Consider the following 72,089-nt stretch of genomic DNA (forward strand, 5'->3'; position numbering starts at 1 on the left):
ATGATTCATCTTGCTATGGTTATGAGTTGTTCACATGGTTCTTGGATCAGATTTATGGTTGATTCTCTAATGATGCTTGCATGGGAAGCACTTAGCTTGAATTCACATCTTCTTGATGTTGAGTCACTCATATGTTGCTGTCATCATATGCATAAAGATCATATATTACAGTTATGATTCCTTTCATTCTTGGCACAAATGGATGAGGATTGTTGGTTGGATACAGGGATGATTATTTAAAGTTGCATTGTTGGAGACATGATGATAATGAGCTCTTATCTATATGATGATAGGATTGTTTCATACATATGTCGATTAATGCAGATATTCCCAATTGATGATACTTGATTCATGTAGATCTGGATGGCTATGATGTTTCTCACATAGAATGTGAAATTCTGTTGATGCGGACATACCTTGATGATTCATGCACTAATACAAGTTGCTAGTCTAGTTGCTGTTGACAGATACTATGGAGCAGATCATAAAGTGTTCTTGCTGATGTTCATCTTATTTAGGTGATGTCATATCAAGACTCATGATGTAATAGTGTCATCTATTCAGGTCATGTAACGACCTATGTTGGTTTCCCCACTATGCCTAGGATGAAGATGTAATGTATTTTGTTTTCATTTTTCTGATATATCACCACTTGGTTGGGTGATGGATGTATGTATTGAATCTTTTAAGAAGGTCATTTGTGATGTAGAACATCCTTTTGCAGACCTTGCTTACAGTCAGGGGGAGCCTGAGCATGAACAGCACTATATAGCAGAGCAAACATTTCAGCTTGTTCCCAGAAAGAGCATGATCAGATTGGTGCACCATGACATATACAAAGGGGGAGCTCATTCAGAGATTTCAACAGGTACTCAGGGGGAGCTTATAATGCATTGTTGGCATTATGGAGGACGTACAGAAGGAGAACTTGGATGCTGGTCTGATTATTGCTGCAATCGATCTCTTTCATGGTCATTTATGGTGTTTGGTGGATTATGTTTCTTCTTTACAGATCTGGTTCATATTCAGGGGGAGCATGCTCTTAGGGGGAGCATAACCCTTTGCCCTTGATGTCAAAGGGGGAGAATGAGTTGAAGATTTTGAGGTTGCCATCAAGTCCAAAGGGGGAGATTGTTGGCATTATGATTCTGGAATGGCTTTATGATACATATGTTGTACTTGATGGCAACCCACTCATCTCAGATGATAAATTATAGTGCAGAAAAGTTCACGCACTTATATGCAGAGAAAAGCTTATTCTATGTAGAGAAAAGTTCACGCACTTATATGCGGAGAAACGTTTATTTCATGTAGAGAAAAGTTCACGCACTTTTATGCAGAGAAAAGTTTATTTCATGTAGAGAAAAGTTTATTTCATGTAGAGAAAAAGTTCACACACTTTCATGTTGGAGAACTTATCTTTGGTCCATGGTAGTTAGTCCTTGGTATTTGAACCTATGGTTTTGGACCATGGTACCTCTTCAAGAGTGTGTATATGTTGGAGAACTTACCTTTGGTCCATGGTGGTTAGTCCTTGGTATTATTGAGCCCCATGTTTTTGGGCCCCTTGTATTGGTTATCTATGGTATTGATCCATGATTTTAGGAAGAAGCTTGCCTATATAAAGCAAAGGAGATCACTTGGCTAATTCATTCTTGCAAATTGAATATCTTAAGATCTGAAATATTGGGTTATTGTTTTAAAAGTTTGATCTATGAAAGCGAAGTTGAAAGCGAATTTGTGAAGGGTGATCTCTCGAGCGCTGCAGCTGCGCAGTGCGGAGGTGCCACAGAAGGCACAGTGCAGAGATGCCACAGAGGTGCCACAGAAGGCGCAGTGCGGAGGCGCCATAGAAGGCGCAGTGCAGAGACGCCACAGAGGCGCCACAGAAGGCGCAGTGCGGAGACGCCACAGAGGCGCCACAGAAGGCACAGTGCGGAGATGCCACAGAGGTGCCACAGAAGGCGCAGTGCGGAGGCACCACAGAAGGCGTAGTGCGGAGACGCCACAGAGGCGCCACAGAAGGCGCAGTGCGGAGGTGCCACAGAAGGCACAGTGCAGAGGCGCCACAGAAGACGCAGTGCGGAGACGCCACAGAGGCGCCACAGAAGGCGCAGTGCGGAGACGCCACAGAGGTGCCACAGAAGGCACAGTGCGGAGGTGCCACAGAAGGCACAGTGCGGAGACGCCACAGAGGCGCCACAGAAGGCGCAGTGCGGAGGCGCCACAGAAGGCGCAGTGCGGAGGCGCCACAGAAGGCGCAGTGCGGAGACGCCACAAAGGCGCCACAGAAGGCGCAATGCGGAGGAGCCACAGAAGGCGCAGTGCAGAGGCGCCACAGAAGGCACAGTGCTGAGGCGCAGTGCGGAGGCGCCACAGAAGGCGTAGGTGCGGTGGTCGCGGCGCCACAGAAGGCACAGGTGCGGAGGTAGTACAGATATCCGTAGATCTATACCAGTGAAGTTGCGATCCCTGCTTAAAATATGTTTTAACTGCCTTTGACTATTCTGCAGGGTTTTGGGTGCATAACTGATGTTTGGTTACTGGTATTGAGTTCAGATAACAACATGATTAATGACTTATCTTTATGTACTAGATCTGGTTGATAACCCTCATAATATCATTGTATATGTATGGATCTGGTGATTGGGTGATTCAGAAGGTTGTTTGATTATGAGCTTCAATGTTGTTGTTGGGTCCAGTATGAAAATCGGATGAAAAGTGGCCTTTCAGATTATGTGTTGTGCTTCAGTGTATCCAGTCTGAAAATTGATGAAACGTGGTACCTGGAGGAGAGAAGATTGTAGGCCAGCGCCTATGTACTAGTATCTAAGCTAGTACAAAAGCTAAGGGAGATCTTTGGAGCATTGTAGCAGGTAGCAGCCTACATACTAGTAAATGGATCGGCTAGTACAAGAGCAAAGTGGGTTGTAGCTCCCGTACTGGTATAAGACTGCACTAGTACAAATATTGTAAAAGGATTTTCTTATTAAGAAGAAGATTGAGATGACTTGCAGCAGGTGGTTTTTCTCCCGCATTGGGTTTCCACCTTATATCATGGTGTTCATGTGTGTGCCTTATGTGTGATGATCTATTCTCTATTACTGCATCTGTTATCTGATAATATGGTTGATAATGTTCTAATGCACTCATTGAAGATCAATTAACTTAATCATAAGAAGTTGTGGAAGTAGCATATATGAATCTGATTATGGAAATGAAAAAGTTTTATTAATGTGATAATACTGATTCACCCCCCCCCCTCTCAGTATTATTTCCAACATCCTTCCCATAGTTAGGCTTTTGGACCCACAAAACTTGGTTATATATTGAGAGCTAAATACTCTTCTCCTTCCCAAGTTCTATCAATTGATTCTATTTAGAAAAATCTCCATGACAACCACTTGAGTTCACTGACATGCCTTGTCTAGCAAATGGCTTGGCACTTCAACCAATGTTCTCCTTGTGTTGTTGACCCAATCCAACACCTGTTGGTTGCTTGCTAATTAAACACCCTGATGTACCAAAGTGATCCCTTAGTTCTTGGAAAGCTAACTTATGGCCTTCCCACTGAGAATCATGTTCCTCCTTTGCAAGACATGCATTCGATGCAACTTCTCCTTGGAAACCACTTTTCCAAGTTAAGCCCATCTTAGTGAACTATAACAATGAGTTCCAATATCAGTAATAACAAGAAAAGAAATTACCATTCTTTTAACTCCATGGTTTCAAATTCCACATCTGGAAGAATGCATTCATCATCTATTTCACTTCTTAGCATCAATCACATTATAGACCATTTGATATTTTATAAGGGGTGCAATTTTTTTTGGCATTTTTGTCCACTTTTTCTTCTTGATTCCATCATCCTTCAGTATTAACATGCTTCTCATGTCCTGGTTTTAGAATGAAGGCTAATCATGAACCTCTTTCTCAAGTGCGGACCTTCCAAAATTCTATGACATCTTGTCACAAGAAACACCATTAACCTTGAAAAACACTCAAGCAAGAATATAACTTGATAACCTCTTCATTTTTCTTCTTAAAAGAAATAAATGTCACATCATGTGAACATCGCCATGTACTCTTACATCTTGTTGTATAAACCATCGACTAAACACATGTCGAAAAAACATGCTTCTTCAAACAATTGACTTTCAAATCAAGCGAAAGCATGTACAACAACTTGACAATTTACAACAAGAATTCCACATTCTCATGAAACAATTCGTCACATCTCCCTTTCATCTTTGGAGACAAAATCAACTCTTCCAAGTCGATATAACATACATGTAAAAATCAATTGAGCACACAAGCTGACACTCATGCATCTGAAAATGATCAACATTCTCAAGTTGACAACATACATGTTAACAAAGCAATCAACCAACACAAATCAATCACTCATGCATGTTCAAGCATAATGAAACTATTAAAAATTCCACTATTCAAGAACACAAACTCTCATTCATGTATAACAATTCTCAACTCTCTCACAAGTACAATCACAAGTACAAGAATTCCATTGGTATGTACAAGTACTTAAAGAGCTGAAATGACCAAATTTTCTCCAATAAAGTGAGTCAACATACTTCACTTTCGAACACCTTCCTGGCATAAACATGCAATTTCAAGAATGAAGCATGCATGCAAATTTGTAGTTACAAACTTCCATCTTTTTTGCATCTAAGTGAGTCAACATAACCCTACGTTTGCAACATCTTGCTTCATACAATATGCAACATACTCTCAAGAGAAAAGAAATGCATCCAAATAACAAGGAAATGCATCAATAAGGCAAGATTTGCATCAATTATGAAAAGAAATTCAAGGCCTTCATTGGTTAAGAAATCTAACCATCTCTTTCCAAACCATTTCAATGGCACTTCTTTCAACTATACTTCATCATGTGTATCGTCCTGACCCACATAAATTATGGAATCCTCTTTTCCATTCTTGCCAAAATATCTCTCCACCTTCTTCAAATGTCGTGGATCACTTGTTGGATGCAAATTCCAACACTTGTCTGCGAGATGACCCTTCTTATGGCAATGAGTGCAAAATAATTGCATCTTATTTTCAACACTATTTCCGTTATCCAATGGACCTTTTGCTTTCTGTCTCTTTTGTTTCGAAATATGGCTATCCTCTTCGAACACCTTGAAATAGTATTCAAACCACAAAAGTAACATGTAAATTTTCTCCAAATCTTATGTGAAAATTTACCATGTTTATCATAATCAAAAGGAACTTGATTAACGGTAGATTTATACCTTGCACATTCAACTTTGTCACCTTATTGAAGAGGTGAATTCGATAAGGTAGTTGCCCTCTTCAGAATACCAACAATGGTTTCAATTAACTTAGAGCTTTCAACATCCTCTTGTTTCCCATTTCCACTAGTTGCATGGTTATTAGCATCTTCTTGCAAAGTGGGTATAAAAATTCTGTATTCCTCATGAAAACAAACTTCACAAGCTTGAGGTAATGAACATGTATTGAAAGTACTTCTTGGTATGCCTTAATGTGCCTCCTTGGCTTTGGAGAATTCTCCATCATGTTGTCCATAACCAAGACCCAAATACCTAGGCCTTTCCTCAACAACAATTGGCTCAACTATGCCTTGTGCATGTTTTCCTAACCCTTTACCATCATAGCCCATCTTCATCAATAATTTGGACCCTATTCCTCTAGTGCGTCTTTCAAAAGCACCAAAACATTCATTTTGAGAAGAAATTGAAGAGAAACTTGAATTGCATACCTCATTTTCATGAACATATTTGGCTAGGGTTTCCTTGGCATCATAGAGTTGAATTTCCATCTCATGCATCTTTTCTAGAATATCTTTCTTCTCCTCCTTCATGGCCATAAACTCCTCTTGAAGTATAGTGTTCTCCTTCCTATCTTCATTAATCTCCTACACCATATCTCTCATGATGATAAGTTCTTGCAACATCTCTGAATCAAAGAGTCTTGCTAAGGAAGATGGATTAGAAATGTCACTTTTTGAAGCTGCCATCACACTTTTAATGCATCAAAAAGCTTCACAAAGACAAAAAATTTCTCAACAGGAAGCATCTCCCTTCAGCTGACACACATAAACTTGCACACAGTTAAATTATCCTTGCACAAATACAAAACCAATAGATAATTTTTTAGCTAACCTTGGTAAACCATCTCAGGGTTAAAAAATGCTAATAAGTGCCTCTTATACCAAATTGATATGAATGTTGCGAAAAATTGTTAATTCTATACAAGCTCCCTCATCTGTATTAAAAAAATGTGTTTAGGATCGTCTCATATTAACGAAAATGTGAGGAATTATGTATCAAGTTTGAGTGTCGTTTATGAGAAATTTATGAGGTTAATTAGATGTTTAAAACACATATTCAACAAGTAAATTGCAGAGAATTAAAACTCAACAAACTCATAAAACAAAGCTGACAAAGGAGTTCACCCCTCCTGGGCTACATCTCCCTCGACCTGCTTCAATGACTAGGCATTCTTTGGATTAACGGTCAATTCTCCGATTACACGACCCTGAAATGTTCCAATGGCTTTTCAACCTACTCCATTAGATTCAGAATACCCAAAAACCCCAAAAATGACTCTCCAAGCTCTACAATTGGACTTTAGCTTATCTAGGCTTGACCTCCTCTCCTGGTGGCCCTAGGCTTCCTTAAACTTCAACGTAGCAAAATCACATACAAAAGTGTCTTTCTGCCTCTGCAACCTATTTTATTGTGTTCAAAGAATCCAAATCATCTAGGAAATGACTCTTTCTAAGCCAAAATTGGTTAAAAATTGAAGACGTTATGGTCTCTTCAGTTTTCCCTAGGAAAATTCCATTAAATGTGGAGAAACTCCAGTTAACCCCGCCAAATTTGGTGCAATTCCGGATTTGTCAGACCTGCCAAAATTCTGCCTACGTAATCCGCACTTTAATTATGGATAAGCATCGGTTAATTAAAATAAACTCCACTTAACACGTTTAATGGCGTGGTTAGTGCTAAACACTGGCCGCAAGTTTCCAATGTTGGTTACATGCAAAGGTTAAGTTAGGGGTTACCTTCCAATCCATCGACGCTTAAACTTCAAATAGAAAATGTTACCATAGATTGTTAAGACATAACGTGTGGCATAGCAGTGGAGCATGGGGCTTATGCGGGCGAGGTCACAAGTTCGATTCCTCGGCTTGCCAACTATAATTTTACCCGACCTTTGAGAGGGTCCATGGCGGCCTCTGAGCTTGTCACATGTCAGCCTCTCATTGGAGAGTCATTTTGGGGGTTTTTGGGTCTTATGAATCCAATGGAGTAGGTTGAAAAGCCATTGGAGCACTACAGGTGCATGTAATATGATAATTGACCATTAATCTAAAAAGGGCCTAGCGAGTGGAGGAGGTCCGAGGAGATGTAATCCAGGAGAGGTGAACTCATTTATCACCTTTGCGTTATGCCTTTGTTGTGTTTTAATTATTTGTATTTTACTTGATGTATATGTGTTTTAAACGACTAACTAACCTCATAAATTTCTCATAAAAAACACTCAAACTTGACACATAATTCCTCACATTTTGGTTAATATAAGACGATCCTAAACACATTTTTTAAATATTGATGAGGGAGCTTGCATAGAATTAACAAGTTTTTCCAAAATTCAGATCAATTCTTGTGAGACTAAATCTGTTTCCATAATTACAAACCACCTTGTAGCCACCTCCACCATAATTTTTTCCCCATGACCTCATTCAGGATTGCTCGATCTCAAAACACCAGGTCTCCTAATAGTTTGGGTAAGCAAATATTATGCCATGAGACTAGAGACCATTTCTTCCCATTTTCAACTCTTTTCCAAAAAACCTTCAGTAATTTTGAGGCTATATATTTAAGAATGCACTAGAGGTATGGGATTGTTGACAATTGATACACTAGAAGATCTTGTAAGATGGAATTTAATAGAGTAACTCATCCTGCCAAGTTTAAGGCCATGAATGTCTAGTTAGCAAGCCTCTAATCTATATTATCTAGCAATTCCCTCCAATAGGCCACTTGGAGGGATTTAATGGTGAGAGGCGCTCCAATATATTTACTCAGGAGGGAGCCAATTTAGAATCCTAGAGTGCAAATGAGGTGAGCTTGGAAACGATGGTTCGTGTTGAAGTAAATGTCTCAATTGTCGTCGTTGATCTCATTCTTGGAATCATCCTCGAAGTATGTCAAGATAATGAAAAAAATTTGAGCCTCCATATGGGTGCGTTTCCCAAACAACATTTTGTCATCAACAAATTACTAATGAGTCAGTTGTGGGTAGTGAGTTCCCAATATGAGACCCTTGAGTTCCCCTGTGCTTGTCACAATTTTTATATTTTGACTTAACCCCTTCAGCGACAATGATGGAAGGAAGGGAGAGATTAGGTCACCTTCTCTGAGGCCCTTAGAACCTCAAAAGGTGTGAGTGGGGGTGATATCCAATACATTGAGCAAATAATTTTGGTTAAGGCCATCATAAGATTTGGATAGGTCTAGTTTGATGATCATACTTGGCTTGTAGGAATTTTGTAGTGAATGAGAGATTTCATGGGACATGATGATGCTAGTCGTGATTTTCCTACCTTCCAAAAACCTTGATTAATCTGAGGAAGTTGGCATTGAGACCTACCCATATAGATTGCTTCTATCAGGACTCCTCCACTAGCGTGTGAATCTCATGGCCCAAGAAGTGCCATCTAACTTTAAAAACCACACGGTGAATCGATCTAGTCCTAGGGCTTTGTTTGTGGAGAGGGATTTGAAAACCTCATCTACCTATGAATAAGATAATTCCCTCATTAGAGCCTCATTCTCATCTGTAGTTGCCAACCACGTAATCAAATGTTTAATTCGTGAAATAAACCCCTCTCATAAGACATCTGGTTCAAACAAAAAATTATGGTAATAAGAGATGAGCTCATTGATGATTTCATCATGTTGAAGAAGCATTCTTCCCACTGAGTTGGTCAAAGAGAGAATATTGTTACTTTTCCTGTGGTGTAGCATCGATCATTAGAAGAATTTAGTGTTACGTTCCCCCTCTTGTAACCACTAAATTCTTGATTTTTTCTTCCACAGTATTTCCTCCTTCTTATGGTGTAGTTCAAGCTCATGAAGGACGCTTCCCTCTTCCTTACCTAGTAGTTGGGATCTCCCTTCCTATATGATATGTTGGTGGGTTTGTTGCATGATTCCTCGGAGGATATTCTTCTCTTTATGAATTTTACCAAAGTCTCTTTATTTCCATTCCTTGATCCATTTCTTCAACTCCTTTAACTTCCATTGGAATTCCTCCATTCAGTATCTTCTAGGGACATGGATCTTAGCCCACCATTTTTCCAGTTTCTGAATGAAGTTAGGTCTCTGGAACTAGAAGGCTTCAAAATGAAAAGGGTGATTCCTTGGAGCCATTTTCATATCTATTTCAAATCTAATAGGACAATGGTTGGAACCTAGGCAGGCGAGGATGGCTGCTTCACAGAAGATCTTGATGGAGTAGTTGCTCTAATAAGAAGAATTTGTCCAACTTTGAAGCTATTTGATTCTTATCCCCCTTCCAATTTTTCCATCTTAAGAGCCCATTGACAATGTCCACATCCTCGATATGCAACTCTTGGATAACTTCTTGGAAAACATGGGAAGAAGGATCCAAGTGACGAAGGCATCTTTTCTTCTCATCCAAATGTCGTATCATATTGAAGTCTCCAGCTACAATCCATTTCTCCTCTAGTTGAATGGACTGGACTTGAATGGGATCCTGAAGGAATCTCTTCTTATCTTGTGGAGTCGTAGGGCCATGAAAAATCATAAGACATATGTTCTACATTGAGTTGATGGATTAAAAATACTAGATAGGATTTGGGAGAACACCACCTAATTTGAGAATATGATGGTTCAGGGATCCCAAAGAATTTCCCAACCCCCAACGCTTCCGCATGCATCCAAGGGCATGCACTCCACTTAGGGCCAAAAATGCCCTAATAGATCACGCATTTTCTCATGGGAGACTTTGGTTCCTTGTAGTACCATGGTATCTAGTTTTTGTTGTTTTATTATTTTCTTAAGGTACCTCACCTTCCCCTTGGAGCTTAATATTCCATGAGACCATATTCATTGAGGGTCAGGAGTGGATCTTGCAAAGTATAAGTGAGGACATTAGTTTTCCCTAAATTGAACAAAATGGCCCCTTCTTCTTGAATCACCTCACACATTTTTTTTTCTCCCTTTCCTGTTTCATTCCCCTCCCTAAGAGACATCAACGCATCCCAAGTGAAGGGGGTTTCCTCTAATGATGAGCGAAGAGTTGTTGTTATATTCAGAGGCATGTTCACGCTTGTTCCACTCTGTGTAGTTTCTCTGGAATTAGTGAAGTTACCTAGGAAGGATATCATCCGCACCTGCCTTGGCCCAACTATTTAGGAAAGCAAGAATTATGGTCTCCTTAGAATTTAACTAAGTAGCCTTATCTGCTTGTTCCAGAGTAGGCTGGAATTTCATTTGGAGTTTTTGAATATCCTTGAACTCATTTGTTGCCTCTGAGGTTTTTCGGTTCATCATTTTCTTCTCCTTGACATTTTCACGTTGTCCTTCTAGCTCCATTGGTTGTTGTGCTTGAATAGGTAGGTTCGGCTCTGAAGATTCACCCTAGTCAAAAAGATCTAAAGGGTTTGAGAATGGATTTAAACTGGGATTTGGTTGAGAGGTGTTCCCTGGTTTTTATTTGGTTTTGTTTCTTATCCCCTTAACTCCATGATTCTTTTTACTTGATACTTCCTAGAACCTATTGTTCATGACAACCAAAGGGGGAGTAGGGCCTTCTTTGGGTCGCTAAGTAAAATCTCTGAATAAGTGGCCATATTCATAGCAAAGCCTACTACATAATGGGATATTACTATAGTTCATTTGTTGGTTCCACACTTCATATTGATACTCGATGTCCCCCAACTCCAACAAGAGCTTTGAGATGTTCATGTAGACACATATGCATGCATAGGAGGCTTGTTTTCATTTCTTTGTAATTTTTGAGATCTGTACGAAGTCCCCAATGGAGTTGCCAATAGATTCTAGTAATATCGAGCTCCCAAAAGTCCTTAGATAGAGATTAATGTTGGCGCCATATGGGGGCTTCCAATAAGTACTCCTTATTGGGCTTATAACATGGCTCCCAATATCACATGAATAGTCCAACATTTTTCAGAAATTATGGGCCACCTTCGAACACTCTTTTTTTATCCTTCAAATCATGGAATATGACAATGAAAAACCATTTAGCTAGGAATTGGAGCTTGATGGGCTCCTTCAGTTGCCATTTTCGCTGGATCCACCTAAGGATCTCCCATTGTTCGAGCCAACTGCCCATGAATTTTCAAATGATCACATGGTATTGCATAAAATAGCGCAAATTTTCCAAGATATTTTTAGGTATGTGATCTGAAAATCACTCGTGAGTGATCTCAGTTAATTAATTAATGAATGAAGGTATTACAGACTCCTGTGCTGGTGTGTGTCTATGTTATTTTAGGCAACGGATCAATTAGATTGCAAAATACACAGACACTGGAAAATGGAAATCAGTAAGGAAAACACAGTAAGCAAATGCAATCACACCATAATTAATAAGGAGTTCACCCTATTCTCCAGGGTTGCATCTCCGGTCCAGCTTTTAGTGGTGGCCTTCTTTTATTGTGTCTTTAAAGTAGAGATTTATGATGAGGAGCTCAATTTGAGTCTCCTGAAACAGATAATGTTTTGTAGGGTGGTTCTTGGATCCCCCAAGCCACTAGAGTGCACAAACTCTTTTCCTTACCAAATCTTGACCTCTCTGGCCTTTAATGGGAGGAGCCCAATGTGGTACTCAATTCTTGACAGATCCTCTCAGGGATTACTTGAACCTCTCAAGCTTTCTATTTTCTCGGCGCTACCTAAGGTCAGCTCGGCTCTCTCTTTTCTGCTTGTTGCTTCACTGTCTTTTCTTTGCTCTCACCCGCTCTATCCTCATTCTCTTCTTTGTTCTGTTCTCTGTCAGTTCATGGCTTAAAGCCAATTTGTCTTTGACTGTTTGCTTCGTCTTCCACCCCTTCGGTTCGCCCGCTGTTGTTCACTTGGAGTTCCCTGCCTTTGCGTGATCGCCATCGTCCACAGGCAAGTGGCCACTTGTCCTCTCACGAACTATGCCAACTCTTCCTCGATGGTTCGATATTTTTGGTTACATAGTGCAACGACTCATCCACCAACTCAGCGATGAAATCGGACCTCAAAATTTTATGTGGCGTGGCTCAATTCACCTGTCAAATTTGGTTCCTCCATCGAGCGCAATCTCCATCATTAGATCTAGAGCCCCCAAATCCTACGGTGTTCACTCATTTTGCGCGGTTGACTTGCTCGACCTTTAGCGCGCGATGAGAGGCGGTTTTCTCTCTCATCCACTAGAAATGCGTCGTGCACTAAATGGAATCGCTCGTTTTCTTCCAAATCTGCTTACCATCCAAGGATGCCTTTGATATACAGTCTGTTTTGGAGAGTGGGACCCGCCTTTTGCCTTAGCGCTTTCCCCACGGTTTCCTGGCTTCCCATGCAACCGAGTGCTTCTTGGCTTTTCCTTCTTGAGGAGTTTTGCCCAGCCATGTGTGATTAGCATAAGTGCCAATCGCGCATTAGAAATGGCCTCCGTTTCCTGATCTGGGCTTTCCAGTTGCCAATTTTGCCTCCTACGCGGTCTCCATCGGCCTCGGTCAACGCGCTTTGACCAAGGTCCTCGTTGTTCCTTGCTGGCTGCAAACTGCCACTTTCTAGAGGTCTTCCTGATCGCTCTGTGTTCATAAATTCGAAGTCTATCTTATTTTGATACAATCATGGCACTTTGATAATCTTCATGGATCCAATTCGGATCACAGCCTTCTCACTGAAAAAGCTTTTGGACCAGCAAAAGTTGTTCTTCAAGCATCAACTAAGTGAGGGTATAATTGTCTCACATGTCTAGTCTCTATCCACTTTGCCCTGCTCGACTTTTAACCCTTGAGCCCAACTCTGAGGTACTAAAAATTTCCTCTGCACGTCGTCCTCACCTTCCTATCCAGAACTATGTCTTCCTACAGTTCATTAAGATATTCAGGTAGCAGGTCATCGATAGAAGGAAATTGACTCTACTCTTCGGGGTTCTCAATTAGTGAAGGTTCAAACAATCTCAGGCAATCTGCATTTACAACTGAGTAGATGTGCATGTAAGTTGGTAGATCAAGGCGAAAAGCATTCTCACCCATCTTCTCAATTATCCAGAAAGGTCCATACTTGATAGGCTTTAGCTTTTTACCTTCACCTTGCATCCTGTCCTTGCTGATATACAGCAAGACTTGGTCACCAACTTGGAAGCTATGCTCCATCTGATGCTTGTCATGCTTTGCCTTGTATTTGGCTTGGCTCTTTTCTAGTTGTTCCTGCATTGCCTAGTGGATCTCTTGGATCTGTTCAATGAACCTAGTTTCCCTGTCCACATCACTATGTCTCTCAACTATGGTGTCTTTACCAAAGACAAAATCCAAAGGAGACCTTGCTGTAAAACCAAAACAGGTCTCAAAAGGAGATCTTTGTGTAGAAGAATGTTTGGCTCTGTTATAAACATGCTACACATAACACAAATGTTCATACCAAAGCTTAGGATGCTTGCTACAATATCCTATGTGTAACTGGATTACTGTCCCGTTTACCGCTTTTGTCTGGCCATTGGTTTGTGGATGAAAAGTTGTGCTCTTCTTCAGTTTGGTGTCCATCAGTTCCAACAGACTTGACCAAAACTTCCCCACAAATTGGGTGTCTTGATCAGATACAATGGAAGTGGGTAATCCAAAATGAACCCATACATGTTGAAAGAATAGTTTTGCAGTTTGTTCAACTGTAATCTGTTTACTACAAGGTATCAAAATACACATTTTGCTAAACCTATGCACAACAACATACATATAATCATGACCTTTCCTAGATTTAGGCAGTTCTCCAACAAAATCCATAGAAGCACTTTCCCAAGGATGAGAAGGAACTGGTGAAGGAACTGGTAATGGAGTGTACAAGCCTAGTTTTCTATTGATGGGCTTTCTTTTAGCACACATAGTACACCCTCTTACATATCTAAAAACTATCTCATTCATTTTTGGCCAATAACAAAATCTTTGCAGCTATGCAACTGTTTCACTTACCCCAAAGTGACCTGATATTAGAGAAGTGTATGCTTCTCGAATTATCTTTACTCTTTCAGTTTTTGAAATGCATAACTTCCCACAATGATATAAGAGTCAGTCCTTTACATGATAATCCAATTCTTCTACTCGTTTGTGTTGACTTAAAGTTGCATATACATTTTTAAAGTCTATATCTTAAGCATATTGTTCAATGTAGCTTTCATGTAACACAAAATTATGCTTAAGTATAGTAGATGCATTTATAATGGGTCTAGATAACATATCTGCAACTTTATTATGTGTGCCCTTTTTATATCTGATGACTAAATGAAACTACTGTAGGAAACCCATCCATCTATAGTGTCTTGATTGCTGCAACTTAGTTTGGGAGTGTAGATATTGAAGTGGTTGATGATCAATATGTATTACTATCTGTTTGACCATTAAATAATGTTTCCACTTTTTCACGCTCTGTACTAATGCATATAGTTCTTTATCATATGTAGGAAAGTTAACTACTATAGAATTAAATGTCTTAGAATGATAACATATGGGTTTATTGTTTTGTGTCAACACTGCTCCCATGGCATAGTCACTGGCATCCATTTGGATCTCAAACAGTCTTTGAAGATCAGGTAGTGCTAGTACTTGTGTTGTACTAATCTTTTCCTTCAAGGTGTCAAAGGCTTTCTGCTGTGTGCCTCCCCACTGAAACACCTTGTTCAATCCTATTAAAGCATGTAAGGGAGTTGCAATTAAGGAAAAGTTAGAAATTAACTTCCTCCAATATTGTGCTGCTCCTAAGAAGCTTCTAACTTCTGTAACAGATTTGGGCTTAGGCTAGTTCACAATGACTACCACTTTAGAGGGATCTATCTTAATTTCACCACCCCCTACTATATGACCCAAATAATTTAGAGATGTTTTTCCAAATTAACATTTTGAGAGTTTAACATAAAGTTTTTCTCTTTTCAAAACATCTAGTGTCTGCTTAAGATGCTTTAAGTGTTCTTCCCACTTTTTTCTAAATATCAGAATGTCATCCAGATACACAATAACAAAATCATCAAGAAAAGGTTTGAGTACATCATTCATTAATCTCATGAAAGTAGAAGGAGAATTAGTTAAGCCAAAAGGCATAACCAGCTACTCATACAATCCCTGCTTTGTTTTGAAAGCAGTCTTCCATGCATCTTGTTCTGTCACTTTGACCTGATGGTATCTAATGTGCAAATCTAACTTGGAGAAATAAAGAGATTCCTCCAATTTATCTAAAATATCATCTATGCGAGGAAGAGGATAACGGTTTTTTATTGTTATCTTATTTAGTGCTCAGTAATAAATGCACATTCTGTACGAGCCATATTTATTTCTCACCAAAACGATTGGAGATCCACATGGTGATGTGCTAGGTCTGATGAACCCCTTCTCGAGCAACTCTTGCACCTGCTTCTTGATTTCATCATTCTCTAAAGTGGAAAACCTATACATTCCAATGTTAGGCAATGGAGAATCTTGCTGCAAAATAATATCGTGTACTATTTCCTTTTTGGGTGGCATACCTTTAGGTTCTTGAAACAATATATAATACTCCGAAACACCTTTTCTAAATTAGCTTGCTATTTAGCATTACAACCTTCAAATACATTGGTTTTATTAGGTTTCAATTACTTTACAACCATCAATAAGAATTGTTTGCATGAATTTATCATTCATTTCATCTGCCCTGAGTTTATGAGAGTATAATTATTCTTGAGCTTATGAGCTCTTACAAAGTATTCTATTTCATATTTAACAAGTAGATACTTGTTTTCAGCTCTATAGAAAATAGCTTTTCTGTCGTACAAATAAGGAATTCCTAAAACAATTCCACATATATCCAAAGGAATTATGTCTAACTCGACCTCATCTACAAATGTTGATCCAAAAGAAAACTTGAGCTTTCACTGTCTGGTCACTTGTACTTGTGCTTTATCATTTAACCATCCTAATGGGTATGGTTTCTTGTGAGGTGTAGTTACTAATCCCAACTTCTTTACAATTGCTTCAGAAATTAAATTTACATGTGAGCCACTATCAAACAAAGTATCAATCTTTTGATGTTTAGAAATAGCTCAAATATGGAAAAGCTCATGTCTTTTTCTCTCATTTTCTTCATCAATAAAAGATTTTCCAGAATTACTAGAAGATGCTTCAGAATTTTTACCTTTTATACCTGTGGCTGAAACAGTTGTTTCAACTCAGAGTCTGACCCCAAATCTTTCTAAATAGCTGCAACAGTCTTCTTCTTCTTTCCCTCGAACTTCTTAGGTCTCAGCTCTTGATGTAGAATCCAACAGTGCTCATCATCATGCCCATCCTTTTTACAGTGAGTGCATGAAGCTTTGCTATTCTGTGCAGTGTTAGCCTTCCTTAATTTCCATTTCTTCTTTCTTTTCTCCTTATTCTTGCTTGAAGTGGGTTGGGATGGTCCCCCAACTTCTGGATTTCCATTCTTTCCTCTAGCTTGTAAATGAGTAGCTTGTACAGATACCTCATCTATACTAGTGGAATTAAACATGAGGATAGTGTGCCTCATGTAGCTATGTAGACCACCAATGTACTTCAACAAAGTCTCAGGTGAGTCTATTGAGATTCCTAGAATCAATGCTCTCTTTCTAAATTCTTGAGTGTACCCTTGCACACTTTTCCCTTTCAGAGTTTGCCAACTCATCATGGCTTGCTGCATGTAGGCCAATGTATAGAACTGCTTTTTGATTGCAGAAACAAATTCACTCCAGACAGAGATGTCTCTTCATGTCAGCTTGGGTCCTGCCTTCAGACCAAACTAAGGCAGTGCCTCCAAGGCATAGGCTTGCCAGCTGAATCTTGCTCTTGTCTAAGTCGATACTCTGCATTTTGTAATAAACATCAATTTGTCTAATCCAATTCTCCAACTTTTCTACATTCAACTCTCCATCATATATAGGTATGGGCGTTTTAGGTCAAATAATTAAAAATATAAGCAATGAGGTAAGTCGGTACGCCTTCGGGGTATATAATATAATCTGAAGTGATAAAGGTGATATTGCAAATTAATATAAGTTTATTGAGATTCACGAGGTATGGGCATTTTTGGTCAAATAATTAAAAATATAAGCAATGAAGTAAGTCGGTACGTCTTCGGGGTATATAATATAATCTGAAGTGATAAAGGTGATATTGCAAATTAATATAAGTTTATTGAGATTCACGAGGTATGGGCGTTTTAGGTCAAATACTTAAAAATATAAGCAATGAGGTAAGTCGGTACGTCTTCGGGGTATATAATATAATCCTAAGTAATAAAGGTGATATTGCAAATTAATATTTTCTTTGTTGGATGATGCGCTTCAATGACGTTGCCTACATTTGTGTTCACTATATGTAAGAGTAAGTTGCAAGGCAAAAACACTTGGTGTGCACACTTAGCAAAGCCGGCAGATTCAATATTTTTATATAAGTGGGTGTACGATGGTGCCATATAACATTTGTAGCCTTCGAAGGTGCAACAATTGCAAGTCTTTGAAATCTGTACTGCGAAAGAACACTTTGAGCAGTTTGATCATTTCATTTAAGCTAATGACTGGTTGCTTCAAACCCTTTGGCTCACATGTATTTCCCACCTCTTCTTCTTCTTCGCCAGTGGAATTGAGTCAAGGGAATGAGAAGAAGAAAGAGGAGGGCGCAATAAAAGGATGACGCTATCTGTGTATAGCAACCGATGAGATGTAATTGTTTCATGTTGTGTGGCATGTTATGACTTCCTCATCCATTAACCTTTCTATTCACTCGAGAGATATTAGAGTGCAATTTCTGAGAGGTGCGGAGAGAGTCAACTTCTGTGATGGATAGATTGTATGATTTGGTGTTATGATTTAAATTAAATAAATTGTATGATATGGTGTTATGATTTAAATTAAATAAAAGAACTTCTCTGCTGAAAAGATGCAAGCGAATTTAGATATTTCGTGATTTATCTTATTATTATGATTTTTTAAAGTTACATAATATTAATTTTTTTATATATAATCTAATTTATAGATGAAATAATATTTTTTATCAGAATTCACCAAAAAAGATTTTTCTTTATTTAAAATATTTTTTTAATGCATAAATAAATTTAGCATCTTAAAAAACTCCTAGGAGACTAAAATTATACAGATTAAATAATTTAAAGCTTAAATGTTGATTAAAATTAACCAAAAATAATATTACAAAAAAAACCATTATATATATATATATATATATATATATATATATATATATAAATATAATATTTTGTATTCCATTATTTTTATATTTTATTATAGTTTAACCATTTTATTAATAAAATTATAGAGAAATTAAATGTTAATATATCAAAAAAAAATTAATCATATAATATTTATTTTAAATAAAATATTTTAATAATAATAATAATAATAATAATAATAATAATTTTATATTTTCATATTTAGTAAATTTAAAAAAATAATAATCCAAATGAAACTAATTAAAAATCATATGTTTCCTCCTATGTTAAGTAACTTATTCGTACCTACATAGACATACTTGCGGTGAAAATATTCCCTATGACCTAATACAATTTGCCGCTAATTCTGTATTCTAGTGATAGGAATGCATTGTGAGGCTTCAGAGTAATTAATTTCGCTCCAGTAATCAAGCCAATTGATTTGACACTGTCTTCAATATGAAGAAAGAGGATATAATAAGAAAGAAATATAGGCAGTGATTCAAAATAATAAAATCAAACAGAGCACACATTGAGATATATTTTGCATTTGATTCAAACGAAAAATTAATTTACAAAAAGAACCAGAGCTACTTCTCGTTTTTTACTACCTCAAAATTCTTATTTTAGTTGTGTTTACACACAAAAAAAAATACCCTATTTCAGAGATCTATTTACAAACACAGTAAGAGATTTTTTCACACAATAAAAGCCTTGTTTTTAGACACAGTTTGTTTTCTACCACAATAAAAATAGTGATTCCATCCTATCTATTCTCATTCCAATTGATCTACCATTTCTAGAAGCAGGAACACTCAATCGAGAGTAAGTAAACATAATTATATGCCTAAAGAATATATCTCATCTATGCAGATATAATCATGTGGAAATTCTTACTCTACTTTGTTACACAATAAGATATCAGCTCTTTTCCATACTCTCATAAATAATAATATTGATAATAATAAGCATCATCATTGTAGGGCTGAATACATGTCCGTTCGTACTTAAAAGTTGCATCAATTATGTTCAACTTAATATGCATACTTTCATACTACAAAAAGTGATATGTCACAAATTATTTTGGTATGTTAGAAATGGGAGAGTAAGAGTAAACGTGGTAGTTGGGATTATTATTGACACTTCTTCTTAATCACAATCGTTGATAAGCATGATGCTTGAGTTGTTTCTTAGATGAATAGAAATTCTCTTTCCCAATGGTTTGGTGAAGACGTATGCATATTATTTTCCACCAGCAATGTTCCAAAACAATATCTACGCCATTGATCATATATATTATATAACTTGTGTCAATATGTTTACTTCTTTTGTGAAAGACCGATTTTTTGGATAGTGAATTGAAGAGTTGTTGCCACAATATATTTTTCAACATTTTTCATTTCTTAAGCCTTTCAATATTTTTGTCATCTAAATTTCTTGACAAGATACCCCTATTGCTGCTACATATTGAACTTCACCTGTGGAAAGAGAAACAATTACTTGTTTCCTGGAATTCCATGAAATGGTTCCCAAACCTAAATGAAAAGCATTGCTTGATGTCGTCTTTCTATCACCTACACTTCCCTCCCATTCATTTCTATATATCCAAGCAACCTAAATTCATTTGTTGTAGTATACAGAATGCCATATCCCTTGGTTCCATTAACATACCTTAGAAATATTTTGTCTCCTAGCCAATGTGTATCCTTTGGCATTTCCATGGATCTAGAGAATATACTCGCTAGATACATTAGATCAAGCCTAGTGGGACGTAAATACATCAGATTTCCAACCATGCTTTTGTATAGTGTTGGATCTACATTTTTGCTACAACCTTATTTACTTAATTTCAAACCTATGTTTCATGATGTTGGAGAAGGCTTGTTGTTTTGCATTTTATACCATGTTGCATACTTTTTTAAAGAAATAAAAATGCCATCTTCTATTTGCTTCACTTCTATTCCTACAAAATACCTTAACGATTTTAAAATTTTCATTTTAGACTCCTTTTTCATGGCCTCTTTGAAATCATCAATGAGAATATCACCACTCCTTGTGAAAATTAAATCATCTACATATAAAACCACAATTAAAAGTTTACCATCACTTTCTTTGATATATAGGGTAGGCTCACCATCACTTTTTCTAAAAGCATTGTTCAACAAATATGAATATGTTTTGCTATACCATGCCTTTGGCACTTGCTTCAACCCATAATGGGCTTTATTTAGTCTATACACCTAGTATTCTTTCCCTTAAACCTCATAACTAGATGCTTGTTCCACATACACTTCCTCTTTCAGTACTTCATTCAAGAAGGTTGATTTCATGTCCATTTGATATAACTTTCATTTATGTTGGGCTATTATTTCTAAAACTATTATCATAGATTCCATTCGTGAAATTATAGTAAATGTTTGAGCATAATCTCTTCGAGACTATTTTTTGTATCCCTTAATATCCAACCTTACTTTAAGCCTTTCAATCCTTCCTACTGCATTGTTTTTGGTCTTATAGACCCACTTTACACCTATGACTTATTTTCCTTATGGAAGACATACTAATTCCCAGGTATCATCCTTTTTTATAACATCTATTTCATCATCCACTACTGCTACCCATTTTTCTTCTTTAATTGCATCTTCAAAATTAAGTGGATCATTTACATGTGAATATAAAGAAAAGAGAGAATTTAGACCTGCACTACTTTTGCCTTCATTTTTCTCATAAATATCTCTCAAAATTCTAAATTGTTGTCTTGGAAAGATTTCCAAAATTGGATTTGATGTGTCCCTTGAAGTTGAACTTATAGAATGTGGAGTTTTTGTCCTTGCATAGAAAATTCTTGCTATTGATGATCCTCTTGCCCACTTGGAGGAGTATTTGCTTGAAAATGTGAGGTTGCCCATTGCTTTTTGAAGGTGTCGTGTGACAATTACTTTGTCGAGCTTGAATAGGTGTGTGAGGAGTTATAATTGAAAAAGTAACTACTATTATTAATTCCTCTTTGTCTTCTTGTGATAATTTTTCTACTTTATTTATTATTTTCCCTATACTTCCATCCTATGCTTCCTTTTCTATGAATTGTACATCTTTGTTGATTATGACCTTTTTGGTTATTTATTTTATATCTTATATGTCGTGGATTCATAACTATTACCCAAAAAATTGCATTTATTTCCTTTGTTGTCTAATTTCATTCTTAACACATTTGGGATATGTGCATATGCTACACATCCAAACACTCTCATGTGCGAAACACTATGTTTCCTTCTACTTCATGACAATTCTTTAAACTTTTGGTTGGACATATATTTATGATTGAAGTTCTACCCACTACAACATCAACCCAATATTCATTTGGTAAATGCTTTTATTTTAACATATTCCTTTCCAATTTACATATTTTTTCTATTTTTCCTTTCAGCAACACCATTTTGTTGAGTGTGTACCTTGTTGTAAATTTTTTGTGAGTTCCATGATCCTTTCAAACAACATATTTGATCATTTGAAATATATTCACCACCTCTATATATTCTCAATTTTGATATGGCTCTCACTTTTATTTTCAAGTTTCAACAGCAACCATGAATTGAAAAAAACGCTCAAATGCTTCATTTTTATGTCTCATAGAATAGAACCATGTTTTTCTTGTGTAGTCATTTATGAATGTGAAGAAATAATAATTTCCACCAATTGAGGGTGTATGCATTAGTCCACACAAATTTGAAAGGGCGATCTCCAAAGGTGCCTTTTCCCTTATTGACTTTCTTACTAGAAATGATTCCCTTGTTGTTTTTCCAAGATGCATGTTGGGTCCCCATAATACTAGTGATTACCCCATTATTATTATAGTTATACCCCTTATTTATATTGTTGTGCCCCTATTACTCCCTTATTGTTATTTCTATGCCCCATAGAATCCCTCTATTGTTATTTTTGTGGCTTTATATTATTATTGTTAGGTCGGTTGGATTATATTGTGACTCCTTAGACTCCTATATATAGAAAGGAGGTTTTGTCATTTCAATCATCCAAGAATTGTTCATTTATGTAATGTAAAGGAGGTTGCCCCCTCGAAGAGGTTAAATTCTAAGGCGTTGATCTATATTTTCTATCTTTTCTTGAGCTGGTTTCATAACATTTGGTATCAGAGCTTTGGATTCTAGGGTTTCGCTGCTCCAAACAGGTCATCATGGAATTTTCGCTATAACGTTTTTCTGTGACATTTCAGAAGTCGCAAAAAAAACCCATTTGAGAAGAAATCACGTTAAACCTTGGGTCCAAATTTCAGAGCTTTTCACACGATATGTTCGGAGATATGATCTGAGGAAGTTGGTCTTTTTGCCGACTCCTGAATTACATTCAAAACAGGTGACCTGGCGAAAATTGTCATAACATTCTCTTTGGGAATCAGATTGAAATTTCGTAAGAAGGTACAGAAAGAGGATGGATTGTAGCTTCTTGTATATCTTTTTCAGAACCAAATATCGAAAATTGTACACGTGGCACTTCATACAACTTTGCTCTTTTGGAAAGGTCTATAATCAGGTCATCTAGAGAGTGTGCATAACTCTTTCTTGGAGAATCCAATTTGGATCAGACTGGTGGCATTGGAAAGAGGACACAGAGAGCTACTACAAGTCACAAATTCTGAACTAGATGAATTAAAAGTACAGAGATACATCAGAGGCAATATCGAGCTCCTACAAAGTGAAAAAAGGTGTGTAGATTTTTTTAAATTTTTGCTTAAGCTTGGTTTGAAAATTTATTTTGAAGGAATTCAAAGGGCATAATAGAGCATTATTATCGGTAACTGATGCCCCGAGGAAAGAAAATGCAAACACCTAGTAAGGAACCTGAAAGCTCTAGCATGACTCATGAAGAAGAGGAAGAAATGCTACATGATATATCAAAATTACAAGAACAAGTGCAACAAATGTCACGCTCACAAAAGTTAACAGATGCTAAGATAAATGGCGTGGAAGCTAAGATAAATGGCGTGGAAGCTAAGATGAATGGCATGGAAGCTAAGATGGACAATTTGAAGATAGATTTGAAACAAATTTGAAGACAGGCATGGCAGATTTGAAGACAGATTTGACTAATTTTCTACAAGAAATACTTACTAATGGTGAAAAGGTAGTAAAGAAAAATCATGATGAGAACAAAAGAAATGTTAATCATGATTCCATAGACACTAATGTTGGATCAAAGAATCACCATATTTCAAAAATCGATATGAGGAAGTTTGATGGCAAGGATCCCGCCACATGGATATTACAGATGGAGCAATTCTTCGATCTCAATAATGTGCAAAACGCACAAAAGGTACGTATGGCAACTGTATATTTGGAACCAAATCAGTTTGTATGGTATCAATGGCTTTGTCCTCGTAAACAATTTATCACTTGGGCAATTTTTACGGAAGAATTGATAGCACATTATGAGGATACAAAAAGCAACACTTTTTTTAGCCAATTGATAAGTCTCAAACAAAAGGGTTCAATAATGGAGCACATTGAGGAGTTCCAAAAATTGAACATAAGGGTAAAAGATATTCCAGAGGAGCATAGGATTGATGTGTTCATAGGGTCTTTAAAGGATAATATCCAACATGATGTTCGCCTTTGGGAACCTGATTCATTAGAGAAGGCATTCAGGTTAGCAAGAAAAATGGAAAGCAAAATTATGGCAACTAGGAAGCATACCACTCACAACTATAAAGACGGAAGTGTTGTTGCCCCTAGTCTTCCACAACCTACAAGGTTGACACCACAACAATTGGAAGAAAAAAGAGCAAAAGGGCTTTGTTACAATTGTGATAGCAAATACACAAAAGGTCATAAGTGTGCTGAGAAGAAATTATTCTACATAGATTGTGAAGAGGAAGAAGAAAAGGAGCAAGAAAGGTCAAAAGAAGAGGATATATTCCAGGAACAAAGCCTAGATGAAGAAAAAATAAATCCGACCATATCTTGTAATGCATTGGCGGGAATTACCACTCCTCAAACCATCAAGATAGAAGGACAAATCAAGAAGAAAAAGGTAATAGTGTTGATTGATTCAGGAAGCACCCACAATTTTATTCATTGTAGGGTAGCAAAAGAATTGAATTGCTTCCTATATCCAGCACCAGAGTGTCAAGTGATGATTGCAAATGGAGGAACAATAAATTGCTCTGGAAAGTGCCATAATATCAAGCTATCCATGGGAGAATATGTATTGACTAGCCCAATGCTTTCCATTCCAATGGGAGGTGCTGATGTTGTACTAGGAGTCCAATGGCTACAATCCTTGGGTACAATAGCTTTTAATTTTCAAGAACTTTTCATCAAATTTTCTACGGAAGGAAAGGAAGTTGAATTAAGGGGTATTGCAGGGAAACCAGGAAAGATAATCAGCTCTAATGGCATGACAAAGCTTCTAAAAAAGGAGCAAAGAGGTGTAATTGCACAATTATGTTCGCTAGATGTTTCCACATTGGAATCATCTATTTCTCCAGATCTCCAAAAAGTCCTGGACAATCATTCCAAGGTATTTGAGACTCCCAAAGGTCTCCCACCTATGCGTGATCATGATCATGCTATTCATCTGATTCCAGGAAGTGTTCCTCCAAACATCAGGCCGTACAGATATCCCTATGTCCAAAAAAGTGAAATTGAACGTATGGTTGCAGAAATGCTAGAGGCTGGTATAATTCAACCGAGTCAAAGTTCTTTCTCAGCTCCAGTAGTATTGGTGCACAAGAAGGATGGATCATGGCGCATGTGTCCAGATTATAGGGAGCTCAACAAGCTCACTATTAAAGATAAGTTCCCCATTCCTGTCATTGATGAATTACTGGATGAATTGCATGGATCAATTTACTTCACCAAGTTGGATCTTCGTTCGAGATATCATCAAATCAGAATGAAGATTGAAGACATTCCGAAAACGGCATTTAGAACTCATGAGGGTCATTATGAATTTTTGGTCATGCCTTTTGGCCTTACCAATGCACCTTCAACATTTCAAGGTTTGATGAATTCAATTTTCAAACCATTCCTTAGAAAATTTGTGTTAGTATTTTTTGATGATATACTAATCTACAGCAAGTCTTGGAAGGATCATGTTGAACATGTTGACAGGGTGCTACAACTATTGGAGGAGAAACAATTATATGCAAAAAGATCCAAATGTTTCTTTGGAGTCCAGGAGGTGGAATATTTGGGTCATATTGTATCTCATGAAGGAGTTAAGGTAGACCCTAGCAAAATTAAAGCCATTAAGGAATGGAAAATCCCCACATCCATAAAGCATCTGCGAGGATTTCTTGGGTTGACAGGGTATTATCGCAAGTTTGTTAAGAATTATGGGAGAATAGCAGCACCTCTAACAACATTATTGAAGAAAGATTCATTTTCATGGACTCCGGAAGCAACAAAGGCCTTTGAACATCTTAAAGAGGCAATGTGCCAAGCACCGGTCTTAGCTACACCGGACTTCACAAAAACCTTTATTGTGGAATGTGATGCTTCAGGAAATGGAATTGGTGTTGTTCTAATGCAAGATGAAAGACCCATTGCTTTTGAAAGTCGTCCAATCAAGGGAAAGTTTTTAAGCAAAGCTATTTATGAGAAGGAAATGTTGGCAATACTCCATGCACTTAAGAAATGGCGACCCTACCTAATGGGAAGACACTTCAAGGTAAAACGGATCATGATAGCCTTAAATACTTTTTAGAACAAAGATTATCCTCTGAAGAGCAACAAAAGTGGGTCACAAAGATGTTGGGTTATGACTTTGAAATCATCTACAAAAAAGGGAAGCAAAATGTGGTGGCAGATGCACTCTCAAGAAAGGATGAGGATGTGGAAGCATTGTTGTGTGCCATTTCTATTATCCAACCAGATTGGATAAACGAAGCAAGGGAGGAATGGAAGAATGACGAAGAAGTGTGGGCACTTATTCGAAAGCTACAACAAGATTCCAGTACTTCTGATACATTTAGCTGGCAAAATGATTCGTTATGGTACAAAGATCGCTTATACCTCTGTAAGAATTCCCAGCTAAAACAAAAGATTCTTATGGAATTGCACACTTCTCCCTTAGGAGGGCACTCAGAATTTTAAAAACTTACCACAGGGTTAAGAAGGAATTTTTTTGGGATGGCCTTAAATCAGATATTCAAAAGTTTGTGGCGGAATGTTTGGTTTGCCAACAAAATAAAGTTGAAACAATTAAGACACCGGGTCTATTACAACCTTTATCCATTCCAAGCCAACGTTGGGAGGAGGTTTCAATGGATTTTATCACAGGTTTACCCAAGTCTGAGGGAAAGAGTGTCATCATGGTGGTAGTTGACAGACTTACCAAGTATGCACACTTTTGTGCATTATCACATCCATTTAAAGCCAGTACAGTTTCTACTGCATTTATGGAAACAATTCAAAAGCTACATGGAAACCCAAAGATTATTGTAAGTGACAGAGATCCCATTTTCACTGGAAATTTTTGGACAGAATTATTTTCTTGTCTTGGTACTCAGTTAGCTCATAGCTCATCTTATCATCCTCAATCTGATGGGAAAACTGAGATAGTAAACAAATGTTTGGAAGGATATCTTCGTTGCTTTGTATCTGATAAACAGACACAATGGGTCAAATGGTTGCCTCTGGCTGAATGGTGGTATAACACTTCCTTCCATACAACAACAAAAATGACCCCATTTATGGCACTTTATGGGTATCAACCACCATCCATCACATCATATTTAAGAGAAAATTCTAAGGTTCAGATAGTGGAACATCACATCGAACATCAACAACAAGTCCTCCAACTCTTAAAGGATAACCTCGTGTTGGCACAAAATAGAATGAAACAACAGGCAGATCAACATCGCAGTGAAAGAAGTTTTGATGTAGGTGATTGGGTATTCCTACGGCTACAACCATATAAGAAAATGTCCCTAAAGCAAGCTAAGAAGGATAATAAATTATCACCAAAGTATTATGGTCCGTACAAGGTGTTGCAAAAGATTGGTACTATGGCATACAAATTGGAGCTTCCTGCAGCTTCTCGATTGCACCCAGTTTTCCATGTTTCATGTTTAAAGAAGGTTATAGGTGACAAGCTCCCAATTCAAACAATATTGCTAGAACTTGACGAGGAAGGAAAAATTATATTGGAACCGGAAGCAGTCACAGAAACAAGAACTCGACTGCTATGAAATCGATCAATTTCAGAGTATCTTATCAAGTGGAAGAACTTATCCGCTGAAGATTCCACATGGGAGGATGAGAATTTTATGCAGAAGTATCCAGAATTACTCAAGCGTTGAGGACAACACTTTTTTGAAGGAGAGGGGCATGTTGGGTCCCGATAATACTAGTGATTACCCCATTATTATTATAGTTATACCCCTTATTTATATTGTTGTGCCCCTATTACCTCCTTATTGTTATTTTTGTGCCCCATAGAATCCCTCTATTGTTATTTTTGTGGCTTTATATTATTATTGTTAGGTCGGCTGGATTATATTTTGACTCCTTAGACTCCTATATATAGAAAGTAGGTTTTTTCATTTGAACCATCCAAGAATTGTTCATTTATGTAATGTAAAGGAGGTTGCCCCATCGAAGAGGCTGAATTCTAAGGCATTGATCTATCTTTTCCATCTTTTCTTGAGCTGGTTTCATAACAATGCATCCTTCACATAATCTTTCTAGTTTTTTATAAGTGGAAAACCATTTACCATGTATTTCCTATGTAGTTGGCTTAGACATCCAAAGTTGAGATATCCAAATCTTAGATGTCATAACCAAGTTTCATATTTTATTTCCACGTGAAAGGTTGTTTCTATGATTGCTGTATTTTTTCCATCATCCTCTTGTGGGTTCATTGAGGATTGTGCTTGAGGCAGCTTTACCTTCAAATCATGTTTTATCCTTAGGGGAAGCATTATATTGGTTGTCATTTGGAAATTTTCAATCAGTTGTTTACTTGGAAATTTATCTATAATTGTGCATTCTCCATTTTTGAAAAATACATTATACCCCTTTAGCCTAAGTTGTCTAATTCTTATTAGATTGTGTTTTAAGCTTGGAACAAAATATACATCTGAAATGTACTTTTTCTCCCCCTTCTTGTTTAGAATATTTATGTTTACTTTACTCGTGATTGACATTTTGTTTTCAATCCCTAATGTGACTTTTGATTTTACACTCTCATCGAAATTGTAAAACATTTCTATGTTCCCTGTAATGTGATTACTCTATCCTAAGTCTAAAAACCATACACCTTTTTCATTATCTTGTGCTACATTGCAAGATAAGAACATATTGTCTTCATTTTTATTTTCCTTTCTAAAACTTTCATTTTGTTTACTAAGATCATATTGTTTCTTTTTACATTCATTCGAATAATTCCCATAGTTTTTGCAATAATGACATTGAATTTGATACTTGTCATACCTTTGAATTTGTGCTTGATTTTTGCTTGGATTTTGATTTTGATTTTTAGTGTTTCCTCTTCCACTTGAGCTTGAGGAGTTTCTCTTTCCACCTCTCTATGAACTTCTTCCTCTACCTCTAGGATTTTATCTTCCTATGCCTCTACCATAACCAATTGACACTTGTGTCTTAAAAGGATGTTCCAATGAAGATTTTTCTAACCTACTTAACCTATGATCATGATAAATGAGTGATGAATGGAGCTCATCCACTAAGAAATATGGGATATCCTTTCTCTCCATTATGGCAACAATAATAGATTCAAACTTTGTTGGTAAGTTTCTTAGGATGTTTTCAACCACTCTCTTTTCTTCAAGTGTTTCACCATGAGATCTAATTTGACATACTAGTCTAATGATTTGTGTAAAAAATGAGCCTACTATCTCAAACTCCTTCATATACATTGTTCCAAAATCCCTTTATTAGCATTTGCAGCTTTGTTGTTTTCACTTTTCCGTGCATTGATATATGTTTCCTGGGAGAATGTTCCATGCTTTCTTTGATTTCATTATTGTTGCAATCCTTGGAAAATTGTTCTCATGCACTGCTTGGAATGTGTAGAAGAGGGATTTGGAGTCCTTCTTCCTAATATCTCCTAATACATCTCTCTATGTTTGTGTCAATGCATTGTATGTTGGTGAATTTGTTGGTTCTTGCAACTCATTCTCTATAAGATTGCATATATCTTGAGAAAAAAATAATGTCTTCATTATAATTGCCCAATAAGCATATTTTCTCCATTAATCCAAGAAATATGTGGATTTGTCAAGCTTGTACTTCAAGCTGCCATAGCTCACTGATATAAACCTTCTTCTTATGCATCTGAAATAAACCTTTGGCTTAGATAATACTCGATAATTCTCGGCTCTTTCTCTAACTCTAGTAAACCTTGGATCTAACACCAAGTGATGAAAGAGGCAAATGGTATAATAAAAAATAAAGATAGGAAGTAATAAAAAGAAATTAGGACACACATTGAGATATATTTTTCATTTTATTCAGAAAAAAATCATTTACAAAAATAACCATAATCGTTGCTCTTTTTCTACTACCTCAAAATCTCTATTCCAGTTTCGTCCTTACAAAAAAAATACTCTATTTCAACTTTATGTTTACGCACATAGTAAGATTTTTTCACACACAATAAGGTTTCTATTTTCACAATAAGGTTTGTTCTGCTCCGTTACCCACAATAACCACAACTATTGAGCGCTTTGCTTCCCATTTTTACCAGAGTAAGAGCTATGTTCTTTTGCCATACACGCAACAACTATAACATACAAAAAAGATAGACATGGTTCCGTACATGTTGATCCATACTTGAAAATTACATGAATCATGTTCAACTTAATGTGTCGTTTCAACCTACAAAAAGAGTTTTGTTAAAAAAAAATATTAGTATGGGAAAATATCGCTCGGGAGAGGAAGTAAGAAACATATTTATAGCAAGGGGGTCCATATAAGAATGCATATTCTAGAGTCTATAGTCTACTTGTCATTGAGCATGATCTTGTATCTCAGATATGAGTAGAATCAAACCACCAACGTGCATATTTGATTCAGCCACCAACTTGGCTTCATTAATTTTATTGGATGTCAGGCCAGACAGTAACTCTCCAAAGGCAGAAAAACTGATTGGTGTATTATTCCATAGGTAACCCATTGTTATATACAATAGGGAGTGATTGTTCAGTTCATCTCCCGATGACTGTTCACCTTCCCAATTTATTTATTTACATAAAATTTCCAATCATGAAGATTAGGTGTCAACATTCCCCCCCTTAATCTGAAGGGATGTTGGTGAGTCCAAGCATCATTCTGAATCGTTCAAGCTTTTCCCTTCCAAGTGCTTTGGTGAAGATGTCTGCAATTTGCTCATTTGTGGAACAATGACGGAGATGGATTGTTTTGGCCTCAACATGATGTCGAATCAAATGATATTTAGTATTGATATGCTTTGTTCAATCATGAAACTTTGGGTTCTTGGCCAACTTTATTGTAGAGGTGTTATCAATCATGAGTGGAGTTGATTGTACTTGTTTTACCTACAAATCTTCAAGAATTTTCCTGAGCCACACAATTTCTTTCGTTGCTTCAGCTGCTGCCACGTATTCTGCTTCTGTTGTGGAATTTGATAGAACTAATTGTTTGTGTGATCTCCAGGAGACAGCTCCTAATCCAAGACTCATAGCATATCCTGAAGTGGATACCCCAGTTTCTTTGTCTCCATCGAAGTCTGAATCAGAGTATCCAATCAAGCTGAAGTCGTCCACCTGTGTATACTTGATTCCAAGGTCTTGAGTTCCCTTCAAGTACCTTAGAACTCATTTTGCAGCAGACCAATATCCCTCACAAGGCTTTTGCATGAACCTGGAGAGGATTCCAACAGTAAATGAAATGTCTGGTCTGGTAGTAGTGAGGTAGATGAGACTTCCTACAAGCTGTCTATACTTTGTTGCATCCTCAAATTCCTTTCCTTCAACAGATGTGAGCTTTAAGTTTTGTTCCATTGGAGTAGAAAGAGGATTGCACTCTGTCATGCCAAATCTGTTTAAAAAATCTCCAATGTATTTCTTTTGAGAAAGAAATATGGATTTTGGATGTTGGGTTACTTCAATGCCAAGATAGTAATGAACATAGCCCAAATCAGTCATTTCAAAACTTTTCCCCAATTCCTTCTTTATGGATGCAATGTAGCTTTCATTGTTCCCTGTCATTAAAAGATCATCTACATATACCACAAGACACACAACTGTTTTGCCAACTTTCTTGACAAATAAAGTTGCATCATCAAGATCAAAATGATTGAAGTTGAGTTTCAGAAGATGCTCAGTTAGTTTTTCATACCAGGCTCGTGGTGCTTGTTTGAGGACATACAAGGACTTCACAAGTTTGCATACTTTATGTTCATGTCCTTTCACAGCAAATCCTTCAGGCTGGGACATAAAAACATTCTCTTTTAGATCTCCATTCAAGAAGGCAGTTTTTACATCCATTTGATGGACTTTCCAACCGTTCTGAGCTGCTAGTGCAAAGAGTGTCCAGATGGTGGCCCATTTTGCTGTGGGGGCAAAAGTTTCCTCATAATCGACCCCTTCCTTCTGTGCAAAACCTTTTGCCACAAGCCTAGCTTTGTGCTTGTCAAGTGAGCCATCAGCCTTGTACTTGTTCTTGTAGACCCACTTACAGCCAATTAGTTTGGTTCCAAATGGAGGATCAACCAACTTCCAAGTGCCATTCTTTATGAGGGCACCATACTCCTTTTGCATCGCTTCTTTCCATTCATCATGAGAAGCAGCTCCTTTGAAGGAAGTTGGTTCAAAATCTGTAGACAAGTTCAATTCACAATCATAAGAAACATCCATATCAATAGGTGAATTAGAGTCATCTACATCACCTCCATTTTGCCGGTTTGAATTTCTGGTTCCTGTTTTTCCAATTTCATCAGGATGAACACTTTCAAGTGTCTTTGTCAGCCACTTTGGGGGACCTTTCTCAGATGGTCTAGGCTGCTCTTTTGATTGATTTGGGACTGAATCAAGATTGAGTCTCCCAATTCTATCAATTACATCACTTAAAGGATCATCCGTTGTTAGAGTTTCATGTAGGGGAGATTGTTCTTCAGAAGAAGATTCCACATGTTGATCTAGTATAGGAATCCCCCCTTCAAGATGTGGACTCTGATTGTCAAATTCTTGAAATGATTTCGTTTTTGCGAATCTATCCAAGCGATCAAGTTGCCGCTCAACAACATTGTCAGATTTGGATGATTCAAGAAAAATTACATCTCTAGATACAACAAACTTTTTATTTACTTCATCATAGAGACGGTATGCTTTGGAGGTGTTTGAATACCCCAGGAAGATACACTTATGACTTCTAGCACCAAGTTTGTTTCTATGTACCTTTGGTATCAAAGCATAACAGGTGGAACCAAAGATCCTGAGATGTTTTACCGAAGGAACATGTCCATACCACAATTCATAAGGAGTCTTGTTTCTTATAGCATTAGATGGAAATCTATTCTTTATATATGCAGCACATAGAACAACATCAGCCCAAAACATTATCTTTACATTTTTCAAGAAAAGCATGGATCGTACCATATTCAAGATTGTTCTATTCATTCTTTCAGCTACACCATTCTGTTGGGGATTATAAGGCACAGTTGTTTGATGTTTGATCCCATGTTGGCGAAGATAGTTTTCAAATTCATTTGATGTATATTCTTTTCCATTATCAGTGCGAATAGACCCAATATGAGATTGTGCATCATTTTCAATCCATTTATGAAAATTCTTGAACGTTTGAAAGGCATCATATTTGTTCTTCAATAAATAAACCCAACACATTCTGGTGTAATCATCAATAAATGTCATGATATATTTATTTCCATTTGCAGAAGGAACAGGCATTGGACCACATAAATCTGAATGAATGAGTTCAAGCTTCCTATGTGCTCTTTAATGTGAATCATGAAAAGACTGTTTGCTATGCTTTCCTAGAATGCAAGCATCACATTGCTTATGTTTCCTAGGAATTATAGACAAACCAGCAACACCATTTTTCTTCAATAAGCGGAGACTGTCATAGTTTAAATGTCCAAAGCTAGCATGCCATAATAAACTTGATGGAAGTGTACCTTCTTCATGATGAGAAATATATGAGAAATGTTGTGCATGAGCAGAGGTTCCTTGCAGTTTGAGAAGCCTTTCTTCTTCTATTCCCCTCATGACAAGTGAGTGGTCAGAAGCTTTTCTTACCTCAAGCTTGCCATCAAACATATAAATGGAGTGACCTTGCTGGCGGATTTGGACCAAGGACAACAAGTTTCTCTTGAGCTATGGGAGATATAGAACATGATCCAGAAGAAATTCTGGAAGACCAGGCAGTTTAAGCCTGATTGTGCCAAGCCCTGATGGCTTGATTTTTGACTGATCTGCAAAGTATACTGCTCCATCAACATTGTCAGTGAAATCTTCAAAAAAATATTTTCTATGAGTCATATGACAGGTTGCTCTTGAATCAAGCAACCAATAATTTTTCGAAGAAGCAAATGAAGCATTAAACAAATCTTCATTTACTCCAATGTTACATTGTGCCTCAATATAGTGAGCGGATTCAGGTGCTTTACCTTTGTCTGTATCATCAGTTTTACCTATCTGCTGGTTTCTTTTCTGCTCAATTTTGTCCCATGGTAGCTTGCATGTAGAAGCATCATGTGATCCATTTCGTTTGCAGCGAATGCAATGCAGATTTGCCTTTTCTCCTTGAGAATGTCTGCCCCCCCTGCCTCTGAAATATCTTCCTCTTCCTCTTCGTCCACCTCTTCCTCTTGTAGAGTCTTGAGCAGGATGCTTTTCTTTATGAGCAAGGCACACAGTCTCTTCAGAAGATGCAGGGACTGTCTTCTTTCCAAAGGCTTTCTCTCTTTCAGCAAAATTTTTCACAAGAGAGTCAAAGGTTTATCTTTAAGATTTCCATTTGCTTGTAAAGACTCAAGATAATTGGAGTAAGTAGGATAGAGTGCCTTGAGAAAAGCAATAAGAGGGATATCCAGCTCAACCTTACTGGATTTGATATCATGCATTATGGATTTTACTTCAGATGCAAGAGAAAGAGGATCATTATTTTTTTGTTCAAGAGTGAAGAGTTTAATCATGAGCTGAACAACTTCAAGTGCAGGATGTAAGTCATAGAGTTCTTTCAGCTTTTGTAAAGCTTCAAAGGCATTTGAATACGATGAAATATGGCGACTTACTTCTTCATTTACAGATGCTGCAATTAATGCATAGGCTTTGCTGTTCTTGTTTTCCAAAATGACGAGCTCTTTGTCTGATGTAGGATACATTGAGTCTTTGTCTTCTTCTCTAACACACACTCATTTCCACAACTCATTGAAGATGAGGGTGTGTTTTATCATCCGGGACCATTCAGGATAGTTCTCCTTTCCAGTGAGAACTATTCCTACCATAGAGATGATTGAATGCATTCCGTAAAAAAAAACTTCTGCTGATAGAAAAAAATACTTCTGCTGATATACAGTGAAATTGTACTCAAAAGGGCAAAAAAAATTTCAAATACTTTTATGTATTGTTTCTTCAAATCCCTCCAAGGATCCTCATATAATATATCCACCATATTCCATATGTACAGGCTATTTTAATGCCGTCATGATCCATTCATGAGACAACCTCCCTTTCTGCTTACAATATAATATGATGTGTTTAAATCCTTAATAGTACCACATTTGTAATATACAAAACCCAATCATAAACAAAAGCTAAAAAAAGGGCACCACGGGATCATATCAAAGCCTCAATGCTACTTACATCAGATAAATTCATGATCCACCAAGAAGGTCAATGTTATCAGCTATATTATAAACAGCCAGACGTTTCCAACTAGAACCAAAGAGTTGTTCACCGCCTATGGAAAATGTCAATGCCCATGATAGAATCACCGTTGTATACACTATAAATCCAATGGCTGAACCGACAAATGTCAGGCTTATTCAAACAGCGTCCAAGGCATATACAACATTCAAGCCACAGTTACAGCGCGTTCAAAACATAAACAAGGCATATACAACATTCAAGCCACAGTTACAGCGCGTTCAAAACATAAACATAAATGCGACTTCAGCTTTAATTCAACAGCGCGTTAATATGACTTCAGCTTTTCAAAGGAGCCTTTTATCTTTCAAGGAGTTCAGAGAATTGAATAAAATAGCAGATACCAGCTTTAATGCACTGCACATTCAGAACGATGATACCACTGCGCATTCACCATTCCAAATCTCCGTTCTGGAACTCATTCTCGGTGGAACCTCCATGTCTGAGAGAATTCGCAACTCGGTCACATGTTCAAAACAAGTTGCTCGGTATTGGGTCCAGAATCCGTGGGCTAAGTCTTTAAAATGGCTTCGGCTTCGGCTTCGCAGAACACTCAAGATTCCAGAGCATGACGAAATACCTTCCTTCTGTCTTCATATAGGAAACAACTTCTAAGGATTTCCATGATATCTGCTTGATCCTCAAACAAAGCACATCATTCATGGTTTTCACTTCAAGGCATACATACGTCCATCACAATGCGTACTAGTCAAACACCTTCACGTAGAATGCAACACCTGATGCACCATACTGTGACCATCAGAAATGATTTTGCACCAACACATAGGAGTTACGCACAGTTCTTTCAACGCTTCAAAAACCAGCACTCACGGTGGACGCTCAACGTAGCTCTCAATTGATAGCTGGAGGCAGAGCAGCGCTCAGGACAGAGTAATCAGGTGAATGCAATGCAATGGAGGCAGAGCATTTCAGGACAGAGGCAGTGGCAGAGATGAAGGGAGTTACAACTATTTTTAGAACTGGCTCTGATACCATGTCAGGCCAGGCAGTAACTCTCCAAAGGCAGAAAAACTGATTGGTGTATTATTCCATAGGTAACCCATTGTTATATACAATAGGGAGTGATTGTTCAGTTCATCTCCCGATGACTGTTCACCTTCCCAATTTATTTATTTACATAAAATTCCCAATCATGAAGATTAGGTGTCAACATTGGATAATTTTCGTCAGCATTTCAAGAAGATAGTTATGAGTTTTGGGGTCGTCCTCGAGAATCCTCCCTTCGTTTAGTTAAGAAAGAAAGTCATGGTTTTATGAAAGATTGATGAATGGGGTTTTTAAGCATCGAAGAGTACTTTATCGACTCTTCTAAATCGACTCCGACTCGCTCTACTACATTATATACAACGTAATAAACAACATAAACAAGTATGTAAATGACTAATGAATTGAATACCCACCTTCGCTACTAGTTCTTGGCCACCAAGTCTGATGCTCTATTTCCAGTTTGGAGAGATTCAAAGACTATTTTTTATCTGTCTCTTCCATGTCGATTTCAAATACATAATAAAGGTCATCTCTTTTATCCATAGTTAACAATTTTAAATTGGAATTCAATATGATATGGAAATAATTTGATTCAATGTTTTTCACTTTGAAAAAAAGGTAATCAATATGCTTCAAAAAAATTATCCATGTGTTTCAAAATTTACCAAATCCACTTATTCCTGAGCAAGGTTGCTGGGTGCTTTGGGTTGCCTACCTGACCGGGTCCCTATCTCTACACTCAGGATGGTAAGTGGCAACACATTTTCGTAATGCTTTTTTAATCGTATAGGCAAGAAAATCTCTCTTTGAGCTCCAAGGGAAGTGGCGATGCATATAGTTTAGATTTCTAAATATTTTTTTGATGGTTTGGACAACCAGAAACTCTTATTGAGTTAGCTTTAATGTCCCTAGCTAGTATTAAATTTTCCTTGATGTCTTCAACTACTGTGATGTCTCTTTCAAAACAAATATCATTTTACGGAGAATTTGGTCAAATGCAATGAATTAAGCTAATTTTCCATTTTTTTCAACTTTTCTACCAAATCTGGTAACTACACTTTTATCTCAAGTTTTTAATACAATGTAAAATTCAAGTGCATGTAAATGGGGTTGTATATATTATTTATTTAAACTTAGACTAACATGAAAATTACGTTCAAAGGAAATTTGCAGTCACCTATCGATTTTCTATATCCTCGCATACTAACATTCATCAAAGATTATTATTATTGCATTGTTTTTGTTTGTGTTTTTTTAGTTGGACATATCAAAGTTTTTTTCGAGGATGCATTTTCTTGTTTCCATTATGAGCATAATGTTAATTAGAAAGAAAACCACCGATAATGTTCCATAAATATTAAACACATATTCACTTTCACTTATCTATTTGAAGGTATTTATGAAGAAAAGGAAGACAATGGAAGACAATGGATCTAAGAGGTCGACATCAAACAAGGAGCTAGCCATATGGAAGAACAATAAAAATAAAGCTTATAACTTGATCCTTAGAGAGGTGAGCCATCATATTGTTTCCATTACGTATTTTTATGCTTCTCTAAAGAAGTTGAAATATTTGTATGACTCACACAAAGAATTGGCGGTAAAAATCCTCAACCTAAAGTTAAAGGATAACGACCCCATGGCCTAAGCTTCTCAAGTCAAATTCATCATGCATGATGAAGATTCCGCTGGAGTAAAGATATATCGTCATCTCTCAACCTTCATAAATGTCCTCTATCCTACATACTCTCACTACTTTGAATCCTTACAAGCTAGTGACCAACTAAAATCAATTACATTTGATTCTTTAGTGGTGAAAGTTGCAGAATGTGAGAAATATTTTTGGATGATGAAGAGAGTATCTCAACCCCTTAAGGAAAATATATTCCATTCTTAGAAAGGGAATAATCAATTAAATGATTCTCCTAGAGGAGAAAGCAGTAAAAATGGGTGTGGAAGAAAGAACTTCAAATGCATGGGCTAAACACAACCATGGTGAGATACCTGATATCCAATATGTTCATTGTGGTAGAAATGAACATAATGCAATGACATGTAGGATCCCTTGCGAGATGATCAAGGATAATTAAGAGCATACAAAATATAGAGGTAAAACATCAAATCCAACAAAAGGTAAAGTGCATGAATCTATTAATTACATTGTTTCCCATTGCAATATTGGAGTAACTAAAGATTTGTTTCATACTTCATTTTCTTCTTGCAAATATTTTTAGATGCTTAAAATAGGTGGAACATGTCACCTGACCTTCTAGAGATACTTCAGTGAGCATTTTAGTGGTAATATAGATACCATAGTGTATTTTGCAAATAAATCAAGTCTCAAACCCCCAATACTTGGCACCATTATACTTACCTATTTGGATTCCTTGAGTTATGTCTGCTTGATGTACTATATCTTCCAAACTTGTGAATAAATTTGTTGTACTATATGCATATTCATCAATGAAGCCACTCCATCCATATATTTTATGGTAAAGTAGAAATGAGGATGGCTTCTAACAAAATGCTTGTCATAAATGGAGTGGAGGATGAAATATTATTGAAGTTGAAAGGGACTTCTCGTCATGCAAAAAATTCTACATACATTTCTCATCACAATGAAAGTACATTATCATATCGTATTATATGGCATGCTAGAATTGAGCACCTTAATTATAAAAGCATTCACTTATTAAAAAGGAATGTTGTTTTTGGTTTGTCTACTATTCCTAAGAAACTGAAGTAATGTGATGCTTGTATCCTCGAAAATAACAACAAGAAACCCTCTCATGATCCACTTTTAGAGCATATGTATAAATTGGATTGGTCCATCCTGATTTGTGTGGCCTTGTTTCTATTCCATCTAGTAACAGAAATAAACATATCATGAATTTTATTATTGAATACACATTCACATGTTGGGTATAATTGTTGAAAAATAAATATCAAGCTTTTGAAACTTCTAGAAATTTTCATATATGTATTCAAAATGAATCAATATCACTTATTGAATCTTTTTTTGCTAATAATGGAAGAGAATATAAATTGAATGAATTTGAAAACTATATTCACAAACATGGGATTCAACATCAAACCATCGTTCCATACAATTCTCAACAAAATGGTGTGGCGAAAATAATGAATAGGACCATCTTGAATATGGCTCGCTCAATGATGTTTTTCAAAAATGTAAAGTTGATGTTTTGGGCTAATCCAATTCTATATGTAGTATATGTGAAAAATAGGTGTCATTCTCCTGCTCTTAAGAATAATAATCCTTATCAAATTTGGTATTGCAACAATGCTTCAGTAAAGCATCCTAGGATATTTCGTTCCACCTCCTATTCCTTGATTCCTAAGGATTAAGGAATCAAGATTCATGCACGAAGTTGGAAATGAAACTTCTTGGAGTATTCAAATACCGCCAAGGCATACCTTATTTATGATGAGGTAAATAATAAGTTTATTATTTCTAGAGATGAATTTTTTCCTTCAATCATCCTAGCTTGACAATGTTGTTGAGCAACAAGTTGGTCATCTTGATAGATTCACTCATTTGAAAATAGATCATGACTTTGGTAATGTGATTCCAAATCTTCAAGGGGTTATCTCTATCGTATGTCAATATTCAAAATCCCCTTTTGAAGCATCATATCCAACTCGTGAAGCTATGGACACTTCAGCATATCTAGAAGATCCTTTGAATGATGTGATTGAGAGGATTGAAAGGTTGAATCTTGATTCAACTTCATCTCAATCAATGGATAAAATTAGACAATATTATAAATTTCCACCAATGTGGCTCACTAAAATTCTTCTCAAGTACTCATCCTATTGAGGCCAAAGAAATAGGAACCTAAGGTTCCATCAAACAAGATGGAGGTGATGGAGATAATTCAAATTAGGTGATGTAAATGGTATGGATGTTTGAAATGATTTTTAATTGAATTCATCTACTAATTTTGAATCAAATTCCTTTCAATAAGTTGTTACTCATGATAAGTGGAGTATGATTCTATCATAAAAAATGGGACATGGAAGTTGGTAGATCCTTTATTCAAAAACAAACTAACTACCTACAAGTGGGCCTAAAAGAACAAGTACAGACCATATGGGTTAATTTACAAGCACAAATCAAGGCTTGTGGAAAAAGGATATGCATGGAAGGAAGGTGTTAATTATAAATAAACTTTTTCCCCCATAACAAAATGGTTTGTCATCTAAAGTTTCTTTGTCATAATAACATAGAATGGATGGAAAGTCTATCAAATCAATTTGAAAAGTAATTTCTTGAATGGAAACTTAAAAGAGAATTTATTCATGTCTCAATTATCAAGTTTTGTTGTGATGGGACAAGAAATAAAATATCAAATCTCTGCATGGCCTAAAACAAGCAATGTGAGCCTAGTATGAAAAGTTATCTGAGCATCTTATGAAATTGAATTTCATACACTCTAACCTTAATGATGTAGCTAAGCATTCCAAGAAATTTGGAAGAAATTTTTTATACCTTGTAGTGTATGTAGGTGATCCATTAATGACATGGAATAATGAGAACAATATTGCATCCATAAAGAAAGAGATGAAAAAGGGATTTGAGATGGAAAATTTGGGACATCTTCACTACTACTTGGGAATTAAAGTGACTCAACATCCAAAGTACATATTGTGGAATTTTACATCTACGAATAAACACAACTTCCCTAAGTGGGTAGCTACACTTAGAACAATAGAATTAAAGAGTTTAACCTTTTCCTATAGAAGATAAATAAGACAAGGGACCTACTTGTTATATTTTGCTTCCCTTTGTCTCCTTTGAATAGCTCCCTTCGCTCCTTCGTGAATTGAATCCACTCGATCGGTAACTGTAATCATAAACAGAGGAAAAAAACCAATCAAAGAAAGAGATCTCTATCTACTATAAGAAAATGGAATTGAAAGCGTTTACACATATAATCATCATGCATAAAGACAAGAATATGGGAAAAGGTGTAAACAACTTTATTAAGTAGAAGGAAGAGTTACAACCAAACAAGTCTGATCCCATGTCAATCATCCAACTTGAGTTTAATCCTTCATCACATAAAAAGCACAATACTCTGGTAGCATGACAATGCTTTCTTATGATGTCAAACCTCAAACCAACAATATCTCCTTACAATTCTTCAAAGTCTAGCCCCCTAATCACTATGATGAGTGCTCAATTTATAGGGAAATGGAGGTGGTTTTGTCATGAATTGGGCATTGAATGGCTTTCCAATTTGGGAGTTAGTTTCCATGGAGGAAGGGCTGAGATGATAGGAGGTTATTTGATTCATTCCCTATCCAATTTTGAGCTCATAGGAGAGGATAAGAGGTGGGAATCTTCTAGAATGGTCTAGAATGTAGGAATATTCCCAGAACCCTATGAAGATTTCACTCAATCTCGCCCAACGTAGGTCAAAGTGGGCCTAGTACTTTTCAAAGAAAGATTGAATGGGCCTAGGTGCTCCGCAAAGCAAGATTGAATTGGCCTAGGTGCTTTCCAGTGTATTTACCCCCAACCAAGACTGCGCTAATCCTTCAAGGAGTCATTTCAGGATGTTTTTAGGCCAGGAAACTCTGAGAAATGATGGAATTCAATTTGATGACTTGTCTAGGGCATGTAGCAACTAAATTAGGGTTTGATGAGCCCTAATATTATTGATCCGAATGTTGGGAGTGATGTGGACAATTAGACTTGCAACAACTTCCCCCTAAATCATGATGTCGAAAATGATAATGTCGAGTGATATGCTTTACGATGTGATGAGAAGGCTCTGCATCAATTATAATACATAATATCATGATATTTCAAATTTTTCATGAATCACTGAGTGAAGGCATACCCATGCTCAACATATAAACTTTCATTATGTGTACATAGATAGTCGTCTAACGATATAGACCCATGATGGGATGACCGTCAGTGTAAAGCCATCGTATAGATGATTTAGTACTATCCTGAAATCACAGCCTGGATGGATGCAACTAGATCCATGGTCTTCTATCTCATCCAATCGTTCGATCAAGTATGAGTCTAACCATGTGAATATGTGATTAGAAGTCGAAGATGGGAAGGCACCATCTGATTACCAACCAATGATGTAAGCCATTAACAAACACAAGAGAGATCATCGATAATGATAATGATCCTCAAGGTACTGCAATACATTTTGCATGGTGTGAATAGAAGTTTTGATGCCGAACCCCATACAAAGCCTTTCGGTCAAAGGCTAGTGATTTCAACCTATCGTCAAAAGTGAGAAACTTTCCATTGATGTATGAAAGCCCCAAGATTTTGAAAGGGTGTTTCTAAGTAAACTTCTTGGATAATGTGTTGATGTCGACAAGAAGCGACTTGTCGTAGTAGGGCCTTGATGTATCCCACATCAATGAAATGAAACGAGTGTAATGATTTTGGAGACGGAATGTGACTGACGACACAAGGTTAAGGAATGGCAGTCATGAAAATGAAGCTTTATGAGTATTGAAAAGGATGAAGTTTTATTGAATGACTTCTCTTGAACATGTCGGTGACACTAAATGAATTGGCAGCATTGACCGAAAACCAAAGTAAAGGATGGTATGATAGACCATAGGTATGATAACCATCAAGCAGATAACCCAACCCAAGTAGTCACAGCGATGAAGTGAAAGTGTCATGTTCAAGAGCGACCCGCTACCATAAAGTGGTTTACCCGTTTTCCCATTTTTCCTAGTCATTTCTGACTAATACCTCTTCATTTTTTATCAAGCTTAAGGAGGATAACATATTCTTGTAGTATAATTCCACCCTTCGATTGAATCCATCGCTATGGGATGTTTTAACGAGTCTAGCGAAGGTGAAACTCGATCTTTTCATGATGGACAAGTTTGTCACTATTTGATGCTATAGCAAGTTTAACGACAATGAGAACTCGGTCCTTTTCATGTTTATAGAGTCTGAAAAGGGACAAAAAGAAAACTCCACAAGTTCTTTTTCGTAAATTTGTCTCTTAAATCTGAAAAAGCGTAAAATAATACAAGAGAGAACCTATTGACCATGTTCGATCAACATATTCCTTTTTCGTAATTAATCTATCTCTGTCCGAAAGAGAGAATTTCGTTTTATGTTTCTTAAACCTATATATGTTTAACTTATATATTAATTATTTTTATAACTATTATTAATAATAATAATTAAAAATAAAGTTATAAATTATTTAGTTTTTATGATTTTTAAAAATTTATGAGATATATTATGAAGTAAGTGTTTTGATACTTATTATAAATTGATGCTACCAACCATTTAATTTATATGGTTGTGTTAGTTTAATTTAGATTTTCTTCCTATGTCACAAGTGAAATAAAAAAAAATAATAGTATTGATATTATAATTAAGGAAAAATTAGATTATATATATATATATATATATATAAAGTGAAGAATATTTATTTCTTTTAATTGTAATATATATATATATATATATATATATATATATATATATATATATATATATATATATATATATATATATATATATATATATATATATTACAATTAAAAGAAATAAATATATTATAGGGAGTTGTGTATTTTATTCAATTTTTAATATGAAATTGACATGTAAAATTAATATTAATAACAAAAATAATTCATGAGTATATATAGAAAAACATACTTTTTACTTCCGAATATGAAGAGACATATTATTAAACATATATTAATAGAAAAAAATAATGTTAATCATGTAAATGAAAAATAAAATATTTTAATAACTATGTTGAATAAAATATTTCAATATTAATTATATATTTTATATAAAACAAATTAAACATAAATTGTTATTATAATTAAAACTTGGATCTGTATTTTCTTCCCTACTTACATACAATTTACACATGATATGTACACATATACTACATATCAATTTTTTTTTTCAACATAAAAAAAAAGCTGTATATTTTTATTATTTTCTAGTATAGACAATACATACAGGGATAATAATTCCATGAGATGACGCCACATCTAGAATGCAAAAAGAAACATTTGATAGCAGTCATATATATACCACACATAGTTTCGAGAAGATTTAGATACTATGATCTATCGATATAGGGAAGCAAAAAGGATTACCCCTGGGGCAACAAGGTTTTATATGCATACCTTTTCTTATGAGGTAGCCATAGTTATGAGCATGAGTAGGAAAACATATCAGAAATTTTTCATAGTTAAAAGATTATATACCCGGAAAACAAAAGTCCTGTATTTGGAAGTAGGTGTTGTCCATTTTGATCCGCATCCACCAAACGCCTTGGGGAGAATTAAAGCCCCTTCTGGATAATGCATCTACTTTTTTGTTTTTGTTCCTATCAATGTGTGAGATTCTGTAGGCCCTCTTGTTTTTCCATATAGATGCAATCTTGTCCAGCCATCCATCAAGATGTATATTTTTTATGTTGTGTTTTGATAAAACATGATCAATTATTATCCTTGAGTCCCCATAGATTTGCAAAAACGGAATGTCAAGAAAGTTGCAGAAAGATAGGAGCACTGCAAATGCCACAACCTCGGCTCTATTATTAGACCCCAGACCAACATTCCAATAAATTTCAATGGCCTGGTCCCCTACTATTTTAGTATATACTCCACATGAACATATTCAACGTTGGGCAGCTCCATCGAAGAATGCGCATGGAGAACCTGTGGTCATCGATGTTGTGGGTCTCATTCTAGTACCTTCCCTATTTGCTGTAGCCGTCTGTCCTCTTTCTTTCTTCCTGCGCGTTCCAGCTAAATCAAGGGCGCTGTATAATTATATAATGGATGTTGCAATAGAAATATTAGATTCCTTTTTTGAGTTGAAGATCCTGCCATTTCTCCACTTCCAAATGGCCCAAATGGACAATAATAGGATAACCCGCCATTCTTTTTTCATGGAGCACCAGCTCTTGAATGCTTCTGTAATGGATGGGAAGGACCGTAGCGTGAAGCCAAAGTGGCAAGCAAGATTCTGCCAGATAAGTTGTACCTGTGAGCAAGTGAAAAAAAGATGCATGTTGTTTTCAGAGTCATTCCTACAGAGGGGACATATAGCAGGCCCGTGCCAAATCCGCTTTTGTAAATTTTCCCAAGTAAGATTCCTATTACAATACACCAGCCATGTGAAAATAGTGGTCTTAGTAGGGCATCCCGATTTCCAGAAAGGATAGGGAAAAGGTTCTCCAGCATTTCCATCCTCAGAGATTAGGAACTGCAGATATATATGTTTTACCAGAATTGTTGAGGAGCCCCCCAGATCTTTCTATATGAGATAATCTTTTTCTGCTAAGCGATAAATACCATGGTCGTTCAATACTACATAAATACTACATATCAATTTCACATAAACATTTAAAAAAAAATTACACACATCTCTACCTACATTCATAAAACTAATATACATCTATGTTAATCTCGCATTTATCAAATGTTAAAAGCCATCAAATATCTTTAATTCAAATTTTATATTTTAAAAATAAGCTTTTACATCAACATCAATATACGTTGGTATAACTAATTTTCTCGTGAGATTCCAAAGTTTATTGAGATTCACGAGGTATCGACGTTTTAGGTCAAATAATTAAAAATATAAGCAATAAGGTAAGTCGGTACATCTTCGGGCTATATAATATAATCCGACGAGATAAGGTGATATTGCAAATTAATATTTTCTTTGTTTGATCATGGGCTTCAGTGACGTTGCCTACATTTGTGTTTACTAGATGTAAGAGTAAGTACCAAAGCCAAAAACACTTGGTGTGCACACTGGATTCAATATTTTTATATAAGTGGGTGTACGATGGTGCTCTGCTCAACAATTGCGAGTCTTTGAAATTTGTACTATGAAAGAACACTTTGAGTAGTTTGATCATCATGGAGATTTCATTTAAACTGATCAATGGTTGCTTCAAACCCTTTGGCTCACATGTATTTCCCACTTCTTTTTCTTCGTCAGTGGAATTGAGTAAAGGGAATGATAAGTGGAAAGAGAAGGGCATAAAGAGCAAGAACCTTTTCCTTTTTTCGGTAGGTTTTTATCCTCAACCTTCCAGAAGGAAAAGAGGTAGACCCTAAACTAAACTATATCAGGAGGATGAATAAGATCAGAGGAAACGGAACTAGCACCTGAGATTCTCAAATCGGGTAATAGGAATAGTAGGCCAACAAACAAGCTACGGTATAAAATTAAGCTTAGAAACAATCCATAGTTAGCTCAACAAGTCATTCACATAGATGATTTGCCTCTACATGACTAAATCATCAATGAGAAACTTGCAAAGGCTAAAAAAAGGTCTATAAAGTGATAGAAAAAGCCTGCAATTCCTAATAAGAAAGGAAATAAAGAGGTTGCCAAAGCAAAGCCCATGGAGAATGAAAATAACAAGAAGAATATATTAGACAAGTTGGATGTGGTATTCGAAGCTGTCGGTACCCTGAGCTAATATCTCAGGGTATCATAACCATTTTTGTCTACTTGTTTAAATCAAAAACTCAAATTTTTCATTTCGTTGACAGTCAGCCTGTTAGTTTGGTATATATTATGAAAGCCGAGAGAGATGAGAATGCCATTTTTAGTATTTTTGAAAAGCTTGACAGTGTGTCTGTCAGCTATTTTGAACAGATTATGCATACTAATTAGTAAATGAAACCTATAGGAAAATTTCGATAACATGCCCGTCGACGATTTTTTCTAAAACAAAATAGAGACGCTAACATCTCTATTGTCAACCATATTCAAAAGGATTGACCTCTCAGTTGTCAGCTATATCTAAGATCAAAAAATCAGTAATGTTGATGACTTTCTTGTTAGCAATTTTTCCTGAAAATCATAGAATAGCAGAATACATCCAGGGGCAGCGTTGACGAAGTAGACAGAGGAACCTGTTTTTTTGAAACAATGATGACAATCTACAGAGGTACTTCTTCTGTTTTCCAGCTAGAGAGTTGACAAAATCACTTTATTTTTTCCTAGAGTTTAGCATATTTTCCTACAGCTTTTCTAGGATTCATTAGATATTTTCATAGTTTATCTTTTTCAGGCATCAACTTAAAGGATATTTTAAAATATCTCAGTATTGTAATTGTGAAGATTCTATTATTTTGCAAATATTTATGTGAAACTCTATAAAGACAATTTATGAATAATGAAACATGGTTGGAAACCATTTGAAAAATTACTTGTAGTCTGCATATGTTTGAGCAATCTTAAATGTATTTGAAGTGTTTGATGATTAGCTAGTATAAAACTCTTGTGTTTTATTTCCTTGTCAGTATTTCTCTGTTATTAATTGTCTCTTTCATGTCTGAATTGTTAGCTTAATGAGATTGGATTTCATTTGATGCTCCTCTCTTAAATTATCAGCCATCAAATAGTTATTGTTCTTAGCTCTTATAAGCTTTGTTTTCTCCCAGTTCATCTTTCTTTGAAATCTCCAAAAGAGTCAAAGGACATGTTACTCCCATGCTTTGTGAAATTTTCTCATTAGATCTGTGATTTCATTTGGTTGATAGCTTGACTCAATGCCCAATGGTAGGATTTGAGGATCATCCAACCATATTATACCTAAACCTAAATTTCACCACCTGAACTCAATTGTGAAAACATTCTACTACAGTGACAATAAAGTAGCTAAGTTATGGAGAGATCCCCCTATAGGTTGAAGGGCAAGATTTCAACCTAAAAGTGGTTTGAGGTTACCTTAGGGTTTCTCCCTGTAGCCAGGGTTTTCTCCAAGTGATAAAAATATTGACATCCCCTCCTTAATATTTACGTTACTTAAAATGCTTGCCTCCAAACCCTCGACATTCTATTCATCCAGATTCTAAGTGTTGGTCAAGAGAGTTTCGTTTCGATTATGTTAGATAATTTCAAAAATCTAGCTTCTTGAAGGCTACTATCATCAAATATTTCTCGATTACACTCTTTTGATACGTTCCACAAGACAAATCCTAGGCAAGGATGAAAGCTCTATTGACAATCAAGTTTTTAAACCACTTAAAGTGGAATAACTCTAGAGATTCCTTGAGAGAGTTGGGGGAAATATTTATGCTTGAACAAAATAAGCTCCTTATTTCATAGATCCTCTGTGAAATCACATTTTTTAACAATATTCTCTAATGATTCCTCATCTTCCTGACAGAGGGGGCAGCACGAAAGTCCTGAGAAGTCTTTCGTCCTAACACAATCCCATGTCATCAGCCTTCTCGGACCTATTAACCACAAAAAATTGGATACTTTAGGCCAAAGTTTATTTCCCCAAATGTGTTTGCATAGGGGATTAGGGTCATTCTCCTGTGATGTTGATAGGAGAGTATAGGCCTCTTTGACAAAAGATGATCCACATGTGTTATAACCTCGTCGAAGCTTGTATGGTTTAGTACTTTTGCAAATGGTTCTCTCCTGGAGCTAAGAAAGCAATGAATCCCATGAGAGTGACTATTGGTGCACCAACTAGTGCTCGAATTGTTTCCATAAATGCCATTTTAATGTGGGAGTTTATTTCGACTAGAAGTTTTCTATTGTAGAGGCTTCACTATCTATGATGAATTCCTGGATTTCCTTGAGCTCGTCTTTATCCTATAATCATGGAAGCTTCATTCAGGATTCCTCCTAGAAGAGATTTGTTTGGTCTTTCCTAACTTCCCAGAATCAGTGGTCCTAGATGAGGGAGTGGTTTCTTTGTGCCATATTACATATAAACAACACATTTGGAAGGTGTTTCCCTCTAAGAATCATTACTTCATTCAGATTTTGGGCATACCTGATCTGAATGTTTGACAAACTTGTTAATAATATGCAAAATCCCTTATCAGTATTAAAAGATGTGTTTATGACTGTCTCATGTTAACCAAAATGTGAGGAACTGTGTGTCAAGTTTGAGTGTCTTTTTACGAGAAATTTATGAGGTTAATTAGCTGTTTAAAACACATATACAACAAGTAAAATGCAAAGAAGTAAAACACAACAAACTTATAACTCAAATCTGATAAAGGAGTTCACCCATCCTGGGCTACATCTCCTTGGACCCGCTTCAATGGCTAGGCCCTCTTTGGATTAATGGTAAATTCTCTAATTACATGCACCTTCAATTATCCAATGGCTTTGAAACTTGCTCCATTGGATTCAGAAAACCCAAAAAACCCAAAAATGACTCTCCAAGTTTTGCAATTGGACTTCAGTTGATCTAGGCTTGACCTCCTCTCCTGGTGGCTCTAGGCTTCCTTAAACTTCAACGTAGAAAAATCACCTACAATAGTACCTTTATACCTCTACAACCTATTCCATTGTGTTCAGATCATCCACATCATCTAGGACTGACTCTTTTTGAGCCAAAATGGGTCTAAAATTGAAGAAGTTATGTTCTCTTCAGTTCTCCCTAGGAAAATTCCACCAAATCTGGAGAAACTCCAATTAACCCCGCCAAATTTAGCAAATTATGGATTTATTGGACCTGCCAAACTTCCACCAACTTAATCTGCACTTTAATTATGAATAATCATGGGTTACTTAGCATAAATGCTACTTAACGTGTTTAATGGCATGGTTAGTACTAAGCACTCGCTGCCAGTTTGCAGTGTTGGTCACATGCAGAGGTTAAGTTAGCAGTTACCTCCCAATCCAACGATGCTTAAAATTCAAATAGAAAATGTGCCCATAGATTGTTAAGACATAACATGTGGCATAGCAGTGAATCATGGGGCTTGTGCAGGTGAGGTCACGAGTTCCATTCTCTGACTTGCTACTATAATTTTACCCGACATTTGAGAGGGCATGTGGTGGCCTCTGGGCTTGCCATGTGTTAGCCTCTCATTGGTCCACCTAAATTCCTTTGACCAATCAAACGCTGACACTTGTCACAACCCAATTAAGTAACCTGTGGGAATATTCCAAGAATATTCCCTAGAGAATTATTTTTGCTGACTAGGTTGTACGGATGCCTAGTCAACATCCTAGTCAGCCTGTACCCAAAATTTTCATGTTTGACAAAACGGATAGTAGATTATATCATTCTCATACGAACTCTATTTTGAGTGAAATGAGTTGAGTTGGAATTGTATTGCTAAGACGGACGCAGTTGTTCAGTTTTTGAGTGATTCCGAGAACTTAGATTTTTGTGCAAATTTTTTCCCCTAATCTAGATTTCGATCACTCCTTCCCATGGATAGGCTTTTGGACCCACAAAACTTGGTTATCTATTGAGAGCTGAATACTCTTCTCCTTCCCAAGTTCTATCAATTGATTCTATTTAGAAAAATCTCCATGACAACCACTTGAGTTCACTGACATGCCTTGTCTTGCAAATGGCGTGGCACTTCAACCAATGTTCTCCTTTTGTTGTTGACCCAATCCAACACTTGTTGGTTGCTTTCTTATTAAACACCCTGCTGTACCAAAGTGATCCATCAGTGCTCGGAAAGCTAACTTATGGCCTTCCCACTGAGAATCATGTTCCTCCTTTGCAAGACATGCATTCGATGCAACTTCTCCTTGGAAACCACTTTTCCAAGTTAAGCCCATCTTAGTGAACTACAACAATGAGTTCCAATATCAGTAATAACAAGAAAAGGAATGGCCATTCTTTTACCTCCATGGTTTCAAATTCCACATCTGGAAGAATGCATTCGTCATCTATTTCTCTTCTTAGCGTCAACAAATCAAATCGCATTGTAGACCATTTGATATTTTATAAGGGGTGCAATATCTTTTAGCATTTTTTCCACTTTCGCTTCTTGATTCCATCATCCTTCAGTATTAACATGCTTCTCATGTCCTGGTTTTAGAATGAAGGCTAATCATGAGCCTCTTTCTCAAGCACGGACCTTCCAAAATCCTACGGCATCCTGTCACAAGAAACACCATTAACCTTGAAAAACACTCAAGCAAGAATATAACTTGACAACCTCTTCATTTTTCTTCTTCAAAGCAATAAATGTCACATCATGTGAACATCGCCATGTACTCTTACATCTTGTTGTATAAACCATCAACTAAACACATGTCAACAAAACATGCTTCTTCAAACAACTGACTTTCAAATCAAGCAAAAGCATGTACAACAACTTGACAATTTACAACAAGAATTGCACATTCTCATGAAACAATTCGTCACATCTCCCTTTCATCTTTGGAGAAAAAATCAACTCTTCCAAGTCGATATAACATACATGTAAAAATCAATTGACCACACAAGCCGACACTCATGCATGTGAAAGGGATCAACATTCTCAAGTTGACAACATACATGTTAACAAAGAAATCAACCAACACAAGTCAATCACTCATGCATGTTCAAGCATAATGAAACTATTAAAAATTTCACTATTCACAAACACAAACTCTCATTCATGTATAACAATTCTCAACTCTCTCACAAGTACAATCACAAGTACAAGAATCCCATTGGTATGTACGAGTACTTAAAGAGCTGAAATGACCAAATTTGCTGCAATAAAGTGAGTCAACATACGTAACTTTCGAACACCTTCCTGGCATAAACATGCAATTTCAAGAATGAAACATGCATGCAAATTTGTAGTTTCAAACTTCCATCTTTTTTGCATCTAAGTGAGTCAACATAACCCTACTTTTCCAACATCTTGCTTCATGCAATATGCAACATACTCTCAAGACAAAAGAAATGCATCCAAATAACAAGGAAACGCATCAATAAGGCAAGATTTGCATCAATTATCAAAAGAAATTCAAGGCCTTCATTGGTTAAGAAATCTAACCATCTCTTTCCAAACCATTTCAATGGTGCTTCTTTCAACTGTACTTTATCATGTGTATTGTCCCAACCCACATCAATTATGGAATCCTCTTTTCCGTTCTTGCTAAAATATCTCTCCACCTTCTTCAAATGTTGTGGATCACTTGTTGGATCCAAATTCCAACACTTGTCTGTGAGATGACCCTTCTTATGGCAATGAGTGCAAAATAATTGCATCTTCTTTTCAACACAGTTTCCATTATCCAATGGACCTTTTGCTTTCTGTCTCTTTTGTTTCTAAATATGGCTATCCTCTTCCAACACCTCGAAATAGTATTCAAACCACAAAAGGAACATGTAAATTTTCTCCAAATCTTATGTGAAAATTTAACATGTTTATCATAATCAAAAGAAACTTTATTAAAGGCAGATTTATACCTTGCACATTCAACTTGGTCGCCTTCTTGAAGAGGTGAATTCGATGAGGTAGTTTCTCTCTTCAGAATACCAACAATGGTTTCAATGAACTTAGAGCTTTCAACATCCTTTTGTTTGTCATTTCCACTAGTTGCATGGTTATTAGCATCTTCTTGCAAAGTGGGTATAAAACTTTTGAATTCCTCAAGAAAACAAACTTCACAAGCTTGAGGTAATGAACATGTATTGAAATTCCTTCTTGGAATACCTTAATGTGCCACCTTGGCTTTGGAGAATTCTCCATCATGTTGTCCGTAACCAAGACCCAAATACGTAGGTCTTTCCTCAACAACAATTGGCTCAACTATGCCTTGTGCATGTTTTCCTAACCCTTTACCATCATAGCCCATCTTCATCAATAATTTCGACCCTATTCCTCTAGTGTGTCTTTCAAAAGCACCAAAACATTCATTTTGAGAAGAAATTGAAGAGAAACTTGAATTGCATACCTCATTTTCATGCACATATTTGGCTAGTGTTTCCTTGGCATCATAGAGTTAAATTTCCATCTCATGAATCTTTTCTAGAAGATCTTTCTTCTCCTCCTTCATGGCCATAAACTCCTCTTGAAGTATAGTGTTCTCCTTCCTATCTTCATTAATCTCCTACACCATATCTCTCATGATGATAAGCTCTTGCAACATCTCTGAATCAAAGAGTCTTGCTAAGGAAGATGGATTAGAAACGTCACTTGCTGAAGCTACCATCACCCTTGTAATTCATCAAAAAGCTTCACAAAGAAAAAAAAATTCTCAAAAAAGAAGCATCTCCCTTCAGTTGATACACATAAACTTGCACACAATTAAATTCTCCTTGCAGAAATACAAAACCAATAGATAATTTTTTAGCTAACCTTGGTAAACCATCTCAAGCTTAAAATAATCTAATAAGTGCCTCTAATACCAAATTGATATGAATGTTGCGAAAAATTGTTAATTATATACAAGCTCCCTCATCTGTATTAAAAAAATGTGTTTAGGATCATCTCATATTAACCAAAATGCGAGGAATTATGTATCAAGTTTGAGTGTCTTTTATGAGAAATTTATGAGGTTAATTAGATTTTTAAAAAACATATTCAACAAGTAAATTGTAGAGAATAAAACAAATCCGATAAAGGAGTTCACCCCTCCTGGGCTACATCTCCTTCGACCTGCTTCAATGACTAGGCCCTCTTTGGATTAATGGTCAATTATCTGATTACATTACCCTGCAGTGCTCCAATGGCTTTTCAACCTACCCCATTAGATTTAGAAGACCCAAAAGCCCCAAAAATGACTCTCCAAGCTCTGCAATTGGACTTTAGCTTATCTAGGCTTGACCTCCTCTCCTGGTGGCCCTAGGCTTCCTTAAACTTCAACGTAGAAAAATCACATACAAAAGTGCCTTTCTACCTCTGAAACCTATTCTATTGTGTTCAAAGCATCCAAATCATCTAGGAATGACTCTTTCTGAGCCAAAATTGGTTAAAAATTGAAGACATTATGGTCTCTTCAGTTTTCCCTAGGAAAATTCCATCAAATGTGGAGAAACTCCAGTTAACCCCACCCAATTTGTTGCAATTCCTGATTTGTCAGACCTGCCAAAATTCCACCAATGTAATCCGCACTTTAATTATGGATAAGCATGGTTTAATTAAGATAAACTCCAATTAACATGTTTAATGGCTTGGTCAGTGCTAAACACTGGCTTGAAGTTTGCAATGTTGGTTACATGCAGAGGTTAAGTTAGGGGTTACCTCCCAATCCACTGATGCTTAAACTTCAAATAGAAAATGTGCCCATAGATTGTTAAGACATAACGTGTGTCATAGCGGTGGAGCATGGGGCTTGTGAGGGAGAGGTCATGAGTTTGATTCCCTGGCTTTCCAACTATAATTTTACCTGACCTTTGAGAGGGTCCATGGCGGCCTCTGAGCTTGTCACATGTCAGCCTCTCATTGGAGAGTCACTTTTGGGGTTTTTGGGTCTTATGAATCCAATGGATTAGGTTGAAAAGCCATTGGAGCACTACAGGTGCATGTAATATTATAATTGACCATTAATCTAAAGAGGGCCTAGCCATTGAAGGAGGTCCAAGGAGATGTAATCCACGAGAGGTGAACTCCTTTATCACCTTTGTGTTATGCGTTTGTTGTGTTTTAATTCTTTGTATTTCACTCGATGTATATGTGTTTTAAACGACTAACTAACCTCATAAATTTCTCATAAAAAACACCCAAACTTGACACATAATTCCTCACATTTTGGTTAATATAAGACGTTCCTAAACACATTTTTTAAATATTGATGAGGGATCTTGCATAGAATTAACATGTTTGTCCAAAATTCAGATCAATTCTCGTGAGACTAAATTTGTTTCCATAATTACAAACCACCTTGTAACCACCTCCACCATAATTTTTTCCCCATGACCTCATTCAAGATTGCTCGATCTCAAAACACCAGGTCTCCTAATAGTTTGGGTAAGAAAACCTTATCTCATAAGACTAGAGACCATTTCTTCCCATTTTGAACTGTTTCCAGAAAACCTTCAGTAATTTTGAGGCTATATCTTTAAGAATGCACTAGAGGGATGGGATTGTTGATAGTTGATACACTAGAAGAGCTTGTAAGATAGAATTTAATAGAGTAACTCATCCTGCCAAGTTTAAGGTCAGGAATGTCTAGTTAGCAAGCCTCTAATCTATCTTATCTAGCAATTCCCTCCAATAGGCCACTTGGAGGGATTTAATGGTGAGAGGCACTCCAATATATTTACTCGGGAGGGAGCCAATTTAGAATCCTAGAGTGCAAATGAGATGAGCTTGGAAACGATGGTTGGTGTTGAAGTAAATGTCTCAATTGTCCTCGTTGATCTCATTCTCGGACGCATCCTCGAAGTATGTCAAGATAATGAAAAAAATTTGAGCCTCCATATGGGTGCGTTGCCCAAACAACATATTGTCATCAAAAAATTACTAATGAGTCAGTCAGGGGTAGTGGTTTCCCAATATGAAACCCCTGAGTTCCCCTGTGCTTGTCACAAATTTTATATTTTGACTTAACCCCTCAACAATAATGATGGAAATAAGGGAGAGATTAGGTCACCTTGTCTGAGGCACCTGGAACCTCAAAAGGTGTGAGTGGGGGTGATATCCAATACATTCAGCAAATAATTTTGGTTAAGGCCATCATAAGATTTTGATAGGTCTAGTTTGATGATCATACTTGGCTTGTAGGAATTTTGTAGTGAATGAGAGATTTCATGGGACATGATGATGCCATTCATGATTTTCCTACCTTCCACAAACCCTAGTTTCTCAAGTTAAATGGTGTTCTTTAGTAGAGGATTTAATCAATGGAACATAGCTCTTGAGATGATTTTGTGGATCACATTGCTGAGAGAAGAAGAATTGAAACTGCATCGGTCTATCACTTCTCCTTTTTTTGGGGATTAATTTGAGGAAGTTGGCGTTGAGACCTACCCATATAGATTGCTTCTATCAGGACTCCTCCACTAGCGCATGAATCTCATGGCCCAAGAAGGGCCATCCAACTTTAAAAACCACACGGTGAATCGATCTGGTCCTAGGGCTTTGTTTGTGGAGAGGGATTTGAAAACTTCGTCTACCTATGAATAAGAGAATTCCCTCATTAGGGCCTCATTCTCATCTGCAGTTGCCAACCACGTAATCAAATGTTTAATCCGTGGAATCAACCCCTCTCATAAGACATCTGGTTCAGACAAAAAATTATGGTAATAAGAGATGAGCTAATTGATGATTTCATCATGTTGAAGAAGACTTATTTCCATTGAGTTGGTCAAAGAGAGAATATTGTTACTTTTCCTATGGTGTAGCATCGATCTTTAGAAGAATTTAGTGTTACGTTCCCCCTATTGTAACCACTGAATTCTTGATTTTTTCTTCCACAGTATTTCCTCCTTCTTATGGTGTAGTTCAAGCTCATGAAGGATGCATCCCTCTTCCTTACCTAGTTGTTGGGATCTACCTTCCTATATGATATGTTGTTGGATTTGTTGCATCATTCCTCTGAGGATATTCTTCTCTTTATGAATTTTACCAAAGTCTCTTTATTTCCATTCCTTGATCCGTTTCTTCAACTCCTTTAACTTCCATTGGAATTCCTCCATTCAGTATCTTCTAGGAACATGGATCTTAGCCCACCATTTTTCCAGTTTCTGAATGAAGTTAGGTCTCTAGAAATAGAAGGCTTAAAAATGAAAAGGGTGATTGCTTGGAGCCATTTTCATATCTATTTCAAATCTAATAGGACAATGGTTAGAACCTAGACAGGCGAGGATGGCCCCTTCACAGAAGATCTAGATGGAGTAGTTTCTCTGATAAGAAGAATTTGTCCAACTTTGAAGCCATTTGATTCTTATCCCCCTTCCAATTTTTCCATCTTAAGACCCCATTGACAATGTCCACGTCCTCGATATGCAACTCCTGGCTAACTTCTTGGAAAACATGGGAAGAAGGATCTAAGTGACGAAGGCATCTTTTCTTCTCATCCAAATGTCGTATCATATTGAAGTCTCTAGCTACAATCCATTTCTTGTCTAGTTGAATGGACTGGAGTTGAATGAGATTCTGAATGAATCTCTTCTTATCTTGTGGAGTCGTAGGGCCATAAAAAATCGTAAGACATATGTTCTACATTGAGCTGATGGATCTAATAATACAAGATAGGATTTGGGAGAACACCACGTAATTTGAGAATATGATGGTTTTGGGATCCCATAGAATTTCTGAACCCCCAACACTTCCGCGTGCATCCAAGGGCATGCACTCCACTTAGGGCCAAAAATGCCCTGACAGATCACACAGTTTCTCATGGGAGACTTTGGTTCCCTACAGTACCATGATATCTAGTTTTTCTTGTTTTATTATTTTCTTAAGGTACCTCACCTTCCCCTTGGATCTTAATATTCCATGAGACCATAGTCATTGAGGGTCAGGAGTGGATCTTGCAAAGTATATGTGAGGACATTAGTTTGCCATAAATTGAACAAAATGGCCCCTTCTTCTTGAATCACCTCACACATTTTTTTTCTCCCTTTCCTACTTCATTCCCCTCTCGAAGAGGCATTAGGGTATCCCAAGTGATGGGGGTCTCCTGTAATGATGATTGAAGAGGTTTTGTTATATTCAGAGGCATGTTCACGCCTATTCCATTCTGTGTAGTTTCTCTGGAATTAGTGAAGTTACCTAGGAAGGATATCATCCGCACCTTCCTTGGCCCAACTATTTAGGAAAGCAAGAATTATGGTCTCCTTAGAATTTAACTAAGTAGCCTTATCTGCTTGTTCCAGAGTAGGCTAGAATTTCATTAGGAGTTTTTAAATATCCTTGACCTCATTTGTTGCCTCCAAGATTTTTCAGCTCATCATTTTCTTCTCCTTGACGTTTTCACACAGTCCTTCTAGCTCCATTGGTTTTTGTGCTTAGATAGGTAGGTCTGGCCTTGAAGATTCATCCCATTCAAAAGGATCTAAAAGGATTTAGAATGGATTTAAACTGGGATTCGGTTGAGAGGTGTTCCCTAGTTTTTATTGGGTTTTGTTGCTTGTCCCCTTAACTCCATGATTATTTTTACTTGATACTTCCTAGAACCCATTATTTGTGACAACCAAAGGGGGAGTAGGGTCTTCTTTGGGTCGCTAAGCAAAATCTCTGAATAAGTGGCCATACTCATAGCAAAGCCTACAACAGAATGGGATATTATTATAGTTCAGTTGTTGGTTCCACACTTCATATTGATACTTGATGTCCCCCAACTCCAACAAGGGCTTTGAGATGTTCATGTAGACACATATGCATGCATAGGAGGCTTGTTTTCATTTCTTTGTAATTTTTGAGATCTGTACGAAGTCCCCAATGGAGTTGCCAATAGATTCTAGTAATAGCGAGCTCCCAAAAGTCCTTAGATAGAGAGTAATGTTGGAGCCATATGGGTGCTTCCAAGAAGTACTCCTTATCGTGGTTATAACATGGCTCCCAATATCACATGAATAGTCCAACATTGTTCATAAATTATGGGCCACCTTCGAACACTCTTTTTTTATCCTTCAAATCATGGAATATGACAGTGAAAAACTATTTAGCCTCGAATTAGAGCTTGATGGGCTCCTTCGGTTTCCATTTTTGCTAGATCCACCTAAGGATCTCCCATTGTTCGAGCCAAATGCCCATGAATTTGCAAATCATCACATGGTCTTGCATAAACTAGTGCAAATTTTCCAAGATATTTTTGGGTATGTGATATGAAAATCACTCGTGAGTGACCTCAGTTAATTAATTAATGAATGAAAGTATTACAAACTCATGTGTTGGTGTGTGTCTATGTTATTTTAGGCGACAAATCAATTAGATTTCAAAATACACAGACATTGGAAAATGGAAAACAGTAAGGAAGACACAGTAAGCAAATGCAAGAACACCACAATTAATAAGGAGTTCACCCTATTCTCCAGGGCTGCATCTTCGGTCTAGCTTTTAGTGGTGGGTTTCCTTTATTGTGTCTTTAAAGCACAGATTTACAATGAGGAGCTGAATTTGAGTCTCCTGAAATAGATAATGTTTGGTAGGGTGGTTCTTGGATCCCCCAAGCCACTAGAGTGCACAGACTCTTTTCCTTACGAAATCTTGACCTCTTTGGTATTTAATGGGAGGAGCCCAATGTGGTACTCAATTCTTGATAGATCCTCTTAGGGATTACTTCAACCTCTCAAGCTTTCTTTCTGCTTGATGTTGCCTAAGGTCAGCTTGGCTCTCTGTTTTCTGCTCCTTGCTTCACTGCCTTTTCTTTGCTCTCGCCCTCTCTATCCTCATTCTCTTCTCTGTTCTGTTCTATGTTTGTTCATGGCTTAAAGCCAATTTTTCTTTGACTATTCGCTTCCTCTTCCACCCCTTCGGTTCACCTGCTGCTGTTCACTTGGAGTTCCCTACCTCTACGTGATCACCATCATCCACAGGGAAGTGGCCACTTGTCCTCTCACGAACAACGCCAGCTCTTCCTCGACGGTTCGGTATTTTTGGTTACGTTGTGCAATGACTCATCCACCAACTCAGCGGTCAAATCGAACTTCAAACTTTTATGTGTCGCGACTCAATTCACCTATCAAAGCTGGTTCCTCCATCGGGCGCAATCTCGACCGTTAGATATGGAGACCCCAAATCCTATGGTGTTTGCTCATTTTGCATGGTTGCCTTGCTCGACCGTTAACGTGTGATGAGAGGCAGTTTTCTCTCTCATCCACAGGAAACGCGTCGTGCGCTGAATAGAATCGCTCATTTTCTGCCAAATCCGCTTACCACCCAAGGATGCCTCCGATATACAGTCAGTTTTGGAGTGCGGGACCCGCCTTCCTCCTTGGCACTTTCCCTACAGTTTCCTGGCTTCCCATGCGACCGAGTGCTTCGGGGCTTTTCCTTCTCGAGGAGATTTTCCTAGCGATGTGCGATTAGCATAAGTGCTAATCGCGTATTAGAAATTCCCTCTGTTTCCCGATCCAGGCTTTCTAGTAGCTAGTTTTACCTCCTGCGCGGTCTCCATGGGCTTCGGTCAGCACGCTTTCACCAATGTCCTTGTTGTTCCTTACTCGTTGCAAACTGCCACTGTCCAGAGGTCTTCCTGATCGCTCTATGTTCATAAATTTGAATTCTGTCCTATTTTGATACAGTGATGGCACTTTCACAATCTTCATGGATCTAATTCGGATCACAGCCTTCCCACTAAAAAAGCTTTTGGACCACCAAAAGCTAGTTTTCAAGCGTCGACTAAGTGAGGGTATAATTGTCTCACTTGTCCAATCTCTATCCACTTTGCGCTACTCGGCTTTGAACCCTTGAGCCCAACTCTGAGGTACTCAAAATCTCCTCTACACGTCGTCCTCTCCTTCCTGTCCAGAACTGTGTCTTCCTACAATTCATTAAGATATTCAGGTAGCAGGTCATCAATAGAAGGCAATTGACTCTGCTCTTCGGGGTCCTCAATTAGTGAAGGTTCAAACAATCTCAAGTAATTTTCATTTATGACTGAGTAGATGTGCATGTAAGTTGGTAGATCAAGGCGAGAAGCATTCTCACCCATCTTCTCAAGTATCCAGAAAGGTCCATACTTGATAGGCTTTAGCTTTTTACCTTCACCTTGCATCCCGTCCTTGCTGATATATAGCAAGACTTGGTCACCAACTTGGAAGTTATGCTTCATCTGATGCTTGTCATGCTTTGCCTTGTATTTGGCTTGGATCTTTTCCAGCTGTTCTTGTATTGCCTGGTGGATCTCTTGATCAGATAAAATGGAAAAGGGTAATTCAAAATTGAACCCATATATGTTGAAAGAACAGTTTTGCAGTTTGTTCAACTGTAATTTGTTTACTACAAGGTATCAAAATACACATTTTGTTGAACCTATCCACAACAACATACAGATAATCATTACCTTTCCTAGAATTAGGCAGTCCTCCAACAAAATCCATATAAGCACTTTCCCAAGGATGAGAAGGAACTGGTAATGGAGTGTACAAGCCTAGTTTTCTATGGCTGGGCTTGCTTTTAGCACACATAGTACACCCTCTTACATATCTAAAAACTGTCTCATTCATTTTTGGCCAATAACAAAATCTTTGTAGTTGTGCAACTGTTTTACTTACCCCAAAGTGACCTGATATTAGAGTAGTGTGTGCTTCTCGAATTATCTTTACTCTTTCATTTTTTGAAATGCATAACTTCCCACAATGATATAAGAGTCAGTCCTTTACATGATAATCCAATTCTTCTACTCGTTTTCCTTGACGTAAAGTTGCATATACATATTTAAAGTCTATATCTTGAGCATATTGTTCAATGTAGCTTTCATGTAACACAGAATTATCCTTAAGTATAGTAGATGCATTTATAATGGGTCTACATAACATATTTGCAACTTTATTATGTATGCCCTTTTTATATCTGATGACTAAATGAAACTATTGTAGGAAACCCTCCATCTATAGTGTCTTGATTGCTACAACTTAGTTTGGGAGTGTAGATATTCAAGTGGTTGATGATCGGTATGTATTACTATCTGTTTGACCATTAAGTAATGTTTCCAGTTTTTCACGCTCTATACTAATGCATACAGTTCTTTATCATATGTAGGATAGTTAACTACTGCAGAATTAAATGTCTTAGAATGATAACATATGGGTTTACTGTACTGTGTCAACACTGCTCCCATGGCATAGTCACTGGCATCCATTTGGATCTCAAATGGTCTTTGAAGATTAGGTAGTGCTAGTACTTGTGTTATACTAATCTTTTACTTCAAGGTGTCAAAGGCTTTTTGCTGTTTTCCTCCCCACTGAAACACCTTGTTCAATCCTATTAAAGCATTTAAGGGAGCTGCAATTAAGGAAAAGTTAGAAATGGACTTCCTCCAATATTGTGCTGCTCCTAAGAAGCTTCTAATTTTTGTAGCAGATTTGGGTTTAGGCTAGTTCACAATGACTGCCACTTTAGAGGGATCTATCTTCAATTCACCGCCCCCTAATATATGACCCAAATAATTCAGAGATGTTCTGCCAAATTCACATTTTGAGAGTTTAACATAAAGTTTTTCTCTTTTCAAAAAATCTAGTGTTTGCTTAACATGCTTTAAGTGTATTTCCCATGTTTTGCTAAATATCAGAATGTCATCCATATACACAATAACAAAATCATCAAGAAAAGGTTTGATTACTTCATTCATTAATCTCATGAAAGTAGCAGGGGCATTAGTTAAGCCAAAAGTCATAACCAACCATTCATACAATCCCTGCTTTGTTTTGAAAGCAGTCTTCCATGCATCTTGTTTTGCAACTCTGACCTAATGGTATCCACTGTGCAAGTCTAACTTGGAGAAATAAGCAACTTCCTCCAATTTATCTAAAATATCATCTATGTGAGGAAGAGGATAAACATTTTTTATTGTTATCTTATTCAGTGCTCAATAATCAATGCACATTCTCCACGAGCCATCTTTCTTTCTCACCAAAATGATTGGAGATCCACATGGTGATGTGCTAGATCTGATGAACCCCTTCTCAAGCAACTCCTGCACCTGCTTCTTGATTTCATCATTCTCTAAAGTGGACAACCTGTACATTCCAATGTTAGGCAATGGAGCATCTTGCTGCAAAATAATATAATGTACTATTTCCTTTTTGGGTGGAATACCTTTAGGTTCATGAAACAAGATATCATACTCTGAAACAACCTTTTCTAAATTAGCTTGATTTTTAGCATTACAACCTTCAAATACATTGGTTTTATTAGGTTTCTTTTCCTTTACAACCATTAGTAAGAATTGTTTGCATGAATTTATCATTCGTTTCATCTGCCTTGAGTTTATGAGAGTATAATTATTCTTGAGCTTATGAGCTCTTACAAAATATTCAATTCCATCTTTAACAAGTAGATACTTGTTTTCAACTCTATAGAAAATAGCTTTTCTATCGTACAAATAAGGACTTCCTAAAACAATTCCACATATATACAAAGGAATTATGTCTAACTCAACCTCATCTACAAATGTTGATACAAAAGAAAACTTGAGCTTTCATTGTCTGGTCACTTGTAGTTGTGCTTTATCATTCAACCATCCTAATGGGTCTGGTTTCTTGTGAGGTGTAGTTACTAATCCCAACTTCTTTACAATTGCTTCAAAAATTAAATTTACTTGTGAGCCACTATCAAACAAAGTATCAATCTTTTGATGTTTATAAATAACTCGAATATGGAAAATCTCATGTCTTTTTCTCTCATTTTCTTCAACAATAATAGATTGTGCATAATTACTAGTAGATGCTTCAGAATTTTTACCTTTTATACCTGTGGCTGCAACAGTTGTTTCATCTCCTGAGTCTGACCCCAAATCTTTCTAAATAGCTGCAACAATCTTCTTCTTCTTGCCCTCGAACTTCTTAGGTCTCAGCTCTTGATGTAGAATCCAACAGTGCTCATCATCATTCCCATCCTTTTTACAGTGAGTGCATGAAGCTTTTCCGTGTAGTGTTAGTCTTCCTTACTTTCCATTTCTTCTTTCATTTCTCCTTATTCTTGCTTGCAGTGGGTTGGGATGGTACCCCAACTTTTGGATTTCCATTCTTTCCTCTGGCTTCTAGATGAGTAGCTTGTACAGATACCTCATCTATACTAGTGGGATTAAACATGAGTATAGTGTGCCTCACGTAGCTATGTAGACCACCAATGTACTTCAACAGAGTCTCAGGTGAGTCTATTGAGATTCCTAGAATCAATGCTCTCTTTCTAAATTCTTGAGTGTACCCTTGCACAATTTTACCTTTCAACTATCAAAGAGTTTTCCAACTCATCATGGCTTGCTGCATGTAGGCCAATGGATAGACTGCTTTTTGATTGCAAAAAAAAATTCACTCCAGACAGAGATAGTCTTACCATGTCTCTTCATGTCAACTTGGGTCCTACCTTCCCACCAAACTAAGGTAGTGCCTCCAAGGCATAGGCTTGCCAGTTGAATCTTGCTCTTTTCTGAGTCGATACTCTGCACTTTGCAATAAACATCAATTTGTCTAATCCAGTTGTCCAACTTTTCTGCTTTCAACTCTCCATCGTATATAGGTAAATTAAATTTAACTTCTAGTTTGATCAAAGATTCTTTCTTTTTGTGTTCAAGGTTGTTATAAGGTGTGAGAAAGCTTTCCTCTTTCCCTTTTCCTTTTGAGATGTCATGGAAGTGAGACTCATCTTCTCCTTTGTCTTGTTTAGAGCCTCATGAATTTTCATCCTTATGTTTTCTAAAGTCGCTATACATTTCTTCTACCATGAACTTTATGGCTAGGAAACTATCTATGAATTGAGGGTCTAGTCCCATAGAACCTTCCTCTGACATTGTCTTCTGAGGATAGACTCTCCCAATTTCAGGATTAGTTTCGACTAACTCTCCTTCTCCTAATTTGAGCTTTGATCTAGTTAGCATTCAATAGCTAAACCAACAAAAGCTTGTCTAACCTTATCAACCTAAAGCTCTGATACTACCTGATCTGAAAATCACTCGTGAGTGACCTCAGTTAATTAATTAATTAATGATGGTATTACAGACTCATGTGTCGGTGTGTGTCTATGTTATTTTAGGTAATGGATCGATCAGATTACAAAATACACAAACACTGGAAAATGGAAAACAGTAAGGAAATGCAAGAACACAACAATTAATAAGGAGTTCACCCTATTCTATAGGGCTACATCTCCGGTCCAACTTTCAGTGGTGACCTTCTTTTATTGTGTCTTTAAAGCAAATATTTACAATGAGGAGCTCAATTTGAGTCTCCCGAAACAGATAATGTTTGGTAGGGTGGTTCTTGGATCCCCCAAGCCACTAGAGTGCATAGACTCTTTTCCTTACCAAATGTTGACCTCTCTGGTATTTAATGAGAGGAGCCCAATGTGGTACTCAATTCCCGACATATCCTCTCAGGGATTGCTTGCACCTCTAAATCTTTCTGTCTGCTCGATGCTGCCTAAGGTCAGCTCGGCTCTCTGTTTTCTACTTCTTGCTTCACTATCTTTTCTTTGCTCTCGCCCTCTCTATCCTCGTTCTCTTATATGTTCTGTTCTCTATCTGTTCATGTCTTAATTCCAATTTGTCTTTGACTGTTTGCTTCCACTTCTGCCCCTTCGGTTCACCTGCTTCTATTCACTTAGAGTTCCCTGCCTCTGCGTCATCGCCATCGTCCATAGGGAAGTGGCCACTTGTCCTCTCACGAACTGTGCCAGCTCTTTCTCGATGGTTTGGTATTTTTGGTTACATTGTGCAACTACTCATTTGCAAACTCAGCAGTCAAATTAGACCTCAAACTTTTATGTGCTGCGGCTCAATTCCCCTGTCAAATCTGGTTCCTCCATCGGGCGCAATCTCTTCCGTTAGATCTAGAGCCCCCAGATCCTATGGTGTTCACTCATTTCATGTGGTTGACTTGCTCAACTGTTAGCGCGTGATGAGAGGCCGTTTTCTCTCTCATCCATCGGACACGGGTCATGCACTGAATGGAATTGCTCGTTTTCTACCAAATCCACTTACCGCCCAAGGATGCCTCCGATATACTAACAGTTTTGGAGTGCGGGACCTACCTTTCACCTTAGCACTTTCCATATGATTTCCCAGCTTCCCATGCGACTGAGCGCTTCGGGGATTTTCCTTCTTGAGGGGTTTTGCCCAGTGATGCGCGATGGCCTCCGTTTCCCGATCTGGGCTTCCCAGTTGCCATTTTTTCCTCCTGCACAGTCTCCATGGGCCTTAGTCAACATGCTTTCATCGAGTTCCTTGTTGTTCCTTGCTGGCTGCAAACATCCATTATCTAGAAGTCTTCCTGATTTCTCTATGCTCATAAATTCGAAGTCTGTCCTGTTTTGATACAGTCATGGCGCTTTGATAATCTTAATGGATCCAATTCGGATTAGTATGAAGACCCTTGGGTTCTTAGCCACCTTCAGTAGGCAATGTCCTTACAACCTTGACTGCCACTATGCACCCAAAGTGGGGGCGTCCTATTGTGTAACTTGACCGTGTTATCAAGGTATGTCTTCCATGGAAGAGGGGCAGTGAAATCCCTTACCACTTTACACACATCTCTATCTACATTCATAAAACTAATATAGATCTACGTTAATCTCGCGTTTATGAAATGTTAGAAGCCATTAAAGATATTCAAATCTTTCTACAAATTTTATATTTTTAAAATAAGTTTTTGCATCAACATCGATATACGGTGGTATAACTAATTTTCTCCTGAGATTCCCAAGTTTATTGAGATTCACGAGGTATGAGATTCCCAAGTTTATTGAGATTCACGGGCGTTTTAGGTCAAATAATTAAAAATATAAGCAATGAGGTAAGTCGGTACGTCTTGGGGGTATATAATATAATCCGAAGTGATAAAGGTGATATTGCAAATTAATATTTTCTTTGTTTGATGATGCGCTTCAGTGACGTTGCCTACATTTGTGTTCACTAGATGTACGAGTAAGTTGCAAGGCAAAAACACTTGGTGTGCACACTTAGCAAAGCCGGCAGATTCAATATTTTTATATAAGTGGGTGTACGATGGTGCCATGTAACATTTGTAGCCTTCGAATGTGCAACAATTGCAAGTCTTTGAAATCTGTACTGCGAAAAACCACTTTGAGTAGTTTGATCATCGTCATGGAGATTTCATTTAAGCTGATCACTGGTTGCTTCAAACCCTTTGGCTCACATGTATTTCCCTCTTCTTCTTCGCCAGTGGAATCGTGTAAAGGGAACGAGAAGAAGAAAAAAGAGGAGGGTGCAAAGAGCAAGAAAGCTCCAATACCCACCTCCTACTTCCCTCTCGGATCCAACCTCTCTCGCTTGTAGTGAATAACTGCTCTATCATATTAATACGCCACGTCAGAATGTTTGTTATATGTATTTGGATACGCTGTATCGTCTGGTCAGGGGACAATGGCATGAAGTCCCTAAACGTTCATGAAGTTCAACACTATAAGAAATTCGTTCGTTCTTCTTTCTTGGGAGCTCTGACATGCAAGCTTTCGCAACTTCTGGGAAGTTCAGTTTGAAGAGTTAAAATTGGTGGTGATGGTCAAAATAAAAGGATGACGCTGTCTGTGTATAGCAACCGATGAGATGTAATTGTTTCATGTTGTGTGGCATGTTATGACTTCCTCATCCATTAACCTTTCTATTCACTCGAGAGATATTAGAGTGCAATTTGTGAGAGGTGCGGAGAGAGTCAACTTCTGTGATCTATAGATTGTATGATTTGGTGTTATGATTTAAATTAAATAAAAGAACTTCTATGCAGAAAAGATGCAAGAGAATTTAGATATTTTGTGATTTATTTTATTATTATGTTTTTTTAAAGTTAGGTAATATTAAATTTTATATATATATATAATCTAATTAATTTATAGATGAAACCCTAGTTGCGTGCCCTTCTCGACGCTCACTCTCTCGACGTTGAAACCCTAGTTGTGTGTTGTGTTGTTCATCCAGTCCGTACACATTATCATCCACATCATTCTTGTAGAGCACGGATACTGAAAGTTGGTCGTGGGACATGAAATCCTTGTTTAGATGAGGACAACGTTCTCTATCTCTTAACACGATTTTCATGTTTGGTCATTCATAATTTAGTCAATTTAGAGCGAAATAATCCTTCAAAAGTTGATGCATTGATTAGAGGGCATGGGTGATTCGATTAAATTGTAGAATAGACATACTTGCGGCGAACATATTCCCTATGGCCTAATACAATTAGCTGCGAATTCTCTATTCTAGTGATAGGAATGCATTGTGAGGCTCCAGATTAATTCATTTCACTCTAGTAATCAAGCCCATCGACTTCATACTGTCTTCAATATGAAGAGAGAGGATATATTTTGCACAGAGCACACATTGAGATATATTTTATTTTGCATTTGATTCAAATGAAAAATTAATTTACAAAAAGAACCAGAGCTACTTCTCGTTTTTTACTACAAAATTCTTGTTTTAGCTGTGTTTACACACAAAAAGAAATACCCTATTTCAGAGATCTATTTACAAACACAGTAAGAGATGTTTTGTCATCTAAATTTCTAAATTTCTTGAGAAGATACCCCTATTGCTGCTACATATTGAACTTCAACTGTGCAAAGAGAAACAATTACCTGTTTCCTGGAATTCCATGAAATCCCAAACCTAAATGAAAAGCATAGCTTGATGTCGTCTTTCTATCATCTACACTTCCCTCCCATTCATTTCTATATATCCAAGCATCCTAAATTCATTTGTTGTAGTATACAGAATGCCACATCCCTTGGTTCCATTAACATACCTTAGAATTATTTTATCTCCTAGCCAATGTGTATCCTTTGGCATTTCCATGGATCTAGAGACTATACTCACTAGATACATTAGATCAAGCCTAGTGGAACGCAAATACATCAGATTTCCAACCATGCTTTTGTATAGTGTTGGATCTACATTTTTGCTAGAATCTTATTTGCTTAATTTCAAACTCATGTTTCATGATGTTGGAGGAGGCTTGTTGTTTTGCATTTTATACCATGTTGCATACTTTGTTAAGGAAATAAAAATGCCATCTTCTATTTGCTTCACTTATATTCCTACAAAATACCTTAACAATTTTAAACTTTTCATTTTAGACTCCTTTTTCATGGTCTCTTTGAAATCATCAATGAGAAGATCACCACTCCTTGTGAAAATTAAATCATCTACATATAAAACCACAATTAAAAGTTTACCATCGCTTTCTTTCATATAGAGGGTAGGCTCACCATGACTTTTGCTAAAAGCATTGTTCAACAAATATGAATATGTTTTGCTATACCATGCCTTTGGCACTTGCTTCAACCCATAATGAGCTTTATTTGGTCTATACACCTAGTCTTCTTTCCCTTAAACCTCATAACTAGATGCTTGTTCCACATACACTTCCTCTTTCAATACTTCATTCAAGAAGGTTGATTTCATATCCATTTGTCATACCTTTCATTTATGTTGGGCTATTATTTCTAAAACTACTATCGTAGATTCCATTCGTGCAATTATAGTAAATGTTTGAGCATAATCTCTTCCAGACTATTTTTTGTATCCCTTAACATCCAACCTTACTTTAAGCCTTTCAATCCTTCCTACCGCATTGTTTTTGGTCTTATAGACCCACTTTACACCTATGACTTATTTTCCTTGTGGAAGACTCACTAATTCCCAGGTATCATTCTTTTTTATAACCTCTATTTCATCATCCACTACTGCTACCCATTTTTCCTCTTTAATTGCATCTTCGAAATTAAGTGAATCATTTACATGTGAATAGAAAAGAGAGAATTTAGACTTGCACTACTTTCGCCTTCATTTTTCTCATAAATATCTCTCAAAATTCTAAATTTTTGTCTTCGAAAGATTTCCAAACTTGGATTTGATCTGTCACTTGAAGTTGAACTTATAGAATGTGGAGTTGTTGTCCTTGCATAGAAAATTCTTGCTATTGATGATCCTATTGCCCACTTGGAGGACTATTTGCTTGAAAATGCGAGGTTGCCCATTGCTTTTTGAAGGTGTCGTGTGACAATTACTTTGTCGAGCTTGAATAGGTGTGTGAGGAGTTATAATTGAACAAGTAACTACTATTATTAATTCCTCTTTGTCTTCTTGTGATAATTTTTCTACTTTATTTATTATTTTCCCTATACTTCCATCCTATGCTTCCTTTTCTATGAATTGTACATCTCTGTTGATTATGACATTTTTGGTTATTTAATTTTATATCTTATATGTCGTGGATTCATAACTATTACCCAAAAATTTGCATTTATTTCCTTTGTTGTCTAATTTAATTCTTAACACATTTGGGATATGTGCATATGCTACACATCCAAACACTCTCATGTGCGAAACACTATGTTTCCTTCTACTTCATGATAAATCTTTACACTTTTGGCTGGACGTATATTTATGATTGAAGTTCTACCCACCACAACATCAACCCAATATTCATTTGGTAAATGCTTTTATTTTAACATATTCCTTTCCATTTACATATTTTTTCTATTTTTCCTTTCAGCGACACCATTTTGTTGAGTGTGTACCTTGTTGTAATTTTTTTTGTGAATTCCATGATCCTTTCAAAAACATATTTGATCATTTGAAATATATTCACCACCTCTATATATTCTCAATTTTGATATGGTTCTCACTTTTATTTTCAAGTTTCAACAGCAACCCTGAATTGAAAAAAGTGCTCAAATGCTTCATTTTTATGTCTCATAGAATAGAACCATGTTTTTCTTGTGTAGTCATTTATGAATGTGAAGAAATAATAATTTCCACCAATTGAGGGTGTATGCATTGGTCCACACAAATCTGAATGGGAAATCTCCAAAGGTGCCTTTTCCCTTATTGACTTTCTTGCTAGAAATGATTCCCTTGTTGTTTTTCCAAGATGCATCCTTCACATAATCTTTCTAGTTTTTTATAAGTGGAAAACCATTTACCATGTATTTCCTATGTAGTTGGCTTAAACCTCCAAAGTTGAGATATCCAAATCTTAGATGTCATAACCAATTTTCATATTTTATTTCCACGTGAAAGGTTGTTTCTATGATTGCTGCATTTTTTCCATCATCCTCTTGTGGGTTCATTGAGGATTGTGCTTGAGGAAGCTCTACCTTCAAATCATGTTTTATCCTTAGGGGAAGCGTTCTATTGGTTGTCATTTGGAAATTTTCAATCAGTTGTTTACTTGGAAATCTATCTATAATTGTGCATTCTCCATTTTTGAAAAATATATTATACCCCTTTAGCATAAGTTGCCTAATTCTTATTAGATTGTGTTTTAAGCTTGGAACAAAATATACATCTGAAATGTACTTTCCCCCCCCCTTCTTGTTTAGAATATTTATGTTTACTTTACTTGTGACGGGCATTTTGTTGTCAATCCCTAATGTGACTTTTGTTTTTACACTCTCATCGAAATTGTAAAACATTTCTATGTTCCCTGTAATGTGATTACTCTATCCTAAGTCTAAAAACCATACACCTTTTTTATTATCTTGTGCTACATTGCAAGATAAGAACATATTTTCTTCATTTTTATTTTCCTTTCTAAAACTTTCATTTTGTTTACTAAGATCATATTGTTTCTTTTTACATTCATTCGAATAATTCCCATATTTTTTGCAATAATGACATTGAATTTGAGACTTGTCATGCCTTTGACCTTGTACTTGATTTTTTCTTGGATTTGGATTTTGATTTTTAGTGTTTCCTCTTCCACTTGAGCTTGAGGAGTTTCTTCTTCCACCTCTATATGAACTTCTTCCTCTACCTCTAGGATTTTATCTTCCTATGCCTCTACCATAAACAATTGACACTTGTGTCTTAAAAGGATGTTCCAATGAAGATTTTTCTAACCTACTTAACCTATGATCATGATAAATGTGTGATGAATGGAGCTCATCCACTAAGAAATATGGGATATCCTTTCTCTCCATTATGGAAACAATAATAGATTCAAACCTTGCTGGTAAGTTTCTTAGGATGTTTTCAACCACTCTCTTTTCTTCAAGTGTTTCACCATGAGATCTAATTTGAGATACTAGTCTAATGATTTGTGTAAAAAATTAACCTACTATCTCAAACTCCTTCATATACATTGTTCCAAAATCCCTTCTTAGCATTTGCAAATTTGTTGTTTTCACTTTTCCCTGGGTTGATATATTTTTCCAGGGAGAATGTTCCATGCTTTCTTTGATTTCATTATTGTTGCAATCCTTGGAAAATTGTTCTCATGCACTGCTTGGAATGTGTAGAAGAGGGATTTGGAGTCCTTCTTCCTAATATCTCCCAACACATCTCTCTATGTTTATGTCAATGCATTGTATGTTGGTGCATTTGTTGGTTCTTGCAACTCATTCTCTATAAGATCGCATATATCTTGAGAAAAAAATAATGTATTGATTAT

This window comes from Pinus tabuliformis, chromosome J (genome assembly GCF_031772625.1).
Source record: "Pinus tabuliformis cultivar Carrire ecotype Pingquan chromosome J, CPIR1, whole genome shotgun sequence".
Taxonomy (NCBI): Eukaryota; Viridiplantae; Streptophyta; class Pinopsida; order Pinales; family Pinaceae; genus Pinus; species Pinus tabuliformis.